The sequence below is a fragment of the Drosophila sechellia genome, chromosome 2L, assembly GCF_004382195.2.
Source record: "Drosophila sechellia strain sech25 chromosome 2L, ASM438219v1, whole genome shotgun sequence".
Taxonomy (NCBI): Eukaryota; Metazoa; Arthropoda; class Insecta; order Diptera; family Drosophilidae; genus Drosophila; species Drosophila sechellia.
The window spans coordinates 22,292,064-22,353,559 of NC_045949.1; the positions used below are offsets into that span (position 1 = coordinate 22,292,064).

Genomic DNA, 61,496 nt, shown 5'->3' on the forward strand with positions numbered 1-61,496 from the left:
GCAAAATGTGAACCATATTGTCCAAACAATCACTTTTACCGCCTCTTTCGTCAGGATAATTTATATCTATGATATATGGGGAATAATGGTTACCAACTATGTATACGAATTGTATTTCAGTTTTTGTGATATTATTTTTAAACAAAGCCACCTGCTTCCCCGTCCCACGCACCACAACACCCGTTGTATTTCCTGCAACATCTTCCACCCGCCCCCCGTGTTACTCACTTTAGTTATACAAACGCAATAAAGGCAGAATTCAGAATAGAATTAAAACGCATTTTTCCAACGATCTAATTTCCTGATTTTAAATCAGTGCACGAAATGCAGCTCAATGGTAACTTACCAAGTAGGAAGAGCAAATAAGGAGTTCAATAAAAATTTGTACGTTTGACTCTCCAATTGAATATGTTTTTTGTGGGCTTGTGGGTGACATTCTTTTCAGAACGCCTGCTATAAAGAAATTTAGTCGATTTGTTTGCCATATTCTTAATGCCTAGAAAATCAGAATGGTAACGCGGCAGTCAAGTGTCGCGACTATAAAATACAAGTTTCTTCAAGCATCTTTGTAAGTGTTGTAAGTAGATAAGTATCCAAACAACAAAGGTATATTTGTGGCTAAGGGGTTTTCGACCGGAATAAGCTCATCCATTCTGCCGTAAACTCGGAATGTTTAATCTTTATTTGTAGCTATAATACATTATAGTATACATTAATTATTGTCGGTACACCGGATGACCGGACGACCCATAGAAGGCCTTTGAAGTAAAACATCCTCATACAACAACAAAATATAGCAAAGTAACCAGAAAGAACCAGATTAAAGAGCTCATGAGCTCGGCAATCTTTGTATTGTATAAATATATTCTATATACCAGTTCAATATATATACATATATCACAGCAAATAATTTGGCCAAAATATCACGCTCTGTTCTCAAGCTCAGTTTGAGTTCCTTGCCAATCAAAATAAATGGGTCAGTTTAAGTTTCATTTAATTGTGTCACGACGCCACCCGAAAACCTGACATTTCACATTGTAAACTAATATGTGATAATAAACACTCTGAGTTAATTAAACCTGAATTATGGCCTACACGGCCGTCCTAACTCGGCGGTGTGGTAAATTGGTGGAAGGGGAAGTGACTTCCCAGGAACAAGAACATGTGGCAAATGTGAACGCGATTCGCTGATTTATGGGCAAGAAAGGATTGGGACAACGACATCCACATCCCGATACCAGCTTCATACCAAAATTCCTAACCCTCTCCTTCCACTATCCTATTGCCATCTTTTTCGGCCATAACTGATGTCGGCAAAAATCTCCTCGGAAATGTTAATTGCCGAAGGATTTATTTTTACTCAATAATTATGGTGTAATAAAAAAATTAATTAAATTAAATTAAGTAAATTAAATTAAATTAAATTAAATTAAATTAAATTAAATTAAATTAAATTAAAGTAAATTAAATTAAATTAAATTAAATTAAAGTAAATTAAATTAAATTAAATTAAATTAAATTAAATTAAATTAAATTATATTAAATTAAATTAAATTAAATTAATTAAATTAAATTAAAGTAAATTAAATTAAATTAAATTCAAGTAAATTAAATTACAATAAATTAAATTAAAGTAAAATAAAATAAATTTAATTAAATTAAATTAAAATAAATTAAATTAAAGTACATTAAATTAAATTTAAGTAAATTAAATTAAATTAAAGTAAATTAAATTAAATTAAATTAAATTAAATTAAATTAAATTAAATTAAATTAAAGTAAATTAAATTAAATTAAATTAAAGTAAATTAAATTAAAGCAAATTAAATTAAATTAATCTAAATTAAATTTGATTAGATTAAATTAAATTAAATTAGGCTGTGTACACCTATGTGATAGGGGGGTAGGGCGACATGTGCTGGATGCCTCACCTGTGCTAAGAGATACATTTTGTAAAATGTTTCACGCAACTTTCCTGGCCCTCCACAGTATTCAGGTTGGTTGCATTGACTGTACGTTCTTCTCGAAGGGCCTCCCCCCAAGAATTTTTTTTACTTGCCTTCGAAAGTTACGCACAGGACACCTTAGGGTTAACCTCCCACCTCCAAGCAGCCACTGCTCCACTCGTTGCTTCTGCTCCGCTTAATGAGATACAAACACATAAATTCTGAAAAGTGTCATGAATAACGGTTTACTTTTTTGCTCTTTGATAAGCCAACAAAACTGCCGACATTGAAACTGTCTCTATGTCTAAGTGGGCGGCTAAAGTGGGTGGCGCATTTAGAGGCAGGTGCAAAATGCCAAGGTGAGTGGCCAAAGTTAATTCCTAAGTCCTAAGGCGATAGACAAGTAGATTTACTTATGTAATTTATGTACCCAAAATTTTAGAAACACGGTTGAAGCCAATGTGCGAAAATATTAATAGTGGATAATGAATGATAGGATAATGAAATAGGTGACTAGTTAGATACACTTTACTGCAGTTTTAAAATTAAGTCTTATCGACTTAGAGCGATTTAAAGGTTGCTTATATTTTAAATGATTAGTCCTAAAAATGTACATAATATTATTTAAGAAGTGACTTAATGATTTTATGTTTACATGTAAAACTATGAGATTTATTTCGAATATTTATAGAGGGGCTCTATAATGACAATGCACGACTGAATTATTCATATGCATAAAACGCCGTGTAAACATCGTTATTTAGTATTCAATAAAGGCAACTCCCTATAAATGTTTTTTTTTTTAATAAAAATACAATTCTTCATGTATATATACTGTTGTGATGTTACGCGGAACTTGAATACAATCTCCAATGAAGTCTACTTGCTGATTGAGCAGCTCATTGCGTTCCCTTTCCATTTTCCAAGCTTAGACATTCATTAGAAATACATTCGTTAAAAAGTGTTCTTTGATAACTGGAAAAATAATAAATAAATAAAAAAATAAATAATAAAAACTGGATAGTTTGGAAATTACCGTCGTAAACGTGGCGATCTAAATCTAAAGGTGCCGTAGGAGATGTCAGGCCTCATATTTAACTTTGAGGTCGTAATTGTTTAATAAGTTTAAACAATTCTATTTAAAACTGCATTTATCTTGTACATATGTGCCCGTACCCCAATTCGATCATTAGTGACCCAAATGGCGTAAACCTCTTGCGGCGCGTTGCTACGACGTCAATCCGTGTGATAATTCGGCCCAACCCCAAGTCTACCCCCCGGAGCAAAAGCACCACTAAATGAGCCTGCGAAAATCTCAGTTCGCTGTGCCCTGGGTCTCTGTGTGCCCATCAGTGAGCCATACGCTTGCCATATATCCTGTGGCATGCATAAAGAAAAGTGTAATAAAATTTGATTTATTGCAGACAAGATTCGAGCTGGATATGTTTCCTCTTACCAGCTGAGTGTATATAATCGTGTATGTTTGTGTGCATTCGCATTCTCATTCGCTGCTGCGTCCACGCCTGCGTCTGGTTTACAAGGCAGCGTCTTCCGCACCCCGCAACCCGCACCACGCCATCCGCTCACCACCCGCACCCGCCCCTCCACTAAGGAGCACATAAACCCTAGCGAATGAAGCTTCGGATTTCCAACCGACCGGCCACCCACCCAACGCCACCCGCCCCCAAAGCGACTCATGCATCATTCGTCTGGATATCATTCATCTCGTTTGCTGCCGTTTACCTCGGCACATTACCCGCTCCACCCTACGCCAAACACCACCCACCACCCCCACAATCGCATTCACATTTTCTGACACTTTTGCTAAACTTTTGCACTGCAGGCGCTTGTCCTGCGTCCTGTGGCAGTCTCATTAGTCTTTGCCGGGCTTCTGGCTTCTGGCTTCTAGTCTCGGATTCCTCATCCTCATCGCCATGACGATGGCACTGGCATTCGTCGCGTGGATCTGATTCCATTCCTGGATCTGGTGGTGGGTGGGCGTTCCTGAAAGCTGTCTGCATTAAGTATATGTAGGTATGTCTAAGAGGAACTGAGAATCTCGTCATTTTTGCGTCAGAGGGAGACGTAGAAGGTCTGTTTCAGTTATTTCCATTTTGTAATTATTCAACTTGGGAATGGTGATGATGACATGCCGAGCAATGCTCACAGGATAAGTTTAAGCCAAGTCGAATATATGGAGGGATATGTTTTAATACTTTCAGCTGAGTCGTAACTCATGGTGGGTTATAGCATCTTAATTTATTAGCAATAATTTAGTATCATAACACATGCTTTCACGTATGTACCTACAAGTATGTAGGTCGGTGCCTGTCCATGTGCCTGTCGAGCGGATATATATATCATTCAGGATAGTAATCCCTGCACAGCACACTTTCTAATAATTTGGTTCAATAATTTTCTGCGTATATATATGTATGTATATACATATATATACACCTTCAAGTCCTTCAAAGTCTGAGTTTTATTTTATAAGTTATAGAAAATTATGGTCTAACTTTCATGGCACCGTGACGTAAGTCGATCAACCGAAAATCAAATCCGCACAGCGTGCTTCTCGGTTTTGATACAACGTGTACTTCAAAGTACGCTCATTTTAATATTTGCTGATGAAGAACTGCCAGGGTGTCAACGCGCAGTCGGGCAATAAGCATGTTGAAAACGTTTGCATCAGCTTACTTTATTTTATGTTATAGGTGGTCTTCACGGATGCGTGGTAGTTGAGCTTGAGAACTTTTGCATTATGCTTGGTTAAGACATAAATCAAAATACCATTACGCCCAAAAGGTCCGCCCATATCAGGAGACAACCCATGCTGTGATTTATTAGAAAAACTGCAAGGGAAACCCAGAACGGAAAGAGGAGCAGGAGCAGGAGAAAAGCCACAGCAGCAGCAGAAACGCGTTTCTTTTGATAAAAATTTTGAACTAAATCAAAACTTCATTTCGCATCGGTGCCATTTCTTGCGCCAGGGCCTCAGTTGAGTTCAGTTCGGTTTTCAGTTGAGTTGAGCGAAAACTCCACCCTCATGCAGCAAAAAGCGAGACGGGTACAACATCGAAACAAGAAATGGCGGCAAAACTAGAACATGCAACAGAGGATGCAGGGGGAATATTACACCGAAAAATGTTTCGAAATCGACACGGACCGATTCGATTTGATAATTTCCGTCAATTCTAAAATCAAATAATAAGGCGAAATGTGACTTTATGCTTTCACTCGGAGGTCTGCACTTACGAAATATTGTTTTCTAGCATGCTATAGTCGAGTACCCGACTATTGGATACCCGTTACTCAGCTAGTGTGAATGTGAACGCAAAATGTAAAATGTTGTCTTTGATATCGATAGATACTGGGAAATAAAATGAGAAAACATTTAAAAATTCACCTGTAGTTCCTGAGATCAAGTCATTCATTACCCGTTCGACTCGTCTATTGCCCCCGATCAAGAATATACATATATACTTTATATGGTCGGAAACCTGTTACATACTTTTTAACGAATCTAGAATCTACCCTTTTATTTACGAGTAACGGGTATAAAAAGTACAAATGTTGTCTTGCTATAAGCATACCATACCATATCAAAGCATTTTGTTATATACCCACGCCGTCTTCCCAATGTAATGCGAAATGTTAGGCTAGTGAAAAAGGCGCAGGGAGGTGCTTGAAGGTTGGCTCGTCCTTTTCCTCAACGACGACGCCGCATCGTTGTCCTGCGACTTGACTCGACAAAATTCACTGCTGCCTGTCAGTTCAATAAATCATTTGCGTTTTGACACGGCGCTCCCTCTTCCCCTGGCTCGCAAAGAGCTGCTGCGCCAATGAAAATCCATAAATACAGGAACAAAACAAAAAGGAGGGCAAAAAATTGGAACTAGAAAAATTCAGAGACGCGACACTGAGAAACAGCCCCAACAGCCCGGCTCGCAGGCTCCATGTGGGATGCACATAAATTGCAAGCTGTAGGACCTCTTTCCCAGAAGAAAATTCGCCCGGAGAGTAGTGTGGAAGAGCGGAAGAGAACGACAGCCAGCCAGCAAGTCGAACCCGAATAGGTTTCCACCGCCAGAGTCCATAGATCAGAGCCCCCTTCAGGGTGTCTGCGCCCAGATGATGACGATGATGCTGGGGATGATGGCGATGTCGCCGCAAGGACGCCTCAAGATGCAGTCACACTCCTAGGAGCAGGGGGTAAGATGCAGACCCGCACGGTGGGTTGCGCAATACATTACATGGAGTGTTGGGAAAACCGGAGCAAGCTCTTGAACCAGCCCAGCCACGCCCATTACTAACAGATCCTGGTCATGTCAGCTACGCTTTTGATGTGCAGCCAAGAGGCAACGTCTACTACTATCGAAATCAAATGCACACATGCGACTTTAAATGCAGTAAAAACATGAAAAATGATTTCGTCAAGATAGAACGCTTAGTCGAGCACCTTGACTATCAGATACCCGTTACTTAACTAAGAAGAGCGCGACGGAAAGGGACTTCGTAACTAGTGAAGTGGTATAATAAATTCAGAACAACGCTATAATCAAGCCCTTTGACTATACGAGAAAAGATACTTAGCAGAAATGGTTTATATTAATTTTTTCTTTTACCTTAAAATGTCATAAGTGATTTAAAGAATTACCTCTCCATAATAAGTAAATTTCGGACGAACTGTAAACAATAACGAACATATTTGGAAATAAAAACAAATCAAGCTATATGAAATATTAAATGCCTGCTGTAAGCGAAAATTCTAAACCTACAAGCAAACAAACTGCGGCACAAAACAAGCAAGCGGAGGGAAATGCGCCAAACAATTTCTAATTACAAATTCGCCAGAACACTTAACCCGTTTTTACCGGACATACACGTACCCAAGCGTCCAGTACAATTTCCATACCTAAACATATACCAAACACCTTTCAGACAACAGCAAAGAGTCACAGGGGATGAAATTGGGGTATAAAGTCATGTTTTGATTGCTGGACGGAAAAAGTTACCAGTAAGTAAAATGTTCTTATAAGTTGTACTTATACTTTTTTTCATACGGCTGTAGTTTTGCCAGAAGTCCGGGCCGATCTTAAGTATGTATGTACTCTTAGTCGACTTACTCTGCGCAGGAACATTTATCAAAACTCAATGTAATATTATTAAATCCTTCTTGATAATAGAATTTAATAGAGCAGTGGAACGAAACGTTACCCCCAATTTCTGATGCTACCGTCATTGTATCTATGAATATAACAAATTTTGTGTTTTAAAATATGAATCCCAGTATACCATTTACACCCTACAATTACCAGGGACTTAAAAAAAGCTCAGCTTGCTACATTTTATGCTGATCCCTGTCAGGCAACAAAACACACATAATCTGCAAAAAGGATAACAACAGGGTGGGGACTGAACGAGAGAAAAGAAAAGTGCCAGAGCACCAGGGAAGGATGAACAAACAAAATATTTATGTCTCCAACACACCTTGAAAAACACAGACGATAAACGTGGAGCAAGCCCAAAGGATTCGGAAAGGCGTGGCATAGATCCTGGTGGGTTTTATGCTTCGCTCCATGCAAAGTACAGGCAACAAACATCAACCAATAATGCAGACGCGATTATGTCCAACCAGAAGCAAAAATAGTTATGGGCAACAGAAGGACAACTCCGACTTTGAATGTGAAGTTGACGCTAGAATAGCAGGACATTCGCATACAGAAAGGATTGGGATTGCTTTTCACAGACACACACTTTTTGAGGAAGCTGCACTCTCACAATCACCAAAAAATTAAAAACAAACAAAACACGGTGGGAACGTCGAGTGGCGAGTATGGAAAAAAGAAAGGACCTCGAAAAGCAGAGACCTGAGAGGCAGCTGCAAAAAACGAAAGTGTTGCACAATGGGCGTTGCTTCAGGTCTTCTGCACACCCAAAAACCTGCCCCCAAACCACTCTCTTCTAGGAGGGACACTCACCAACACTGTCCTCTGATTTATGCCACCGACGAGCAATTTTTTACACTGTAAAAATGAAAACAGCTAAAATATACAGAATATTTAAAAGTTGTAATGCATTTAAAATAGAAAATCTCCTAGCTTGGCATGATAAAAACACAAGATAGGACTGATCGCCTTGAAAAAATCACTATATATCAGTATACTCCTCCCAAATGTTATAAAGTTCGTATATCGAAAAATACTGCCAACAAAGAAAATAATTGTGGCATGATCTACAATTTACTCATAAGAATCCAAATCGCTTTCCTTTGACCCTTCAACACTCTTCAACGGCCCTGGTATTCCCTTAAACTATATATATAGCTACGGGTATGATAAGCCAGAAGACAAACGAAAACTTACGATAACGACAACATTGAGAGTAAAACACCATGTCTGACCAACAGGAGCAATAGAAATCGCAGCGACAACAAAGAAGGACCTGCGATGATGCCACTGACGAGTTGGAAGTGAGCTGGAGGCAGGTCCCCTAAGCGCATCCACCTCTCGCAGGAGGATCCCTCCTCGTTCGGAAGAGGAAGCTTCGCCATTCGTTTGGGGGTTCTGTGGGTGTGTGAGCACTTTGTTTTCTTTTGTTTCCTGGGTTGCCATTACATTCACTTGCTCGACAGCCAGTCAGCGCCAAGACCACTCCGCCCTGTTGGTTGGCCGGCGTCAAAGGACACTTCGCAGACTCCGGGTTGCGAGAGGTCCTTCTAACAAAATTTAATACTTATTGCCCTTCGCCTAGCGTTAGCTGGGTTGCATGCTTGCACACAGAAACGCAAACAGAATTTATGTTGTGACATTTTAAATTGCGCAATTTTTATGAAATCCTTTTGCTGCGCCTCTCCAGCGCATCCTTGCGAATTTCAGAATAACATCTCTTGACTGCAACCGACATTCTCCACCAATCCGACGCGAATTTTTGTGCAACACTCAAATAGTGGAAGGAAAACAGTACGAATTGAAGCGGGTCCTGCGCAAGCCGCTGTCAGCCTGGCTTTTTATTTATTTTTATGTTTAGACTCGACCATCGTCCGCTAAAACCGAAAATGTGCGAGCCATCGCCCCGCGAGACGACCAGAGAAAGCAGAAAGACCCACCATGATTTACGATGATGATGTGTCCTAGAACGCGGCCGCATTTCCACCAAACTACTCGCACTGCACAACAAGACCTCCAGCTCGTGAGCTCCTCCATTTTTCCCTACGGCTGAGGCAGCTTCAAATATTTGAACACAAGGAATTCGCCAGCAAGACCTCTGGAATGCATTCTCCTGTCGGGATTTCAAAAGCGGCCAAGTTGGAGCCAAAGCTCTGTTTTCAACTCGCTTCTGCAACAGGATGGGAGTATATCGAACTATATGTATTTAACTGAAACAAAGATACGTATTACATATTACATATTACTTTTGGATTTTCGTTGTTTCGCTTATAAAGAATTCTTTTTTTGCTTACATAGAGCTGTCGTATGTGTGGTATGAACAACGATCAATGAACTTGTTCTTTTTTTCCTTACAAGCTTTATAGTATAGTAGTCCGATCCAGGCTGTTCCGACTTATAGAAAGAAGACTTTTGGAAACGATTAATGGAGATGCGGAAAGGGCGATCGGACTTTACATTGCCGCATATGCCGCAGATTGCAGATATGCAGGTAATTATCCTGCAAGGGATTACAAATTCCCAAATTCAGCCTCTAGAAAATAGTCAAGTTCCCCGACTATCAGCCCAGCTATTGGAAGTGAGAACGCGAAGTCATTTTTCTCATCATCATTTTTCTTTGCCTCGAGTTCTAAACTCTAAACAATAATAATACTACCAGAATTGTGGTAAAACTTATAAGTGTGACTACTTTGTATTGTGTCATTTTCTGCAAATTAAATGTTGCTCTTGTTATAGTTGTTCCCTTGCTACTGCATTTTCCATTGCTGGTCATAAAAATTTACGATTATTGCTTTCACATTGTCATGCTTGTCAATATTAAAAAAGTTATTTTTTACATGAATTTGACTCATTGGATGGATACGCACATATCGCGATCCCAGTTCGAAGTACTAAGGATGTCTCCCAAAATTTTATTGAAATCCGCTGATGGAATCCACCATGAAAAAAACCTCGCGAATTGCAGTGGAAAATCACATTTAATCGGTCGCCAACAGCGTATACCACTCATAGCTCCGCACGGTGCCAGAACGCAACCAAGGCTGGGACACGGACATGGACACAAATCCGTAGGACGATGGGCATCGACGATGGCATTCCCATTGTTGTAGTGTTGGAGGATTCGGGACAATTGTCAGGCAATAAATCGATGTGTGTAGGGCTGTAAATTTTTGGCGGATGGCCGATGAAAAAGTGCATATTATGCAATTCGACAATACGCCAAACATGTCGACCTACGCACGACCACCCCGCTTTTGGCATCCACCCCTTCACCAGAGAACCAAAGCCCCCGCCCCTCTAGATGCCATGGCAGTGCAGCGGAAACGGAAGCGCACACACAAGTTCTCTCCTCTCTTCTTCATCTTCGCCTGCAACAGCGCTTTGCATATCAATGAAAATGCATAAATTTTTATTCGCCCTCAATTTCACTGGCGTTTTTTCCTTCTGCGCGGTGCCCGTTCGGTTGCACTCGTTGCATCCTTGCCCATCGTCCGTTGCCCAATCCTGTCGTCCATCAAGGGGCATAAATCAGTTTGAAGGTAGCGGCCGGGCGCAACGAAAAAAAGATTTACCAACACGTAACGTAGCGTGGCTACGGAAGTTTCGGAATAAAATGAACCCATCCTCGGCAGATCAGATCTTTGGGCCTCCTCTTTGATGAAACGTAGTCCGTGCACCAGCCAAACACAAACAAAATACCAAAAAATGCATCAATTCGCGCAATTCGAGCTGGATCACTATCGGCCCGCATCGTAATCGTACGCAACATCTAAATGGTTTTCAAAGACATTATTCATTATACACTAAACAGCCAGACAGTTAGCATAAATGTATTTTTCTAAAAAACGGAAGACGAGACTACGTGTTTTCTGCTTGCATTTAAGGGAACCAATTCGAGTCTTTTCAAATACGAAACAAGAAAACACAGAATGCTATAGTCGAGTTTTTTATGTGGTCGAAAACGCTTTCTTCTTCCGGCATGCTTTACTAGAAAACTCTATGGCCTACGAACCACGGATATTCTGATATATACCGAAGAAGGCACTTCATGCTTCAAAAACGTTAATAGATTCTTGAAAAGTATATCGTATAGTGATTAGTTAGTTTTCTAAACTACTCCATCTATATAGATAAAAATAAATATCGTTTAGTGTGTGAGGGGACGGACGGACATATCTATATCGATTCGTCAGTTGATAGGAGTAATAGTAATTACATTGCTTTAATTGCTTTTGTATCCGTCTTCAAGTTTGCCAATAACAATTTTTCAAATATATGGTTGTGTGATGGAGGGTTTTCACTTGGCAAAGGACGCCGCCCTTTGCTCAAAACGCAATCCCAATCCTCTTCTCATGGGATCTCAGTTTGGTACACGCCTGTTTGCCTTTTGCGTCTGGCAAAATCAACACGGTAGGCGGAAGATGTTCTTCTTCTGCAGCTGAGTTCTAGAAATCTTACACAGCTGGCAAATATTTACATAAGTCGGGCAAACGCCGGCGAAGGCTTTTTAATTGTTTCTAATTTTTAATGTTGACATGGCGGTGTTGAAGCCACACAAGACATCTGTCCCAGGAAGCCGTTTCTAGTTTACCGACATGCAACGCTAACGTCTATTGACACACCCACATGTGTACACTTTGTATTAGCTTGCCGGAATCTTTTCTTGTTGTAGACTTTTGGTTCTATTAACGGTTCGAATTTCTAAATGAAGATCAACACTAATTACCTAGAATTTAAGTAGTAGCGATTCAGATTATTTTATTTAAAATAATTTATTTCGGCGAATGTTTTAGAAACTCTATGTGTAAAATATATAGTCTTAGATATTAGCACATATGCAAGTCGGATTATTTACATATGTACATATGTATATTGCTGGTAGAGTTGAATGGTGAACTAAATTCGATATAAAGGAGAGCGTGTAGATATCGGAAACTATAAAAGCTAAAAAGTTGAGCTTTCTACAATATATATATATATATATCAATTTTATTTTTTTCCCAATTTATTTGATATGCCAAAGAACAATTTAAATTGCTTATTTTATTAAATATATTTTTTAAGCTCTCTCGCTAGCTGAGAACTGTGTTCAGTACTTTGTATGTACCATAGCTAATGTTCCAAAACGGTCTAAAATTAAGCATTCATATTTGTAAAGCTTCTGCCTTAAAGTAATTACCAAAAACATATATTTTATTTGAACGTGACCGGTTTTTGCGATAATTACCGTTGTTCGTCGCAACTCGATAGCCAGACAAGATCTCAAATTTGATTTACCGTTAAGCTCTGTTGCCCAAAACCGAAATCACCAGTATCATTTCGGTCGGCGAGTCGGTAGCTTTGAAAATAAGTAAACCATGAATACCTCCCGCATTCTGAGGACAACAAATGTCGTGCTTTTACTTATGGGTTATCAAAGGCATTGGTTTGAAAAAACATCGCATCGATTCCGATTGTCCCTGCCCAGTGTAGTTTACATATTTGTCCTCGGAGTTGTTTATACCGCGTGCTTCTCCCAGCATTTCGATAAGTCGTCATCTACACTAAAAGTTTTGAAAGATATATCACCCTTTCTATTTGGATTAATCAGGGTGCAGCTTGCCTTGGGAGCGAAAGCGTTCGCTTATGCCATATATTCTTCGGTGAAATCTGTGGGCGCAATTAACTCCCTGTTGAAGGCTCTGCCATCTAGGAATTCCCAATTCACACAAGACGAAGCCTCGGCCTACCTCTTACTGACTTCAACCTTTGGTATACTCTTCTGTTTCGCGGCCTACATAGCATATGAAATGAAGTTCGAGCTACCTCCTCTGCCAGATGCTATGCTTGGGATGGCTCTGCTCTTGCCGCATTTCATTTTAGCCGGGTCAGTAAGATTGTACACAGTTCTCTCGTGGTTGAGTAGAGGACAGCTAAAAGAGCTTAAGAAAAATGCCGAAGAGGAGTTAAGGGCTAATTTGACGAAGGACCCTGGCAATATTGCCTCCGCCATATTTACGGTTTCCACGGAAGGCTTGGAAAATTTAAAGACAAAACTGGAGATTCTGGAAGCCAATTTTTGCATTTTCGCCCAGTCGTTAAAACATTCTATGCTGTTTCTTTTTGCAATGCACGCAAACTGCCTTTTGGGAGGATTTTATACGCTTACGTACTACTGGAATACCTGGTACGTTCTGTTCGAGGATCGCAAGAGAAGAATCTTCTATGCGGCAAATGCCTCCATATATGCCTTTATAGCCAGTGATTACATCTGTCTGATGGTTGTTTTGTTTATGATGGAGAACGAGGTAAAATAGGATAACATTCATATACATTTTTTTGTTTAGATATTGAAAACTAATCGACTGAATCTCTCAGCGGCGAAACTTTATTGAGGCTATAGATTTATTGCTGGCCCAGAGGAAATTGTTTTCAAAAAAATTGCGACCTATCGCAAAAGATTTGAGAGGCGTTCTTAAAAAAAAATGTTTTAAGTTTGGTGGACCCTTTCAGCCAAATATTATTTACGTCAGTTTGGTAAGTTTTTGCGATTTGATCGAGAATAGCTTTCATAGGCGGTACTTACAGATGGTATGCCTTCAAATCATAATAGTAACATTGATTGTGACTGTTCATTATCTGGAAGACGAAATTTCGTTGCTAAAGGAAGAGTTCAGCAGCACCGACGACAATTAAAAAGATATTGCTTATATTACACGTAATGGTCGGTCTGTAGGTATGTATATCAAGCCGTTAATAAAGTGGTCTATATAAATATATATATTTATATTTTTGTCTTCGTTTTGCCGCCGTCCCACTTCGGTAAGTTCATATTAATTACCATCATATGCGAACTTAATCCATAAATTCATTTGCTTGCCAGATTGAAACAGGATGGAGCAACAAATCACTATTAAGTTGCTAATAAAATGGTTCAAACAGAAATTTGTGCGACTTCGCTAGAGATGAGCAAACTCCGGGAAAGTACAGCTTTCTGTATAAATTGACCGCTGATAAGTCGGAGACGGAATTGAGTTTTATTATGCATATTATCGAGTAGTATTGATTTGAATGGATTTCTGAACATTGGAACTTAAAACAGCATTACAATATTATGCACCTAAAATAATTCCTGTAAATACGATACAAGACAGTACAACCGCTTTGCGTACAGTTTCTTTTATTTCCACACGAGCAAAATCATATATTGCGAGATAACATCTCGCAGAATGCCGCAAATAAACATAATTCGTGTGTGAAAATCTACATAATATTTACTGTGATGCCAACAACCATCCAACCATACGACCCACTCCCGCCCAGGCTGGTGCACCAACCAGTTCATGCATACAGGTCTATAGAGATGCTGATGAGCAGATAAATTCATTAGGCAAACCAGTGTAATTGTTCCTCTACGGCAACGACGATGCTGGGTCGAAAAGAAAGTGGGGCGAGAGGGTGTGGCGGACATTTGGCTCAGCTGGCAGGGCAGACGGCGTAGGAAGAGCAGACGACCGCAGATCTTAAGTTTTACCCCGGAGGCTGGAGCTGGGAGTCACGTAGCCGGAGTTTCCTGGCGAAGCGTTACTAAATACAAATTAAACAAATCCATAAATAATGTTTAATAATATTAACATGGATATTAGCAGAAGTTACATACATACACTCCCACTTGGGTGCTGCAGATGCTTTCTCCTGTTGCACTCAGTTGTAAATGTTGGCGCTGCAACACCCTAGACCCCAAATGCATTCCATTAGGCATGGTGTTCGTGGTTTATGGACATGTCGCCTGTGCCAACTGGATGTTTGCATGCTCAGAAAATTCATACGTACAGGGGTGATTCCACAGCTTACTTATTGCTAATTCCTATTACTTATTTTTAGCATACATCCCATTCTAAAATAACACACCCCGAATATGTGCAACATGATTTGTTAGCGACTTTTTCGAAAACATAAGTACTCATTTATCCATCGTTTAACATTTTGAATGATAATTTGGTTTTATTAGACAACTTAAATAACGATTCGATATTTAACAGATTACTCTTTAAATGCTTTCATTCGATGCTTCTTCTTCTTCGCTATTTGCTGCTCTACGCGCAACAGTTGCATTAGCAAACGTTTCTGGCGATCCTGCTTCTTTTTGATACTGTAAGAGCTCTCCAATATGCTGTGAGGTTTCTTCGGTGCATTGGGTAACACATTTGGCGGATTTCTTAATGGAGTTTTCGTCGACAGCTTTGAAAAAGTTTGTTTTTGATTCGTGAATTTTGAAGAGTGTTTTCGTTTTGCGGTAAATTTAGCAACTGCATCAGATGAGAACTTTTCTTCGTTTCGTTTCATGTTTTTTATCGGTATTCCCAATGAAGATAAGCTATTTTTTTCACCCCGTGCATCAGATTCGGAGAAAGATGAAACATCACCTGTGCTTTCTGTGGTGGATTCATAGCTAGAGGACTCAGAGGAGTCGCTAGAACTGAAAGTGCTGTCGCCAAGTCGTTGTCGTTTTCGTTCGAGCCGTACAATTATGCTGGAAGGTCTTCGTATATTGCTTAATGAAATTTGAGGTTGCGGATTTTTGCTGGCAGAGTATCTAGGCAGTCTTGGAGAACGATCTCGTTTCTCTAAGCACGTCAAGAAGGACGATCTATTGGCCTGAACAGTAGATCGCAGATTCCGAGAATATCTAGCGGGCGAAGGGGTACGGACAGGCCGATTCCCTGCCAATGAGTTATGATATTGCTTCTGCTCTGTTAATAGTTCACTGAAGGTCGGCGTTGGAAGAAGTGGAGCACGCTTGTCCACCTCTGGCTCATTCTGTGTGTAGTAGGGATCGTTATCCATGTTGTTCATGCCGAACGATATATCTCGGCTCTCAGGCATCCTCGACATTGTCTCGATCACTGCCATTGGGTAGGTATCCCTAGCTGGTAAGACACATGTTGACCACACTATGTGAAAAGGAAAATAAATTGGTTAAAAATAAGTTTCTTTGTAACTTGTATTAAAACAGATCAAAATTAGCTTTTACTTGTGGGGTTGGATATAACTCCCTTTGCGCGTTGTAAGCTGCCAATTTATAATATTCACTGAAAGGGATATTACGAAATATCCTTCTATTACCACGGCATATTGATATTTTCGGTTTTAAAAAGTTTTATGATATGTTTAATGTTAATTATATAATGAATTGGAGATTTACCTGTATTAATACATGTTTTCTCTAATTCCTTAACTAAAACTAAAAAAAATTTCACAAATTTTGATGAGCACTTTCAAAGTGTAACTTACCTGGCGGAAAAGTCACTGTAGGCACTGGCAAACATTTTTTTTCAAACATTACATATTTTCCCAGTTTGTTCAAATTTGGATGGCGAAACCGACAATTTTGGCCCCAAATGCAGGAATTGCGGATGTGATAACGACAAAAGGGCATTCTGTTATCCTCTTTTTTAATAGTATTACTTGAGACTTCATTATCTTCTCCGAAAAGTTCGCCATCTTCCAAATCAACAGATTCAACCTGATCATGCTAAGGTGTGGGAAAAAGTGTCTTCAAATAGCTCACAAGACTCTAACCTACTTACTTTCTTATCCACCGATATATTTCTCTTTTTAAAAATAGTATTATCAAACTGGCAAAGTGACGTTTTCTTAATCAAGTTATGCGGGACATCCAAACCTTCGCAGGACACTTCACCATCCTCCAGATCTGATGTCTTGTAAGCACATCGAACCTTCTGCTCTTCGGAGGTGTCATCTTCGGATAATTCACCAGTTTCCAATATATTCTTTTTTTGCTGTTGACAGATAAAGTGATCGCTTCCCTTCTCGGATTCTTTTACATATAAGCCCTTGTCCACAGGTTGAACTTGATTTTGCTGCGCTTTCAGTGTTACTCCAATATTATTTTTTTTGTGATTTCCGTCTATTAAGTTGTTCACCTCAAGATCCGAAAAATGATCTTTAGCATTGTCCGCATAAGCAGTTATCGTGAATTTCGCAGATCTGTTTTGGGGATTCTTATTTTTTTTTAGGCTATCCATACTGTCAATTTCGCACTCATCTGATAAAAATGTTGGAAAATCCTGGGGGTCTTTCATTGTGGAGCAAAATATGTCATTGGAATCACCGTCGTCGTCTAGGCCTGTAGCACTACTCTCAAATCTATAATTTTCTTTCCTTAATAATTCTTGTGATTGCGAACTAGACGTTCGCGCAGAAGACATAGTGAATGGTTTGTAAACAAAACTGGATTGGCTGGAAGATGTTTTCGGGACTGCTTTTCGAACACTGAAATACATCGAGTTATTAACTAGTGGTACTGTTTATAAGGGCGGAATGAACAGACCTTAAGCTTTTTGATAAAGTTCTGCTGGTTGCATCACCTGAAATTAATGTGCAGTATTTGAGAAGGCTATTAATTGATTTTTTTAATATATATGCACCAAAACAAAGGGATCTTGCTTTTTCATTGGGCGCACTGCATTGCATCCAGTGTTTTGTAATGTCTTGCGAAGCCTCTGATGGCTCAGTTATCCCAAGATTCACGGACGAAGCAGCTGCGGCTAAGGGTTGCACCCAATGTTTAAAAATTACAAATCTTACAAAAGTCATTCCAAATACAACTACGTTACCCATGGTGTGATGTCCATTGCGCCTTGAATATCTAAATGCTTTTTCATCTTCCTTTTGGGCATTTTCCAGGTTTGTCAGCGGGATCACTTTGTCTTCATTTTCTTCAGAATGTGACATTTTATTTGCAGAACTTGAAAACCATGTATAAGAATGGTTTGATCTTCCTTCCGAGAAATCTTCTCACCTTCAAGAGCTGTTCTAATTAGCTCTGCCAAGCAATTTAGCAACAAATTATTCAAATTATCTTGTGCCTAAATATGACGTGCAGAACGTAGCCACCTTATGAAGCTTGACAGCACCGTTAGAGTTGCCATGCAAATATGATTGTTAGCGAGGAAACTATCGGCGTTACTGAGAGTGTCGATATTTCTAAGAAAATATATCTGTCAGGTCTGAAAAGCCCATTTGGTATTGTGTAACATTTATACTTTAGCAAATGATATGTTGATTCCATTGCCATACGTTTAAATTGTGAGTTCTTCACTGTTTAATTATTCCAACGTTCGTTCTACACTGACTTAAAATTTCGACAAAAGAATATATCAATTCGCTAAAATACTTTACTATTGAACTAATAATATTCAAATTCTTATAATGTCATTACGGTTTTAATCGTTCTTTATAAGTAATATGGGCTTATAAAATGTTCACGCTCTATATTCATAGAAACTATATTTCTGAGCACAGGTTAACATGGAATGATGTTCGCACGTGCTAATAATAACAATGGTAAATAGGAAGGTATAAAGTGAAAAAGAAAATTATAATGTTAGTAGGTATATGCATATAAGTAAGTGTTAGATTCGTATTTGGTTTTTCTGAGTGTATCCCTTTCAATTTATCTACTTCATATACAAATTTTTTCTTCAATTTAAACGTATTATGTTTTTATTAACACATTCTAAAATAAAATGATATGAAACATAAATTTGTTTTAAAGAAAGGGTTTTTTTTTAATTGTAGTTCTGATTCTAATAAATTGATTTATTTTTAAATTTCCATCTTCTTATTTTATTCTTTTGTTTTAACTTTACATCAGGACTTTACTTTCTTTAATTTCACTTTACATATATAATTTCTTTCAGATTTCAGATCAGAACTTATATAAAAATAATATATACAAAAATGTATGTGACGACTTTTAGTTAAGACTGGCTCAAAACGACCTGATCTCGGCAAACTTTCGACGATGGGAAAAATTCACAGATCGCGGTGGAACATTTCTTTAAGCCCTACGTGGCGTGATGCTAATTTATGTTGTTGCTGTGTTGATATCAATTGCGGCTCAAATGGCTATGGGAAGGCAACGCTTAGACGGTCAACTTTGGGACACGTGACTATCTCACGGTCACCAACTGAAGTTAGGGTTCATTAATTTGTCGATAGCCACCAATCAAATCGTCAAGAATACCCTTTTGAACTGTGATAGACTGGTATGAGCTGGGTGCCTAGACTAGAAGATATGCCTAATTTTAGGACCATATGTATTGGATTTGTCATACAAAAAACAATAATTATCTTTTTATGTGCACCCAAAATGAGCCAAAAATGGTTTGAACGTAGCTTCCACTATGGTGTTCTCAAATATGAAAATGTAACCCGTAGAGGTGACAAATAATTATTTCACAATAAAACGAGAAAAATAAGTAATCGCTCGAAAAATGTTGAAAGGCCGTACAAGTGAGCTTTGAAAAACGTAATTGGAAGTAAGGGATAAGTCCGATAAATTATAGCTGAGCTATATATTTGATATCGGATAACTTACCCCTCGGCTTACAAAGTAGAAAACTTAATCCAAAATCAAAACCCATGCATACTTTTAGGGTTATATCATATAAAGATTTAGATTTGGGCAAAATCTTTCGATTTTGTTTATAGGTGCTCTGGTTTTCGAAAAATTTTTGCTATCGGAGTGTTCCGTTTGTTTCTGCTCAAACAGCTGACTTATTTTGTTTGCCAAAATCAAAGAACGTGAATATATTTTGTATTTGCACTTGCTTGTTTGAAGCCACGAGAAGGCAGAAATTACTGTTTGTATTCATGAGTAAACAGCTGTTTTCCAGACAATCGAGCGGGCACAATTACTTTCTTACCATTTAAGGAATTGCATTACTTACAAACAACACTTGAGCACCTCCTTAAAATTAATTAATGAATTCCTTTGTATTTGGTAAGTATTTTTACCTGCCTGTTTCGTTTCGCGAACATTGTGGCAACCTTCGCGATAGCTTTGCCAAGTCGATCATTTTTGGGAAAATTTTGTTTGTCAAATTTGAGGTGGTGCCAGAAATAAAATAATATTATAAAATAACTAAATACTAGAATGATCTTGTGGTGATGTGGAATAAAAATCAATAGATCACTGAGTAAACTATTTTTTACCTTAGTTAATAATATCTGATTTAATATAAAAAGAGGCATTTAATTTTCATTTTGGCCAGATAAAAGTGGCCGTTTTACACATTGAAAAAATTGTACGAATTCAACCGGAGCACCGATTTTGCGATTTCAAATCGAAATCGTAAAATTCTTACGAATTCGATTACGGATTATACATGGTGGTGGTGATTTTAACGTATTTAAGGATATTCAACATGTTTTGAGGTGTGGGATTTGAAAGGAGCTCTATTGAGTTGTTATTGTTAAAAATGATGCTTCTATGGTTAATAAGATGGTGTGTGTTATTTGTGTGTGTGTCGAGTGTGAGCCGTGTGATGATACCCGTTTCTCGTAGCGTAGAAGGGTATACTACATTCTTTGAATAGTGTCTAAGGAAGCGTTTCCGACTATTTAAAATATATATTGTTGATCAGGATCAATAGCCGAGTCTAACGCCCTAAAGCCGTCAAACCGGTCATGCCCACACTTTTGAACAATTTTTAAATTCGTTCCCATTTAACTCCCCAATATCGATCGATATGCCAAACAAACGATGAAGTTTCGCGTTCGCATTCTCACTGGTTGAGTAATAAGTATCTAAAGTAAGCCTTAATTTGCACTTCAAGCACCCCAAAAACTTTGAAACGTTGTCTCTAGATTACATCACGGACTGTTCCCTTTTGGGAATAACCGCTTGAAGCAACAGCATTAATTGTCACCAAATTACCTGACTGTATTACTAGAATGGGTGGGTGACCCTTTGCACCCTGCCAATAGCCCCGCGAAACTAACAGAAACATATTAAGGTTAATCGAGAGTACAAGCAAAAGTCGGAAAGAGGCGAGACGCAGACAAGTCGAGAAACAAATGCTGCACTCAATGAATATAGCGCAAAAAACGCAATGCGGCAAAGAAGTTACCTGACGGAAGGCAAGTGAAGGGGCTGTCCCACAGGACTTGTAAATATCAACATGGCAAACAGGTAAAAAGTTTTCCTCTTGTTCTTTGGCATTTGTTTATTTGTTCGGGTCGAGGCCGAGCCATAATCGTTTTTCATTTCGGCTTTGTAGGAGGTGCACCTTAGATATTACTCCCATCCTCGCCAAAGGCACTGAACCAAATTTTCACAGAACATAATTATATAAAATATATGTTTCGGTAATAACAATCTGGTACACCCGCGGTTGTAATAGTCATGTTGAATTTACACCCGTTACTCGTAGATAAAAGGTTTACTCGATTCGTTGAAAGGTATGTAACATGTAGAGGGAAGCAATTCCGGCTATATAAGTATATACATTCTTATAGCCGAGTCGATCTGGCCTGTGCGTCCGTCTGTTTTTTTTTTTGCCAAGCCTATTCTTCTTATTATTCTTCAATATTATTCGATATGCCAGAATAATTATGAAATTTCCCGTCCTCACTTCCATTAGATGAGTATCGGGAATCTGATAGTCGGGGAAGTCGACTATAGCATTCTCTTTTATTCATTTATATTATTAGACTTGCCAATCCATATGGATTTGGATTTGAACTCTTTTGGTTGAATACAAACCACGAGGAACTCTATAGTTCTTATACATGTTACTCGCAGAGTAAGATATTCGTTGAAGGAAGTGTTTTCAACCCTGAAAATATTATATATTCATTATCAGGATCAGTAGTCCCGGAAACTATAAAAGCTAGAAAGCTGAAATTAGGCATATCGATTCCAAAGAGAAAGCTGTCACGTCCACAACATTGCACGTTTTTTTTGTTGTATTTTCCTTTTTTCTGGCCATTTTTTATTGCAACGCCAAAAAAAATCCTAGCACTCCCACTAGCCAAGTATATATTATTGGTATATGAGATACCAAGTATCTAATAGCCGAGAAAATCGACTTTAGTTAAATATGTATATGATTAGGACGATACAATTTTTCTACTGTTTTGGATTTTAAGCCCCTTTTTTCTAAGTGCGCCCTTTTGAACAAGGACGCAATTTAGTTTTGAGCGTAATTTCTTTTAATAGCGTTAGTCGTCAGATAAAATTTAGCCGGAGTAGAGTAGCAAGCGCCAGCCAGATGTCGCGCGCTGACATTGGCATTGTACTCTTCGGGAGCTCCACCTCAGGTCAAAGGAAAGTCTCTGTTTTGGCGGATGTCGCAAGTAAATTGCTTGGTTGGGGTCATGTCCAGGGGCCAAGGTTGGCGTCTTTTCGGCTTGTTTTATTGGAGGTAAGGGCGTATTGGTGGGGAAAGGTTTCCAACTGCCGCTTAGGTTGACGTTTCCTGGGCCATGACGATTTCATTTGCATTTTATGATAATTGAACTTTATAAATATGTCACGACAGCATCTTAGGGGTGCCAGAACCAACACAACACACAGCGAAAGAAAACATAATGTTTCCTTTCAGAGAGTGGTCCGTTTACATTCTGGGTGCCATGGGCTTTAAGATTATATTGAAGTGCCATCATTAATTTTAAATACTTATGGCCGTGTGGGTTGCTCTGTAAACTAATAAGCGACTGAAGTTAAAGTATGTAAAAAAATAACGTTAAAGGACGGGTTTTATCAGAAATATCTTAAATGCGCTCCACAAAAATATCTAAAATTATAACATCCCACCTGGGATCTCAGGGTTAATACCTGAATGCCGAAATGACAGACAGTGATACAAGACTTGTTTATAAATATTAATATACAGTTTCTTAGTCTGTTTTCCGCATGATAGGTTGTGGAAATCCCTTTTCATATTATTCAACCTATCTTAGAAACCTTATAGTACCTGATAGGAAAAATCTGTTGTTTGATAATCTTCCTCGTCTGTAAACGGCGGGTTATCGACTAGTATTTGGAAAATCAGATCAATTGCCATGTGCAGCACGGTTGTAGGTCCATTATATCACTACCCTTGTAAAACTTACTTTATTTGAGACAATGAGCTTTAAACATATGCATTTGAATCTGTACATTTTGTTTTATTCATTACCCACCTTGGTTAAAAATCATGCTAGTGCTGTGAACTTTAATAAATATAAATAAAGACTTTCCATTCACGTTTTGGTTATGGTTAAAAAACAGTGATATGTCGTATTAAAATTTGATACAAGGAAATCAATGCCCCTTTTTACAATTTCTACGATTAGCCGAGTATCCATTTTGTGACAAGCTGCATAATTAGCACAATACACCAAATTTTAAAGTATCAAACAATGTCTGGCCATTTTAAACAAACAAAATTTTTAACATTTTAAAGCGTATTATGTTCTAACTAAAGTATCCTTTCCACTGCTCTAAGCAACGATTAGTACTAGCCCTAGGATAGGATCGACTTTAGCATTTATATATGTATATTTATACTCATTACAGGTAGAGTAAAAAGCAATGGCGTCGCCAGGGTAGGGCAAGGGGGGGTTTGGCAACTGCCACGCCCACACTTTTGAAAAATATTTTTATTTTTCTTCGTTTTATTATTTGTCTTGCCAATTTCTATCGGTATATCTGTATATCGACAGACTCCTATAGACCAATCGGTCTTCTTCCGTCCCTTGGAAAAATTATGGAGAGCCAAATCCTTAATAAACTGCTAAAAGTTGATGCTGAAGTCAGGGTGATCGAAATTCCAATTTGGCTTCCGGATCCAACCAAAACAACTTCATAGAGTGATCAGCTTCACATTAGAGGCGATGGAAAGGAAAGAGGAAGAGGTCGTCGTTTTCTGGGACATCCAGCAAGCATTGGATGGAGTGTGGCACCGCGGGCTCCTGCACCAAGAAGCAAACTGCCCTTGAAAAGCAATGTTATGATATATAAGAGCATATTGGCTTCTGCCCTTTTTTATGATATCCAAGAGATATCCAAGGTAGTGGTGCCAAAGCCCAACTGAAAAAATTACGAATACTACAGTCGAAAACCATGCGTAAAATCACCGCATATATTGGATATAACCGGATATAACAATATAAAGTTGTCTTAAGGTCACATAAAAGGAGGCAAAATCCAGAAGGTGACCAAAAACACCGAGAGAGACGGGATTTACACCCCAACAGCATAGCAAGGCGACTGGGCGAATTTCAGATACACGGACAAGAACACGAAGAAGACTTAAACGTCACAATCTTGTATGAACAAAGTTCCCATTGATGTTATTCAATATAAATATCTATAAATGTATATGTAAATAGCTGTAAATAATTGTATAAGAACAATTTCTCATCAGATTAAGATGACAGTAGTAGTACGCTTTTCCTATAAATATACATTTCCATCTGAAGTTTAAAAGCTTTACACCTACAAAACGCCCAAAACGGCCACGCCCACTTTTAAACAATTTTAAAATTTTTCTCAAATGAAAAGATGAAATTTTGCGTTCGCATTATTAATAGCTCAGTAACGGGTATCTGTAGTCGACTATAGAACACTCTCTTGTTTAATTTTGATAGTCTTTGATCCTACCTTCAGCATCATTTTAGTGACCTGACCAACCAATAATGGAATTTTTTGTGAATCTTTCAAAAGAAGCCATTCGCCATATTCGAATAAATATAAGCTTTTTATTTTCCAGAAAAGGAATTACAATCTGTAAACGTATTAGCTATCTAGTTCTTTTATACACTACATCCAATGGACTTCGTCTATCATACATATAAATGAGGAAAACTACGTAGAATGGTTCGATGAATTTGATCTTTTTAAAGCCCAGTGCTCACGCTATTAGAAAGCAAGGGGTAAGTGGTGGCAGGCACGCTTTGCCTAAGGCATTCCTCATCATATTACTCATCTTAAAATATGGGATGGACATATTGTATATGCTAAATTGCACGCGACAGAGGGCCATTTGGTATATAAGCTGTATATCTACTGTTTTGTTATTAAAACCTAATATCTAAGCAAACACTAAGTTAAGTATACATTTCATGAAGTCTTCAGAAAATGCCATGTGTATTTAAGACGTCAAATAAACTGAAATGATTTAACCTTTATCTTTCGTATCTTCCCTGCACGAACGCCCAATTTCCGTAAGGACTTCTTACCCTCCGCAAACAGCGAACAAACTGAGATTCCTGCTAAATAACTCACCTAGTCAGCATCCTTCCTTATTCACCCTTTCAAAGCTTAGCGTAAAAATGAACATTTAACGCCTCATTAGAATCGGGACAACAAGCTATCCTAACAGCAACCGCCGACGTATCCATCTCTGGGGCGGCTCTACTTGAGTCAGCAACAAGACGCCCGCAATGAGTTAACTCCGGCATAAACAGAATATATGGCCGCAAAATCCCAGAAGCGCCTAGCAGGGAATGAATATTAATGAGACGTCGTCAGTCTTTCGTCAAATTAAAACACAGCTCCAACAGGCCAGAACGGTGAGCTGGGACCGGGTGAGCTTGGAGGTGGGGAGTAGTCCTGACAGGAGAGGACACATCTTCTCGGGTGTTGTGCGCGCACATCCTGCGGTAACTTTCCTAATTGTTGTCAGCACAACGCGAATAAATCAGCAGCCGTGAAGCTGGGCCACTACAACTACAACTAGCTGATGGCCTGGTGGAATTTCGACACTTTGTTTTCCCCTAGTTGAGTCGAGTATTTCGCACAGGGGTGGTTGGATGAGAAGGAGGGGGAACAGCACTTAACCCTTTTGGGCAATGTGACTCTGCCAGTCACCGCCATCGTCACACGTCAGCGCACTATCATCGGCTTGTTTACACGCATAATTATGTGTGCCGGATTCCGGGAATTGCTTCAGGCTTCCGGCTTGCCCACTCCATTTGGACTCCTTGCCCGAATTATCCTTGCGGCTTTTGGGGGCTACCACGCCAGACGACTTAATGCAACGTGACAGATTTCTCACTTGAACTTAAGATGACGGAAAATGTCACAATTTGATGCTGATAATATGCTAATGGGGCTTTGTTTGTTTGATTTATATTCCCCTCCTCATGGCTGCAAAGAGAAGGTGTTGACGCCAATGGGCAACTGGAGGTCAGATAAATTGCTATTTAATATGAAAGTGCTTTTTCAACTTATATGCAAACATCGATTTCGATGAGTTGATAGTAGGTATTTAAAGTTAGTATTTTAGGTAAGCTGTTTTGTTCCATTATATGTTAACACTTGCTAATAATTTGGCGGGCTTAGAACGATTATATTTTTGCGGCTGACTTGCGACGGTTAAGAAATTTGCAATCAAAACAATAAAATAAGAGAGAATGCTAAGTCGAGTTCCTGGACTATCAGATACCCTCTACTCAGCTAGTGTCAATGCGAAGGCGAAATTTTTATAATTTTTCGGGGATATGTATAGATATTGGGGAATAAAATAAGAAAAAAAATTGTTCATAAGTGCGGGCGTGACCGGTTTGGCGACTTTAGGGCGTAAGAGTGGGCGTGGCAAAAAGTTTTAGAATCTGTATGCTGAATCTCAACCTTCAAGCTTTTATAGTTCCTGAGATCTCGACGTTCATACGTACAGACGGACATGGCTAGATCGACTCGGCTATTGATCCTGATCAAGAATATATATACTTTATAAAGTCGGAAATTATAAAGTCCTTCTGCCTGTTACATACTTTTCAATGAATCTAGTATACCCTTTTACTCAACGAGTAACAGGAATAACAACAAATAGAGGCCGCTGTGTGCTATGAAGTAGTTAGAGATCTTGAACAGTGTAATGAAATGGCACTTGTATTTTCCATTTTAATGTCGTTGCCTGGAAGTATGCAACCACCTGGAGGATACAAAATTAAACGGGAAATCTTAGCAATTTGGTAGGAAAAATATAGTGACGATAGTGAAGACAGCCAATTTATGTACACAAAGTAAGGAAAATCTAGTTTTCTGACCAAAAACAATCATCAATCGAGGTGTAACGCTAAAACTCAAGCCCGTGAAAGTGTAATAGGCATAAGGAAGCGCTTCCGACTATATAAAGTATATATATCGGGACCAATAGTCGAGTCGATCTGACCATGCCCGTCTGTCCGTATGAGATTAAGCATGCAGATTGTAGAGACAAAGCCGCAACGCCAGTTTGTTGACCCATGTTGCCACGCCCACTCTAACGCCCACAAACCGCACAAAACTTTTGATAAAGGTGTTGATATTTTTTCGGAATTTTATTCGTCTTGTAAATTTCTCTTGATTTGCAAAAAAAATTTGCCACGCCCACTCTAACGCCCTTAAACCGCCCAAAACTGCTAAGCGCACAAGTTTGTGGACGCAGAAGATAGAAAGTTAGAGTATGGTACGAAGAGTCTCAACTAGATTACATTTGAAAGTTTATAACTATAAAAGAGAGTTGAGGTGAGACATGCGAGCTTCCTGATCTGCATGGCCACTTTTGAAAATGTTTAAACAATTTCTTAAATTGAAAATTGTTTATGTGCCAGAAAACTTTGGCGTTCGCACTACCTGAGTAACTGGTATCTGATAGTAGGCGAACTCGACTATAGCGTTCTCTCTTGTTTTAATTAAGAAGGCCGTCTGAACTTCGAATTTTCGGTAACTTCAAAGGCTATCCGGTTGAGATGAAGCATGCAGACTGAAGTGGCGCCGACCCACGTCCGCGGAAACAGCCCCAAGCTGAGCAAATCTTCTGAAAAAGGTTTTGTTGTTTTGGATATTATTATTTCTTATACATAACAATTTCACTCGATATGCCAAGCATATTTTCGGCCCATCTTAACGCAGACCAACTGCTCAAAACTGACACTCTCTATTTTTACTATAACAATTGGGAGTTTGTTTGTATTTTAATAGTTATTATCGGCTTTATCTCAGTCAAAGCGGAAGTACACAATCGCAGCCTCGGTCTTGCCTAGGATAATTTCCTCACTATTATCGGAATAAACCGGATAAGGGCACAGGTGACAGCGAACACAAATATATTGGCACGGACCTCATCTTTGGAGCGCTCCTCGATTCTAATGGGCTCAATGGAGAGTGCGCGAAACATCTTGGCTGCAAATGTAGGCAGAGCTTCAGTTGATATCTATCACCGTTTTACATACTTACATAGATAGAGTAACTAATTTAGAAGTTTTTGTCTTTCGCACTAATGTGTTGTGGTTAACCTGTCCAAGCGATTTAGATATGGAACAAAGGCTGGATCAAGTCAGACTATTGACTCAATCTCTGATAGATTATTCAATGACAGTACGATTGTTTTGGGAAAAAATTTAAGTTGTTTAAGTTGTTATAGTACACACTATTCACTTACGCCCACAAGCCGCCGAAAGCTGTCCAGCGTGCGCAGGCGGCAGGCACTAAGGCAGTTTGCTTATTCCAAGTCTTGGTCCAGGAACTGAATCGGGAGCAGGATCGGTTCGTGGAGCTGGAGCCAGAGGAGCACTGCAATTCGTCCTCGCGGTCTTTTTTGTGTTAATAATCAATAAGCGGACTGCAGCGGATTTTAATGGACGAATGCGAGAATGCGGCGAGTGGAGCTAAAACCCATAAGCCATACTCGGACGATGAAACGCGAATACATTTTTTGCAACGCCCCCCAGCCGCTGAGAGCTGTCAAAGAACTTTCTAAGAAATTTTCAAATCTACCCGGAGTCTGAAACGACAAACGACGATTTCCCACAGAAATCTGACGATATATAGTGCAGGTTCTCCATAAAGATTTCTTTAACTTTTGCGGACAAGCCTGCGAAGCGCTTGCAGCCATTTGACCTAGGGATCCCCGCAGATGTTAAAGAAACACTAAGGTTCTTTAATGCTCTTTACTTGGATGCATTATCGTTGTCATTGACAGCAGAATTGGCAAGGCTTGCTTAAAAAGTGATCCTGTTCCTTGTTCCTTGATCTTATATCAATGGAAGAACCGTGGAGGGTCACAACGACTGGTAAGCCTACTATTACTTTCTATAAAACATTCGAGGGCATATGTCTAAGTAGAGTTATTGCAGTAAAAAGCGAGCCGGATGCCATTCCCGATGGCCAGTTTTGTTTTAGGCACAATCATGGGACCCCGTTCAGGAGCTTTCGTCCGTGAGTTGCATGATGGCCTACTTTATAAGTAACTGCTTATCCCAACTGCTTGTTCGAAATTGTATTGTTTAGCATAGAGGGCAAAGGTCAAGCAGTTGAATTGTCCACTCTATCGTCCCTCTACACCGCCTGGGATCACCCGGGATTTTCTGGACTCGTTTGGCATATCTATAAATAGCTGAAAATTGGCCACAGCAGTGTTCCTTTAAGGGAACACCATTCCACAATCCCCACAGGCGCAGTACTTGAGTCTGATCCTGGACAAGCGTCTCACCTGGAACAGCTCACAATGAACATCGCAGCTTAATGTCGGGCTAAGCTTAGTGAGCTCAACTGGCTGCTTTAGCCAACTAGCAAGCTTACTCTGGGCGATCTGTAGACAAGAAGGACTTCTTTGTTTCTAAACTCCTAAATTTATAACTATTAAGTTGGAGTGCAAAGTAAGTGATGGATTAAGAATTCGATGTACAAATAGTTTGTGTTTGTATTGCTACTAAAAATATCTGAGTATTTCGCTTAAATTTAACATTTAAGAACAAGTACACATTTTTGTAAGAACAATAGACAAACAATAATCATATATAAATACTCTTTTTGTTTCTGAAGCCTTCTTTTGTCTCCCCCACCACAAAGCATCAAAGCGGTTTATTGGTTGCAATGCCGATGGAATCGCTGGACTGGGCCTAAGTCAAATACCGTGTTGTGCGCCCATTAGTCCGAGCAGATTCCGGTGCACATTATTTCTGGCCACGGCACGTGTCTGAACCGCAAACAGATGAATTTTTGCAGTGCCGAGTCTCGTCCGATGAGGACAACGAAATATGAGCAGGCGGCAGGCACTAAGGGCAGTTTGCGTATTCCAAGTCTCGGTCCAGGAACTGAAACGGGAGCAGGACCCGTAGCTGGAGCTGGAGCCGGAGCCGGAGCCGGAGGAGCACTGCAATTCGTCCTCGGGGTCTTTTTGGTGTTAATAATAAATAAACGGACCGGCCTTGCAGCAGGAGTTCTGCCCGTGTTTTGGACACACTGTAGCGGATTTTAATGGACGAATGCGAGTGCAGCGGCGGAGTGGAGCTAAAACCCATGAGCCATACCCGGAGCACACCTTTTCCCAGGTGCATGTATGACACCCGAACCCTTCCTACGTTCCTGCCTTGAAATACAGCATTTGCTCGTCCATCTTTTGATTTAGCACCGACATAAAAATGATTTATCAGTGACATTAAAATAATGCATACTGTGGCGCATTTTATGTGCGAATGGATTTTCGCGCCTTTTTGTTCTCGCACTGCGCATGGTGCGGGCAAAGTGGTGGGGTGGAGTCGCTGCAGTCGCATTTACCCCTTCCAAAAGTTCCCGCCCGACCAGAAGCAACCCGCGGCGAAAGAGGCGAGGCTAGGGTAAATCATATATGAGGCATACGGGCTTCCCGAACAACCGTCCGTCCGTCCTCCGGTCCACATCAGACCTTGTGTGCCGCCGTCACCCGAATGTTTTACGGCCGGGGTGTTTGTGACCAGTCTCCTCCAGCTGCATCAGCCGGGTTTGTGACTGGGAGGGGCTGCATGCACCTATCCGGAACTAGAGCGTCCTCTGGCTGCTGTGGCATCGTGAATGTAAACCTTTGTGCGAATATTGCGCACTCGTTCTGGCTGCCACGCGGCGTGCGATGTGTGCGAGCTGCACTCAGAGAAAGTCTTGTGCCCAATGACCCGAACAAATTAAAGAACTTAGAGGTGTTCTAAGAGTCAAACAGATCTTTAAGATTGCTAAGTGAGTCATTATAGCGACAGATCACTTTAAACAAACATTCCCATAGTCGAAGAGCGATACTTACTCGACTTAACGTGCATTTCGCTGCTGTTTGGAATGTTCCATAACTTGCACCCAGATGGGTGACACAGAACTGCGAGAGCGTCGAACGGGAATATCCTGATGTTGGCTACTCGTAGCAGGCTATCAACTGGAACGTGGCTAGGATGCCCTGCTACCGAAATGGACGATGGCATATGGAACTCATTAGAGAGGTCCAGTGTGTGCGAGCTTAATGAGGACGACACAGGAGCGAGAAGAAGGCGCAGGCGCTGGACTGGGGTGCAGGGTGCAGGGGCGCTAGAGATGGGACAGATGGGACAAGGGACATGGACATGGACATGGATATGGATGTGGACATGGGCAAGCACATCTGCAGACGCCGCTGATTGCCCGGTCCAATCTCAGTGGTCGCACGATTCCCATGCCGTGGCCAGTTGGCAGCGTCAGCATAATTTCCTGGTGCTAAATGCCAAACGCAGGACAAGCAGGACGAACCAGAGCGGGCCAGCCGAGCACTTAAGCCCATCCGCCATCGACTGACCGACTGCCAGCGAACGAGTTTGCAAAATGCGATTGGACTTCTGTACCGGGCTTGGTTCGGGCTAAGGCAGCCCGAATGGGAACAGCCCAGAGGGTAAAGGGTGGGCAGGATGTAAGCATGGCAGGATGGCAGGATGGCTGGGCAGAGTGATATGCTGCTGCAGTTGTAGTGGTGGCTCTGTGTCATTGTCTCGTGTGGGGACGGCAGCGGAGCGAGGGGCACCAGGGGAGGAGCATCAGGAGCAGGACGAGCATCAGCAGCAGGGTAATTTAGAGAAGCATACATACACACCGCCACACCTGTTTTGGGTAATTTATCTCGAAGAATTATTATTTCAAATATTTTGAGGGGATGGGGTGCACTGAAAGAAAGTGGATCACAAGTATCATGTTTGATTCGTAGCCAGCTATTGAGGCTATTTGTGTAGAACACATTTAATTCAAGTTCGATTAAAATATGCCTTAAAAAGCAAAGCATGTCCTAAAACGGAGGGGAACGGAAGATAACTACCGCAACATGTATTTGATGCATTTTGCATTTTCAACACTCGGTATCTGAAAGTCGAGGCACTTGGCTATAGCCTTTCGTCTAATTTTTGTTTAAATTTAAACGCCATAGAGGGCTGAACAGTTGTTCAGTGCAAAAGGAGCAGACGGAGATGGAAGCGGTGGGCGACGCACCGAAATAAAAGGATTTTAAAATGGTCATTTGATATGAATTATGCGCGGTGGTGCAATTACAGAGTTCGCCCCTCTGCCGTGCTCACTGCGGCATGAACCCATCCTCATAGTCATCCGCAGCTGGGGAATTTCTCTCTCCCGGACAGTGATGCCTTTGTCTGACTGTGATGCGGTTACCTCGTCGTTTAGAGGAGGTGTTTCCGGATGCTTACGACTGCCCGCGCGGGTGGACCTCTTTTGGCGCCCGCGACTTGGACTTCATCGTTAAATAATTAAATCAGCTGCTAGACTAATATATTTCTCTTAATTGCGAGTTACTCATGGCTGCCGCGTACCCAAACTGTCCGGGCCATTTGGAGCCCATTTTCTGATTTATGTTGCACATAAATAGCAGCGCTCCAATAGCTAATATAGGTGATGGGCTACATATGCAGAGTGTTTGGGATTTTCGGGCGAAATAAACGGCCCAATGGGGCTGGGATTCGGAAGTGATTTGAAGCCACGTCTACTTTACTTAAATCATACAGATATATGTAGCTACAATTGCCAATAAGATTGACGAATGAATACGGAAATATTCGAGTTTTTTGAATGAAACAACATTTTATTGTGTACATTAGCAATTTCAGTAAGAACCAAAGCTAAATGGGAACAACAATTCTAAGCTGTGAAACGCCTACTAATTTTTACGGGTTTCGAAAATAAGAAAGTAATCGTTTCGTTGAGACTTTGTATCAAATCCATCACATATTTATTATCATAATCAATTATTTTGTTTAAAATTGATAAAAAGAACCTTAAAAATCAGTTAACAAACGATTTTCATAAGTTTATATCTGAAGGACCCTTCGATCATTGTCTGTTCTCATTTTATTGATTGATTATTGGATTGATGTGCATGACAAGAATGTTTCTCTTACGGACTAGCAATTTCTGACTGAAATCAAACACCTTCAATGTTTCTGACCATAAGCTGTTCTTATTTCTTATACGAAATATTTATACCCCTTATTCCTAGAGTAAAATGGTATACTAGATTAGTTAATTATGTAAAGTATGTATGTATGTAAGTAGATCTGGTCATATCCTTCAGTCCGTTCGTCTGCCTGTTTGAATACCTCGATCTCAGGAACTGGAAAAGCTACAAAATTGAGATTAAACATGAAAAACAAATGCTACTCCCACAAACCAACCAAAAATGGGTAAATGGGTAAAGGCTAAAGGGTAAATGAGCTTATATTTTGTTGACAATTTATCGATAATCCAAAGAAGGTAGAAACATCTAAACAGGTATCTAATAGTCGAAAGAGTCGACTATATATCCTAAAATAACGAAGAGCTCGTACATTTGTCCAAGAAATAAAGCATTACAATCAAAATATTTTATTTATTTTCATAAATTTCCGACGAACTTAATATTAGTATTATAAAAAAAGTTCTGATTTTCCTTGAACAAATTTATTATCACACTTCATTAATAAAAATGTAACCTATTGAATCTAATTAAAATTGAAATTTAAATTGAACCACACCTTTCCAAGTCTTTTATACTCGTTACTCGTAGAGTAAAGGGGTATACTAGATTCGTTAAAAAGTGTGTAACAGGCAGAAGGAAGCGTTTCCGACTATATAAAGTATATATGTACTTGAAAAGGATCAACAGCCGCCAAGTCGATCTGGCCATGTCCGTTTGTCCGTATGAGATTCCAGTAACTATAAAAGCTATAAGGTTGATATTAGGCGTACAGATTCTAGAGACATAGACGCAGCGCGGGTATCTGATAGTCGGGGAACTCGACCATGGAGTAATCAATGGGAAATCAACAAAAATATTAAAAATAATTGCTGCGACACCAGGAACACTTTCCTGTCCCGAAGCCCCTCTCAGTCACCAAAGGTTACAACAAAGAGAAAAAATGGAAAAAATAAATGTAAAATTAATCGGCAATAAATTTAGCAGCAGTGTCGAAAACGGCACACACATCCGGCGAAGGGGGCGACGAGGGGGAGAGTCGAACATGGCAGAAATTCGGCCACGCCAAGAACTCATAGTTCAATGTCCTGAGCAGGCGACGCCTTCCATCGGCAAAAGAACGCCGGGACTGGCACCTTTCATGGCCAGCGCATTTATAATAAATTGAATAGCAATAACTCAACCTCAATCAAAAATCATAATTCATGGAACTCGACAGCCCTGAACGAGGGCGACTCCAACCCCAAGTTCGATATGCAGTTAGGAGCACTGCGATCTTCCTTCTGTTTTCCCTTAGCATGGGAGTATTATGAAACTAAGAGGTGTGTGCTATTAAAAGTCCCCTTTTTCAGGAAATATTTCTTGGACACACTAAGGCAATGCCACTCGAATCGAAGGCAGTTCAAAAAAAAAGTTGCATCGCAATCCATTGGCGACGCAGCGCCAAATTATAGATTTATGGTGTGACATGAGGCACAAATGTGTGAGTCGGGCCGATTGTTTGAGTGCTTCAGAGACGTGGATTTATAGACAAAGACATAAATACAAGACGCACTGCGTCTGGCTGCGGGAAGCGAATCGGCTGGCCCAAGACCGAGGCAAAAACGTTAAAAGTGCACCACCGCCCTCGGCAAAGGCGGAACACGCCCAAAGCTCATAAATATCCTGCCAGTTAACCGAGAGTGTGCTTGCGGGGATCCTTGGGGAAGCGAGAACGCATTTTAGGTGAAAATAATCACCGCTTCACATGAAATCATTCGGGCCAGAGAGAATGCAAGGTCCGCAAGTGAGAAACTTGCAAGGGCTCCAGGAACCAGACGGAAAGGGAAGAGCCAGGAAAATAAATTCATAGTCCTCCCCAAATCAAGGACAAACAACTCAAAAATTTAAATGATTTTAGGCCGTGATTTGTGGCAAGTACAGAACACAAGATTAACGAGTGCTTGCTTGTAGGTAACTATCCGAACAGTTCAATGTGTCCAAAGATTGTCTTGGAGATATTTATTAGTAGGAATTATAGCTATAAAGAAATGCAGATTTCAGTTCCAGTTTTGCGGATAACGTTCCATGAATTTTGTATTAACAGTCAAGTCATAACAAAAGACTATTTTGCTAGTGTCATTCAAAAAAATGGTGGAAGGGCGGGGAAATAAAAAGTTCATTCCGTGTTCCGTTATTTTCATAAATGCATGCACAAAAGTTTACTCATAGAATACTGTACACTTTTTTCTGCAGAAATCTGCTAGATTCAGCAAAACAAAAATTATCGGTCATTAAGATTTTATGATTTCAAAGTTCAAAGATCCATTTGAAGCTATAATTAAAACATAACTTTTACTACTGCTTATTTTTTAACTTTAAAGACTATCATGCCAAGCTTTGAAAACTTTATTGTAAATGTAATGTAATAAAATGTCAAAATAAAATTTTAGTCGGATGAAAAATTTACATTCGCATAGTTCAGGTATCAAATCATCCACGTAAGTACTTCAATGGGTATTTATATGTAAATTATACTTGGCATGGAAAAAAGGGGACAAGAAGGACATTCGCAAAAGGATGCGGATGCTCGTCGCCGGGAATATTTCTCTACTGTATACAAAATGCCAAGCAATGTAGTAAGCTTGCAACACCTTTGAGCATACAGTCAGTAATAGACCCAAAAAAATGGTCATTCAACAACACGGGATGCGGAAGTAATTTGCAATTTGGTAGAAATAAAAATCAACCATTAAAGCACCTGGAATCGCAGGATCGGAATGTGCGTGGCTCCAACTCAAATGAACAAGATTTATATTCAAATAAAACTGCGCCGCATTAACGTTTTAGCGGGGTATGCGTTATAGACGCAGTCGTTACAATACCAGCGTTATTGGCACCAGCGTTTTTATTTTTTTCCACCTCAATTTCATCTCAATTCTGGCGGCAAGTGCAAATGCGTAAGTAATCGATTGCGTGTTTACGTAGAGTGCAGCAAGAGTTGCACCTCGACTCCACGTAGAGGTACAATAATACCCTTTGTCATGGCCCACAACAGTTAAGGCTAAGTTACCGACGCTCAGGGGTTTGAAAAGTAGATATTAAATTTAAGTCCAGTTCTTTAAGTCCTTCGATCGATTCAAAAATTAAATGTTATGGTTCTTCAAGACGTTTATTTTGGTGATAAGAATTTACCAAATATTTTCCAAACATTTCTAAGTTTACATTGCTTGTTGGGCAGGACAATTACAGCATAGAAACTCGGAAAAACTTATCTGATTTGAATTCATAATAAATAAGAAAGAATGCTAAAGTCGATTTCCCCGGCTATAAGATACCCGTTACTCAGCTAGTGGAATTGAGAAAGACCAAATTTCATAAATTGAACTATTCACCAAACTGAACGAACGAACTAGGTCTGCCTTTATAGTTCAATATAGTTCGATAGTTCAATTTAGTTCAGTTAGTTCAATATAGTTCACTTAGTTCACGTCGTTCATTTTGATCTCTTACCCTGATCGTTCGTTCGTTGTTCACTTAGTTCGATAGGTCGGTCTGAGTTCACTTAGTTCGATAGGTCGGTCTGAGTTCACTTAGTTCGATAGGTCGGTCTGAGTTCACTTAGTTCGATAGGTTGGTCTTAGTTCTTTTAGTTCGAAAGTTCGCTTATCGAATAAGCTGATTAATTTTCGCATACATTTAAAACTACGGTTTACAAGTTTGTGCGTATCTATGGCTTCAAAACGAAAGCATAGCAAAGTTTGGAATTTCTTTGATTCAGTGGATGAGAAGAGTGCTAAATGCAAATACTGCAAAACTGTGCTTAGTGTGGCTGGTGGATCGCAAGGAAACTTATCGCGTCACCTTAAAAATAAGCACCCAGCAGCTTTGGAGGAAACAAAGCGCCAAACCAATGAAAGCCGACAGGAAGCAAATGTAAACATAATATTTTGATTTATTCATTTAAGTAGGCTTACTAAATTCTTGATTTCTTTTAACATAGACTCCTCAGATAATTGGACCCCAACAGCAAGTAATAACTTCGTTCATTCAACGACCACCGGCTGCCGGGAAAGCTGGGAAAATTGATAGGCAACTAGTTCGCATGATTGCAAAAGGTCATCATGCATTGCGAATTGTAGAAGAGCCTGATTTCAAGCAGCTCATAGATGATGTGTCTAATTGCCCCGGATACAAGATGCCCACTCGAAAAACGCTGTCCAACGTGCTTCTTCCAAAGCTTCGGGACGAAATTGTTGGTAGCGTCAAAGAAAAAATGGAGCTGGCATCTGCAGTTTGTTTGACAACGGATTGTTGGACCTCTCTTGCAAATGAAAGTTATATTGCTGTTACAGCTCATTTTATTGAGAGTGAGGCAACTGTTATGAGCTCACATATGATTGCATGCGACGCATTCGTTGAGCAGCACAGTGGTCAAAATCTGTGCGCATTTTTACAAAAAATAGCAGAAAGATGGAGTATAGAGAACAAAATATCTGCTGTGGTTTCCGATAATGCTGCAAATATTGTCAATGCCATTAAAACAGGAAATTGGCCACATATACCATGTTTTTCACATAGCTTGAACCTAATTGTGTAAAAAGGACTCCGCGAAATCAGCGTTGTACAAAACAAAGTCAAACTCATTGTGGAGTTTTTCAATCGTAGCACTTTCGGCCTTCAGAAGCTGAAGTCAACTCAAACCCAATTGAACTTGCCCGATCTCAAATTGATTCAAGATGTGTCAACTCGTTGGAATTCAACTTTTAAAATGCTAGAAAGGCTTGTTGTGTTGAAAGATGCTCTTATATTAACACTTTCTACTCTGCGTTCTGAATTAAACTTATCTCAGAATGAGTGGGCGATAGTAGAAGAGTTACTGCCTATATTAAAACCATTCATGGAGGTAACAGAAGAAATATCAGCAGAAAAGAATGTAACCCTTTCAAAGGTTATAGTTCTTGCGATTTTGCTACAGAACTATTTGAATAACAAAACGCCTAAGGATAAATGTGTTGCTGCACTTGTTGCAGTTCTAAAAGCTGAGATGAATCGACGATTTTGCAAGCTGGAAAGTAACGAACTCTACGCAGAGAGTAACATTTTAGATCCTCGATTTAAAGGTCGTTGGTTCAAGTCAAAAGAAGAATACGAAAAAGCTGTTTGTAATCTTAAAAGGAAAGTAACTCCAATTCGTTTCAACAGCGAAAATTATGAATTCGAATCACCTGCGTTTGAAACTAATTCAGCCAATCAGAGTTCGGTTTGGTGTGATTTTGACAGTGAGTTCAAGAACACGACAAAGGCTGCAAACACTACCGGTTCTGCCGAGAAAGAGATGGAAAAATACCTCGAAGAGGAATTTATACCGAGGACTGCTGACCCTTTGGTTTGGTGGGAACAAAGAAAGAAATTGTATCCGCTTCTATATTCTTACAGCCTTAAGCGACTATGCCTTATGGCTACATCAGTTCCTTGCGAACGCCTATTTTCAAGTGCTGGGGAAATCATCCGAAAAAGACGGATGCTACTAAAACCTAATAAAGTGGAAAATCTAATGTTCCTTCATAGCAACATGTAGATGGATCACAGGTATAAACATAATTTTATCATATGTTATTGAAAATGTTCCCTAATAAACTTCTCTATTCTCTTTTCAGAAATCAAATAAATGCATTAAAATTACTATATTATCTGTTTGTAAACTCTTTATTATTTCTTATTATTATTATGTATAAGTGTTTTTGACATAAATTGAATAAATAATATTAATTTTCAATGACAGCATTGTATGAAATAAATTCATAACATTTTTTTTTTTTGAAGCACCTTTAAGCAAGTTTAAAAAATGAACGATTGAACTAAATGAACGACCTAGTTCATTGATTTTAAACGAACGAACGAACTTATTCCTCAAATTGAACTAGGATTACCCAACACTTATTAAGTAGTGCATTTTATTACACAATGGCCCAAGAGAGTCAATCGCACATGTGTTCTTCGCAGAGTTCTTGTTCTTTGATTCGAGCCACTTTGTATGTTAATTGTTTGGTGGCACAAATGTTTCTAATTACACCCACACCTTTAGCGCAACTGCAGCTTATGTTTCTCCAATTCTCTTGTCTAAGGCATCACGGATGTCCTTTTGTATAATAACCGTAAGACATGATTTGTTCGGAATCATTTTCTCCAACGGTAATTATTTCGCTCGTATCCATTTACGCGCGCCAAAACAGTTAAATGTCTTACAAGTTTCCGCTCCCATTCGTGACATATTTAATTGCCCTAAGGCTTCGAATCGAGACATTAGAAAAACCTGTTGTTCTCAACTAATGGTCGTGTGCTATTTTCAAAGGTGCATCGCATCCTTTTTTAAAAAGCGAGCTTCATTAAGCATTCGGGTGCATAGATATCAGATACTATATTTGACTATTTCACTGTTGAATAGAACAAGGCTGAAAAACTAAAAGAGATGGGTACTTGAAATTAAAGACGACCAATATATTTTAGAGTACCCTTGTGTTAAAAAGTGCACAATAGAAATGGTATCCCAAATTAATAGAAGGAAAGAAGGGTCCTTTTGCTTATTTAAATGTTTTCTGTGTGATAATTCTCCAAGACTGCCGTGCCAGTTTCCAAACTTTGGCCGGTCGATTTGTAATGGCACCCACCATCACTAAAAAGATAGCTCCCAATAAAATCGTGCCGATCTCCAGGAAAGTAGTGTTTGTACGGCGGCTCAGGCCCGACCAATTGGTTATAACATCTATGAAGTTGACGAGAAGCGTTTCCATGGATAGCCATACCCCCACCATCAATGTTTCGCCAATAAGGATGGCGATAATGGACTCAAGGATGAACTTTCCCCATCGCGGAATGTTGCTCCAGTGCGTGGGTATTACCTCTCTGTCGCCCAGCAGATCCATCACTGACAAATAGAATAACTGGCTACCAAGGACGGGGGTGTCTGCAAGTATACCCGGATCTAGGTGAATGAAGAGCGTTGTGTGGAGCACCATGTGCACCACGAAGGCCAATAGAACAGGCGTGGGGCTGGTCATTTCTTTAGAAAGGGATACTGGTTAACAATCGGGTATTGCATTTATATAGAAGTTAGAAGTGACTTGCCTGCGCGGTAAACGCGTAAATATTGTAAACAAGTATAAGCTGCACAAATTTAGAATAAATAAGCTAAAAAATACAAAACAATGTGTTTGTTGCAATTTAAAATGCTTGCTATGTCGGAGAATAGTTTTTGTATTGTGTTGGCAAGTTAAATGAAAACTTTAGGGACTCGTGGAGCTCGAAAGCATGTTTATGAAGTCTTCGGTTTATACCTTCTCCTTATTTTTTGTAATATGTAATGTCAATATCTTTATGGGGGAGGTTAGTACGTGCTTCATTGTTCACTTTGCCTGTAAAAATTGGCTTTGGCACTAAATGTTTAATTCTGTCAGCTAAAAAATGCATAAATATCATTTTAATTAGAAAATTAGCCGAAAATATGCAGCTCACGTTAATCGTATGACGTCGTCGTCGTTGCTATAGTTGCAACATGGAAACGAAACTGAATCGCAAGTGAAAACCAAGGTGGAGGGGATACGAATCCCATGCCATATCCAGGAGATACGACAACAACTGACTGTGTGCTCGCGTCCCCAACACACTCACCTCGAATGCGGAGCACCAACCCTGGCCCACTCCGTGCTCCTAATACTTGAAATCATTGCTTTTAACTTAAGTCAGTGTTTCTTGCAAGCAATTGCTGTGTAATTATTATAGAGCAATACTATTTTATTGTGCCGCCATTTTAAATTGCAGTTAGATATCCAATTGATATCCAATACCCAGCCAAAAGCCCTCATCGCTAAAAATAGATTTGAATTTTTATCAAAGCAAGGAAGTCGCAAGGCTCACTCTGATGAAGTTTTGTCATTTAGCCAAATAAGAATAGTCGTCGTATTGCTCGCCAGGCCCACTAAATGGTGCACTTATGTTTGCATATACTTTTCCCCCTGCTAACTCAGTCACCTCACCAGTCGTGGATTCTAGCTTATTACGGTTTTTTGTCCTTATTGAACAGCCGCCACCAAGAATTCCAATATCAAAACTCATATTTGCCGATGTTGAGCGAAGCAAATTGGATGAGAAACACTGAACAGCTGCGAGAACTTAACATATTTGTAATATTACAAAAACTGCCGGCTGAATATCCGGTAGTTTTAGTATTGAACGAAATTTCATAAAAATAAGGTTCCTGGTGAGGCCTACCTATTTCGCATCTTTGAATAATGCATCGAATTTTCAATTAAGCTTTTTATACCCGTTACTCGCAGAGTAAAAGATTGAAAAGTTGGAAAGTTGAAAGTGTAACAGGCAAAGGGGAGCTTTTTTCGCGTTCGCGTTTCCACAAGTTGAGTAACAGGTATCTGATAGTATAGATAGTCACCCGTAGAGAAAAAGGAATACTAGATTTGTTGAAAAGTACGTAACAGGCAGAAAGAAGTGTTTCCAACCATATAAAGTAAATATATTACTGATATGGATGAATAGCTGAGTGAAACCCATTCTGTCCGCCTGTCTGTTTGTCCGTATGAAGGTCGATATCTCAGGAACTGTAAGAGGTACAATGTTGGGATTCAGAACGCAGCTTGCAGATACATGCATGCAGCACATGTTTGTTGAAACCACCCAATACAGCCACGCCCACAGTTGTGCAAGATGTTTTTATAGTTTTTTCTTATATTTATTAGTCCTGCCACACCCACTCTAACGCCCACAGCCCACGCCAATACTTTTGAACAATTTCAAACAATGTTTTCTCATTTTATTCCCAATATCTATTGATATCCCACAAAAATAATTAAATTTCGCGTGAGCACTTCCAGTAGCTGAGTAACGGGTATCTAATTGTCGGGGAACTCGACTATAGCATTTTACCAGTAGATTATAAATATACAAATTTAAAGATATATCAACACATCTTTTAAAAGTGTGGGCGTGGCAACCTGGGTCAACTAACTTGCGCTGCGTCTCTGTCTCCAGAATCTGTAGTATGCCCAATCTCAACGTTCGAGTTTTTATAGTTCCTGAGATCTCGACGTTCATCCTTACAGACGGCCATGGCTAGATCGAACGGAATATATCTACTTTATGAAGTCGGAAACGCTTCCTTCTGCCTGTTACATACTTTTACACGATTCTACTATACCCTCTTACTCTACGAGTCACGGGTATAATTAATATCAATTTGCAAAAAAAACTTTTTGTCACACCCACACTTTTGAAATGGTTTTCTCATTTATTTCTCAATTAATTTACCAATATATCTATATCTAAATATATAAAAAAATATAGATATATGAAATTTCGCGTTCGTATTTTCACTAGCTGAGTAACGGGTATCTGATAGTCGGGGAAGTCGACTATAGCATCTGGTTTTTCTCTCTGTTCTGGCACCTACTTAATTATTTTAAAAATGGTCGAAATGGTCATATAGCATTTGCTGCAATTATCTGCTTCAAGTTCGCTTTACGCCTTTGGGAATATATTTAGCCAATTAAAATGGACGAGGATGCTTGTGGAATTCTTTGAATGGTACCGTAGGACGCAGCTTCTTCCCAAAACTTTTTAAGCACAAGTTTTGCTTAATTTATAACGAGGATTACAATAAACAAACTAATCTGAGGCAATAAACACTAACAATCCCCCAAAACGATGCCCGAAGATGCTGTGTGGTCGGTTGTGCAGTCGGTGGGAAGGAAAAGGGAGGCAGGAGATGAGATTTCGCCGCTATAACGAGTTGGAAGTCCTCGTGGGCATTGGATTTTATAAGTTAACTCGCAGCAATCCGTTGGCATTTTAAATATGCCATTTCCGTTGTGAGATTATTTTTCGATATCGTATGATTAGAGATGTTTACGAGTGTCTAGTGTCTACAGAGCTGTGGCCAGAGGTCTGGCCAGATAGGCATCTTTAACCCTATTGCCACCAGTCCGCAGTTCGGATATTTTGCAGCTTTTCGATTATGGGAAAGGGCTTAATGTGCGTGCCTCATTGGCTCAATCCTTTTTTCTATTAACAATAAATTTGTGCGAGTTTTGTTTAGAACACAACGATGGTCGAGATGTGTGTAAAGAGCGGTTTAAGGAAGGAATTAATGTACAAATTTAATAAGAAAGTTTTCATATCAAATGCGATTTATTAACACCCTAAAAATGTTTATTTTAAATGCAAGCTTTTTGTTTCTTTGGAAAATGTTTAATTACAAAACGGCTTTTAACAAAAATGACAAAGAATAAGGTAGAGGGAATTATCTATTCTTTTAATCTTGCAGCCCATGACCAATGTACCTTTTTAGGGGATGTAAGACACACAAAGCAAATCGGTTAAACTCGAAGCGCGTGATACGCAAAAGGATGCCATTAAGGACAACGGTTACAATCGTTAGTGAAGCCATTAGTTCGGAGGGCCAATATGCGAAAATCACATTTACACACACGCTCGCTGTCAACCCCATCGACTTCACCCGGAACGTTGCAGAATAAGTGTATAATTGCAAGTGGCACAACTTTCGAAAAAAGAGAACGTCATGTAATAACTTTAGCATGAAACCCGCAGCTCCCAAGTGTCCATCTTCCACTAATGTGTTCCGGCTGCGATGGGACGCCATTCTGCGACAGGGGAGGTTCACGAAGTTGGCAATGACAATGGCCCAAGCTGCGAAACAATTACAATAAAACAAAGGCCAAGACCAGGACGGCCAGTCAACGTTTCACCAACGGAAAATAATTTCAGGGATATTATCGCCACCTTCGGCAGATGTCCCAAGTGCGATATGACCCGAGCCCAACGGACATGACTTGACCAGGTTCCAGGCGGGCATCAACATAATGTCTACTTTACAATGTGGATAAACTTGAGGGAAAACGAAGTCACATCCTTATCAACCCCGAAAGGGCCGGCCAGAGATGTTAACCGTGGGTAAAGATACCTTGAATCGGAACATACAGTAAATAAGTTGCGTTAAACTGAAGGCATACCTGTAGGAAATTGAAAGATTCCTTGAACTCATCTGTCACAATCATCATCTGCATCCAACTGTAGGTCAGCCGTTCCTTATCATAAACTGTATTTGGATTTGGCACAGTTTGCTGAGTACAGCCCTGTATGAAGCCTTCCAATTGTCTGATGGGCAGCGAGTCGTCCAGAGTATTCGCTACCCACCCGCACGCCACAATGCAATAAGCTAGCGCTGTCCCGCCCATTACGGCGACGTGGGAATGGTGGATGGTGGGGCCACCTGGCACAGCCGGAGACAAATCCGAAATCCATACTCATAAACAAATGCAACTAATCGCCGTTCGTGTTGAACGTGTTCACGGCTGGGAAACGAGGAATCGTGGTCAGCCAGAGTTTCAAGTTCTGTTCGCATTTCTGCTCTACAACTAGTTCGGGATCCATATCTGCCTCGCGTTGCAGGTATAAGTTGGTGCGGGCTTTTGGCTCTGATTCTGATGGCTTTTTGTATGAAAACAGATATGGCAGGACTACCACTGCATTGCAATGTTTTTAATTTTGTAGTTAATTAGGTAAAATCATAACACAGGAAACAAGGAGTGACAAGAGCTCAAGTGGGTGGTGGCGGAGGTTGTTTATTGTAAAGAGAAAATGTGCGAAACTTTAGATTTTGGTTTGCATAAAACATGGAAGGAATCTAGCTTCGGCAAGCCATTAAAGTAATTGTTCAGGAACAAGAGATAATGCTATAGTCGAGTTCCCTGAGTATCAGATACCCGTTATTTAGCTAGGGCGTAACCGGTTTCGTGGCTTTAGGGCGGGGGCAAAAAGTTTTTTGGCAATTCGATAGAAATTTAAGCGACTAAAAATTATGAAAATATATCCAACACTTTTTCCAAATGTGGGCGTGGCAGTTTTGGGCGGCTTTAGGGCGTTAGAGTGGGCGTGGAAAAAGCTTTTTTTTGCACATCGATAGAAATTTACAAGACTACAAGACAAGAATGTAAACAAATATCGACACATCTTTTAAAAGTGTGGGCGTGGCAACCTGGGTCAACAAACTTGCGCTGCGTCTCTGTCTCCAGAATCTGTAGTATGCCGAATCTCAACCTTCGAGTTTTTATAGTTCCTGAGATCTCGACGTTCATCCTGACAGACGGCCATGGCTAGATCGAACGGCTATTGATTCTGATCAAGAATATAGTTTATAGAGTCGGAAATGCTTCCTTCTGCCTGATACATACTTTTCAACGACTCTAGTATACTCTTTAATCTACGATTAACGGGTATACAAATGTTTGCCTAAATGATTAATACAAATGTCAGAAAAGCTAGGCATACATTTTTTTCGAACCAAGTATACTATGGAACAAGCGTACTATTTTCTCAGCCTAAAACTAATTGGTAATTCATGTTACAGCTGATACCTCAAAATTTCGTCAAAAGTCTCGGTGAATTGGATCGAACTCGATTTATGAGTGGGAGGAGTATTCAACATTCCATTGAAGTTGGGAAAGAGCTCAGGGACATCGCAGGGACACTGAGAGGATTGCAGAATGGATGAGCGCTCACGGACAAGACGAAAGATCACAAAAGTGCGGGAGTCTGGTGGCAAAACAGCACATGCTTTTGAGCGATTATTGGCAATTCGCAACAATAAATTAAGCAAGGAAAAATGTTCCGACGACCGTGCAGAGCAGACGAAGGCTAGTAATGATTGCCAGACACAAAAGCGTACGGATCTAAATATCGAGGTCAAGGAGACTTATTCCGGCGATTCCTCGCCTAACAGTGAGAGAGACAATGCAGCCCAAAACGATCCGCAAACGAAGGTTGAAAGCGAAGAACGCGTATCCAACCTGGAACAGCTAAGTCGAGCAGTGTTAAAACGGAGCGACCTAAAGAACTTACTGGATAAACCTATTTTCGCGGAGGCTGTGATCGGATCCTTTGTGCGTCTAAATGTCGGAAAAATCTACTGCATCTACGAAACTATTGCTCTGCATCAGGACAGAAAGGACTACCGGGTAGACGGTAAGCGTACGAATCTGATCCTGGTCTTGAGGTTCGGTTCCGAAAAGCGTTATTCACGTATAGACGTGGTTTCCAATCAGCCAATTACACAAAAGGAATTCTTGTTGTGGTTGGAAACCAATCTGCGCAATCGATGCACTTTGCCAACACTTAATGACATCGCCAAAAAACAGGTGCAGGTAAAAAATGCCTATAAATACTCGTACACTGAAACTGATGTGGAGAAGCTGATTCAAGCCAAAAGAGAAGCTGGTATAAAGCAGAATGCCGCTTACAGAAAAATTAGTCTAATTATAGAGCGTGATATGGCAGCGGGTATGAACGACGTGGAAAAAGTGCAAGTGTTGGAGAAGAAAATCCTAGAGATCGACGAGGAACCCAGAACCCAGCTCGAAAAATCTTGCCAGCATCGGTACCAAGTCCTTAGTTCTACACGCGTGGTTCATGTGCCTACCATTTACAGGCACGAGTTGGGTGTGCCTTCCGGCGGCAAAAGTTCCTTTGATAAGCGAACCGCGAAGCCCGATCAACATGAGCTGGAGAAGTATATGCGACGAAAATACAAAAAAAGTGCTGTCGTCAGTCGCAGTCGATTTAAAGAAACATTTGAAGATTGCGGGGATTCTTCAGCTATGGTCAACAAAAGTCATACGGAAAATCAAAAGGAAGAGGGTGATGCTGAGACGAAGACGGAGAAAATGACAGAGGAAGATCTCAATTTGCAAAGGCTAAACACTTTTAATATTGAATTAGATACCACGGGATTGGGTAAGGCTTTCTGCTAGATGTAACGAAAGTAATACTATTTTCTTATAGTTCCTTTTCATGAAATTTTCCCGAATGTGAAGTTCAATAGCCCTTGGGACGAGATAATGAAAGGCTAGATTGCACGGGCAGTGCAATCTATTGATGTTTTGTTGACCCGATCGCTAGTTCTATCGCTTTCTCGAGCGGCAATTGGAAGTGCCGACTTAATATGTGCTCGACCAGATAGTGTATTTTTAAAGTCCATATGCCTGTGTAATGCAAAGCTACCCCCTTGGGGATTTACTTTATAATAATACGTTTTTGCAAATTGTTCTCAAAATGTTTTTGATATGGTTTGATATCTAAAAGCCCTGCACCCTGGCCCTGCAAAAAAATAATAGTAATTAAGTTCCCATTATTGTTTCAAAGGTATTTTTAAGCTTACATATTTTGAATAATGTGAATATTTGTATGTGGTAACACTCCAATTTAGTGCGAATCTTAAAAAAGCGCTGATCTATAAGTGCAACTTCTATAATAAACATTTGTGTCCGCACAATCTCCTAGTGCGTGTCGTCATTAATAATACAAGTAGCATCTCATTCCTAGTCCTGGTATCAAGTGGAATTGGAATCATCTACACGGCTGGGTCATAGGTGAATGTGTGTGTGATGATAAGATGGCAAAGGCTGCTTGACTGGCAATAAAATAAATACCATTTACTGATGACTCATCAACATAATTTTTACGATTCGCCCAGTTCGATGAATAAACAAATAAACCAACCGAACTGGGCAAGAAATCGAATCCTGGCTGAAGCGGTGACTGCTTTGAGCTCGTCACGCAAGCATTTCGCATGCATTGACTTTTTATGGCAGGCCACCGACGAAAGCAAAGCGCATGGACTGGAATCGACAAATAATGCAGAATCATTTAACTGACCTCCTCGACACTTCTGCCAGCGCCTTGCTGCCCCCAGTTAAAGTCATAAAATCCCGCAGCGAATGAAATTCTCATCAAGTCGTAAGTTGGCACAATTTCAGGTTGCCGCTAAGCAACTGAGAACAGACCAAAATGATTCTGCTTGGAAAAAGGACCTGCGTACTGACTATCAGTGTTGACGGATTTTTCCAAAAAATCTTTGCTAGGTACCGCAGAGATCAAAGAATCTATCTAAACAGAACCACAAAACGGGCAATTTTCTGCGGGTAATGGACTCCAATGAAAAATCAACCAGTCCAATTTAAAGAAGAAATTCAATGTTTTTAATTAATTCACGAAAGTATTTTTCCATAAAATAAAATATATCTAAAATGTTTTTGAGTATTTAGCACATTTTTCGTTTCGCGACAAAATTTAATTCATAAATACCCTGAATCAATTTTTCTTTTCTAGGTAATTGTAGAAATATTAAAGCTATTGCCATACGAAACATTAAGCCCATTTCAAAACGCTAAAGATGTCAGGAAATATTGTAAGAGTTTGGCTTAAAGAACATCCCATCCACATTTGTGTGCTCATTTTTAATATCATGTTGTTTTTCGGTTTTCATTGAGGCCGAATATCGTATCGGCAGCGTATTAAGGTCTATAAGGAATCCCTGCACTTCCCAGCTAGCCTGTCAGCAATGGTGGTCACTGATGCAAAACTATTAACCCACGATGCCCATAGCCCCAGCAGTCGCGTGTGACTAACGTAATCAGGTCACGTAATGCCCGAATAAGATAGAAGAAATCAGCATACACTCAGCACTAAGACTGTCGAAACCCACCCAAGAAGAGTTCCGGACGCAGGTCCATTGTGATACAATTTTTGTTATCCACGTACATTGAAGACAATAGACATAGCGCTGTCTATTGTTCGGTAGACTTGAAAACAAGTGTGACAGTTTTCATAACTTAACTTTTGGCTTGTGAAGATTTTGAAATAATTTTCATTGAATGTTCCATGCTAAGCACCACATTTTCCCACATCATTTTATTAATAAGCGACAGGACTAAAAAAAAATTAAATATGCCCCACGATAAAGCTCAACGAATTGGGTGATCTAAGCCGCATGGTTCCTCTGTGGGTTCCATTAAAATGTAAAACCCGAATATTATAAATGACCACTGGCCACTGACCCATAGCATAAAGATCCTAAGTTTCCAATGCCCGAATATCTCGCATAAGTTTCATTTTATTTTGATTTTTACGATTGCCCTACGGGCTGTGACTGTCCTCCTTAGAAGTCCCACCTGGATCACTTGCCAAATTACCAAAGACGGAGCCACAAAAATCCGCAGTGAAAAAAAGACGATGCAAAAAGACTGGGGAAATAGTCCGAAGTGGCAGTTGGGGGTGGGACATGGGCTCATGAGAGCTAAAGCAGGGAAAATGCCTATTTACGAGCTTGCATGTTGCCGGACACATGGTAATCATATATTTTGGTCATATCTGTGGACCATAAAACCAGCGTTCTTATGTGCCTGTCAATGTGTTGTTTCATGACATTTATTTCGCTTGTTCCATCCCTGTTTTGGACTTGTTCGAAGCTCTGCGTGCAAAAGGAAAATATTTTAGTGTCCATTTAATGTCCAATCTAAGATGAGCTCGTAACTTTTGATCGAATAAACGAGCTAGGGCCCAGAAGCCGCCCATCACGGTCTTTGTGGGTTAAATGTGGGGTAATAGTTGAATCCGAGCAAAGTGGAGGGAGGAAAGGATACCGCACTCGGATTAGCCACGCAACCTGGTTTTGCGAGTCTCCGGAGAAAATACTGCAAGACCGCTGTGACTGATAAGCAGAAGATTTTTTGTGGGGTGTCTTCGTTTTATCATGGATTTCCTCTTCCTCCCGGAAGTATTGACTGTTGCTGTAGGAGCTCTGACTTATAAATACAAAATTAAAATTAAAATGAGTTAAGTTATTATCAAAACTAATTAATTAGAATTAAAAAGTGCTTTTTCCACACCCGAGAACAATCTAGGCCGACCCCACGATTACTTGAGGGCCGACGTAAAGCGCCTGGCTGTTAAACATTTAAATCGCACAAACAGCGGGCAGGGCAGCATCAATACAACAGCCGTGCTGGTTTAGGCGCCGGTCACACGCGATTCACACCGTCTGCACAACCCCGACAATGCCGAACACGAAAGCCATAGGGTAGATTTGCTACGGGACCCAAGAGACTTGAAGTAGGAGTCCTTTTCTAAACCTGCGAGTCCCCATTTATGTGATGACAGGACAGAGCCTGAGGTGGGTATACAAGTCTCTTCTGGCCGAAAAAAAGTGTAGTACACACTAAAGAAATATAGAAGCGTTCATTATACCCGTTACTCGAAGAGTATAAGGGTATACTAGATTCGTTGAAAGGTATGTAAACGTTTGTTTCTAAGTGTTGCCACGCCCACTATAACGCTCAAAATTCGCCCAACACCTTTTTGCCCGAGCCTTTTGAAAATGTTTTTATATTTTTTTTAATTTTTTAGTAGTCTTGTAAATTTTTATCAATTTCCCTAATACATTTTTGCGATGGCCACAATTTGATTAAATTTTTTGATTTTAATTTTTGTGTGGCCAATTTTGGCAACGCCTCTTACCGGTCACGCCACATTTTTAAGCAATTTGTAAATATTTTTCCATTTTATTCCCCAATATCTGTCCATATCCCAGATATATCCCGATTTCCGAATTATGCAATTTCGCGTTCGCATTTCCGCTAGCTGAGTAACGGGTATCTGATAGTCGGGGGAACTCGATTCATGGTGTTTTTTGAATATCGTTATCCCAAAATTTGCATTTTAAAAAACATACGCGTACCCAGCCGCGAAAGATTTCAAAGAATGAATTTAATGATACAATTTCAGGCGGTGCGCGCGTAAATAATTTATGTAATCGTCAGACTTGGGTCAAATTAAAAAATATTTTACATTATCATTATTTCTTTGTTTTTTGATTACTCCTGCCGCAGTTGCGGGTATATATAGTGACATATTCACATAATTAGCACTGCCCAAAGAAATAATGAATACATGCAGAGTGGCAAAGTCCACACAATCCACATCCACTCATTGTATACATTGTATTGCTCCCGAAATAATATAAACAAACGGGCATTAAGTGACATATTCACATAATCAGCAATTTTCAAAGAAAAGATCATTTCTCCGATCATTTTTATTCTTAGCGTTGTCCGCAGTCCACTGACGGGGCATAAGTTCGACTCGATAAAACACAAGCATTTCGCTATATAGAGGTCCTGCCGTTTCCTTTAGACTAAATAAGTCCGGCTATATTTGACATTTGGAAGGTTTTATGCACTTAGCTGTTGTACTGATCAAGAATATATATGTTCTATATATTCACTGGCTTAAAAATGTAAAAGCTTCATACAGAACTGTGATGCGCATCAAATGACTGCAAAACAAAATTGAACAAGAGAGACGCCGAAGTGGAGTTCCTCAAATATCAGATCCCAGTTACCCAGATAATGTCCATGAGTGCGTGGGTGAGATGGGCCATTAGGAAAGGCACTGCTTCCGAGATTGCACACTTTTAAAGCGGAGTTGGCAAATTACTAGAAATTAAGAAGACATGACTGAAACAAAAAGCAGACCCGCCTATGGGTTGTGATAACAATACATATATAGTGACGTATTTGGGTGGTCCAAACCGGCCACTTCAATTATATCAAATTCAAATATTTCTCCGATAATTTTTTATTTCTTCAACTCAAAGGTATAACAACAATTTTACTATATACATATATGTCGTGGCGAAAATAATGAGTATGCGTGTAGTCGCTGTTTACTTCTTCTCCAAGTTCCCTTTGCTATTATGCGTGTTCCTATTTATGAACACGTGGCGAAAATAATGAATGCGTTTAGTCGCCGTTTACTTCTTCTCCATGTTCCCTTTGCTATTATGCGTGTTCCTATTTATTGTCAATGTGTGAGGATGAATAGATGAATTATCTAGGACTTTGCAAAAACGAGAGCGATAGAGCTGTTGCTGAACGTGGCCACTTGCGCTGCTTGGTTAGAAAGGGAAAACTATATAATGAAAAGGAAATGCCAAAAATTGAGAAGAGACAAAGCAGGCTGCACGAAACGGGAGTGAGGTCATTAATCGTGGAGAAGCCAAAGCAGACGCAAGTGGACTCGTTGACTGCGCACAGCTGCATAAAAATTATATTGTGAAAAGAGTTATGAGCAACGCTGATATGGACGGACGGACGGACGGCGAGGACCCTGATATTCTTAACCCGACATCAGAAGTGGGATCTGTGCCACACCCTGCATTTTCTGAGGATCAGTGGCGTGCAGTAGTGGAAATGCAAAATCGGAATTTTGCTGAACTTGTAAAAATCATGCAAGTGACGCCGGCACGTGAGCAGCAACCTAGTTATGATGTTAAGCTACCCAAATTTAACCCTGATGCTGCATGCGTAGAGGCAGCAAAGTGGTGTTCAACAACCGATATAATTCTAACTGAGCACCCCCTTAAAGGAAGTAAATTGATCATCGCACTAAGTAACTGCATGGAAGGAACTGCATCTCAGTGGCTAACACAAGTCTCGTACCAGGGTATGACTTGGCAAGAGTTCCAGGAATTATTTCTGCAGCGCTTTGAAACCGAAGAGACGCCGGCCGCTACGTTTTTAAATTTACTCAACAGCCGCCCGACTGCCGATGAATGTTACGCGGTGTATGCGAGTCGGCTGGTGACGACGCTGACTACAAAGTGGCGGAATATGGAAATAGAAGAAATTGCCGTTACAACTGTTCTTGCGCATATGGCAAACATTGACAGTCGTTTGCAGCGCGTCCTCTTCACATCCAATGTGCGTACCAGAAGTAAGCTACAGGCGGAGTTAAAAGCGTTTACGTTCGACAAGAAGCGACATGCTCGAGATGACAACCTTGGACCTGACCAGAAGAACCGTAAGGCATCGCCAGTTGTATGCCACTTCTGTTCAAAGCCGGGACATCGAATTGCTGAATGCCGAAGTAAAATGCGACAAGATAGACAGGCGAAACCGCAGCGTGAAAAATCAAATGTTACGTGCTATCGGTGCGGCCAACCGGGACATTTCTCCAACCAATGCCCGAAAAACGGAAGTGCAGCCAAACAAGATGTGACTCAACAGAAGACTGTTAACCAATGTTGTGTGATTGAGCCAAAGGGAAGCTTGCATCAACGAGGTGAGATCTATCCAATTTGTTTCGATTCCGGTGCAGAGTGCTCCCTTATTAAAGACGACATTAGCAATAAGTTATCTGGTAAACGTATAAACAATACTGTAATGATAAAAGGCATTGGTGGTGGCAGTGTGTGCAGTACATTGCAAATCTTGAGTGAAGTCACTATAAACGAAAATATTATGGAAATATTATTTCATGTAGTCCCGAACGAGCAAATGAGGAATGATATTCTGATAGGGCGAGAAATACTTAAACAAGGCTTTTATGTAATTTTGACATCCGATAATTTTAAAGTTGTAAAATCAAAAACTGTTAATAATTGTTCCGTTACTGAGCGATCGTTTACTTTGTCCGATATTGACACCGAATTAGTCGACAATGAGAAAGCTCAATTAATTGAGTTACTTGAAAAGCACTCGACTTCATTTACCAACGGGATACCTCATACTCGAGTAAATACAGGCGAAATGAAAATCCGTTTGATTGATCCAACTAAAACTGTTCAGCGCCGACCTTATAGACTTAGCCCCGAAGAGAGAGAAGTAGTGCGAATGCAGGTGAGCGAATTGATAAGATGTAATATTGTTCGCCCAAGTTGCTCTCCCTTTGCTAGCCCCATGTTGCTCGTCAAAAAGAAGAACGGAACCGACCGTCTATGTGTTGATTTTAGAGAGCTAAACTCGAACACGATTTCGGATAAATACCCCTTGCCGCTTATCAGCGATCAAATTGCTAGACTTCGCGGAGCAAATTATTTCACATGCCTGGATATGGCAAGTGGTTTCCACCAAATCCCGATTCACCCTGAATCCGTGGAATATACTGCATTTGTGACCCCAGACGGCCAATTTGAATTTCTTACAATGCCTTTTGGCCTCAAAAATGCGCCATCTGTTTTCCAGCGCGCAGTCATAAATGCACTTGGTGACCTTGCTAACTCTTTTGTAATCGTTTACATGGACGACATAATGGTAGTATCGCCAACCAAGGAATTGGCTTTGGAAAGGTTAAAAACTGTTTTGAATGTTCTTACAAAGGCTGGTTTTACCTTTAACCTTTCTAAATGCAGTTTTCTCAAAACAACGGTTCAGTATTTGGGCTATGAAGTGCGAGCTGGAGAAATTCGTCCGAATGTGCGAAAGATAGCTTCATTAAGCTCCTTGCCTCCTCCTCAAACTGTCTCCGGCGTTAGACAATTCATTGGCTTGGCCTCTTACTTTCGCAAATTCGTGCCTGGATTCTCCCAACTTATGAAACCATTGTATTCACTTTCCTCTGGTAGCGGCAAGATTACATGGAGCGCTGAGCTGGAAGAGATCAGACTTAAAGTTGTGACGATCCTCACAAATGAACCTGTTCTGGTAATCTTCGACCCGCAATATCCTATTGAGTTGCACACTGATGCAAGTGCCTGTGGATATGGAGCGATACTTTTGCACCGTATAGAAAGTAAGCCCCATGTAATCGAATACTTCAGCAAAACAACTACCTCTGTTGAATCTAGATATCACTCCTACGAGCTGGAAACCTTGGCAGTGGTAAAAGCCGTTAAACATTTTCGCCATTACCTAATTGGCCGTGAGTTCGTTGTCTATACAGACTGCAATTCATTAAAAGCTTCTCGCACAAAAATAGATTTAACACCCAGAGTTCACCGCTGGTGGGCCTACTTACAATCGTTTAATTTCGAAATTCAATATAGAGAGGGTAAGCGTATGGCTCATGTGGATTTCCTATCAAGAAATCCTTTATCACCCGAACACATTTTGTCAATAAACAAGATTCCCGAAAAACGAGTAAATCTGTCTGAAATTTCAAGTACTTGGCTTCTTGCTGAGCAACGGTTAGACCTTGAGATAATAGAAATAGTTAACAAATTGGAGTCAGATGAATTGGCTGAAAATTTGGCCAAAACGTATGATTTGCGAAAAGGTGTATTATATCGCAAGGTCCAAAGACGAGGTAGAACAAGTTATTTACCAGTTGTACCCAGAGCTTTCAAGTGGTCAGTAATTAACCAGGTACACGAGTCGATAATGCATTTAGGGTGGCAAAAGACACTTGATAAAGTGTACCAGTATTATTGGTTCGCTAAAATGAACAAGTATGTTCGAAAATTTGTTTCAAACTGCATAACTTGTAGATCAGTGAAATCATCTTCCGGGAAGGTTCAGGCGGAACTTCATTCCATTCCGAAGACAAGTATACCGTGGCACACCATCCACATAGATATAACGGGTAAATTAAGCGGCAAGAGCGATTTGAAAGAGTATGTCATTGTTCAGATCGATGCCTATACAAAGTTTGTTTATCTGTATCACACCTTAAAGATAGATGCCGAAAGCTGTGTTAATGCTATGAAATCTTCTATATCCTTATTTGGAGTACCAGATCGCATCATCGCCGACCAGGGCAGATGTTTTACTAGCTCTAAGTTTTCCGAGTTTTGCGTATCGCAGAAAGTTGAACTTCACTTGATTGCTACGGGAATGAGCCGTGCAAATGGGCAAGTGGAACGGGTGATGGAAACACTGAAAAATTTGTTGTCAGTGGTAGAATCAAGTCAACGGTCGTGGCAGGACGCACTTGGCGAAGTCCAACTTGCACTGAATTGTACAATTTCTCGTGCCACTGAGGCAAGTCCGTTAGAAATGTTAATTGGTAAACAGGCTCGACCCCTTGGATTAGTTCCCCCATGTGAGACCGAATGTGAAATAGATTTGGCAACTGTTAGAGCTCATGCGACAGAAAATATGAAATCCTTAGCGTCTTACGACAAATCCCGATTTGATAGCAGTAGGGCAGCCGTTGACAAACACCACGTAGGTGACTATGTGCTATTGAGGAATGAAGAAAGACACCAAACTAAGTTAGATCCGAAATTCAGAGGACCGTTTTTGGTAACTGAAGTATTAGAGGGTGACAGGTATACACTAAAGTCGTTGACGAGTAACCGATCGTTCAAGTATTGCCATGAAGATATACGTAAAATGCCGGATGCAGAAATCCCGAATGAGTTAAACGAGAATGTAGAGCAATAGCTGAAATATAGAAACAGTTGAATGAAAAGAAAAGCCCGCCAATGAGTTCTTTTGTGAACGAGAGATATCCGTCTAGGTGAGACGATGAATTGTGAGTTATCCGTCTAGGTGAGACGATGAATTGTGAGTTATCCGTCAGGTGAGACGATGAATTGTGAGTTATCCGTCCAGGAGAGACGATGAGTTTGGATTGAATTAATAATTAAGTGTGTGTGAACTGGCGGAAGATCGATATATAGAAATCGATAAATGATAATGTTAAGATAATTTGTAAGCTGATGTATTACTGATCAATGGAACTGAATATGAAAATAGAATAAGTTATCCCAGCAACCATGAAAAAAAGCTGTTTTGTTTCTTCACAGAATTAAGATTTAAGAAATACACCTAATAAAGTCAAACTATGGAAATTAAATGTTATTGAATAGTGATGAAAGTATGTGATCTTGATATCTTGGTATCTCGGTATCAAAAGCTTACACGAGGACGTGTAAATGTCAGAATGGCCGTGTCGTGGCGAAAATAATGAGTATGCGTGTAGTCGCTGTTTACTTCTTCTCCAAGTTCCCTTTGCTATTATGCGTGTTCCTATTTATGAACACGTGGCGAAAATAATGAATGCGTTTAGTCGCCGTTTACTTCTTCTCCATGTTCCCTTTGCTATTATGCGTGTTCCTATTTATTGTCAATGTGTGAGGATGAATAGATGAATTATCTAGGACTTTGCAAAAACGAGAGCGATAGAGCTGTTGCTGAACGTGGCCACTTGCGCTGCTTGGTTAGAAAGGGAAAACTATATAATGAAAAGGAAATGCCAAAAATTGAGAAGAGACAAAGCAGGCTGCACGAAACGGGAGTGAGGTCATTAATCGTGGAGAAGCCAAAGCAGACGCAAGTGGACTCGTTGACTGCGCACAGCTGCATAAAAATTATATTGTGAAAAGAGTTATGAGCAACGCTGATATGGACGGACGGACGGACGGCGAGGACCCTGATATTCTTAACCCGACATATACAATCGCGACCAAAAAGAGTTTTTGCTTACTAAAATAACTCTTAAGCAGCCAATTTGTCTAATTTGTTTGAAGCTAGATGCCTTCAAGATGACTGGTAAACGTAGTCCTTTTTATTGGACTATATTGAGCTAGTTTGTCATTTCCACAACATTTGAGTCGCACTCATTTTCGCATAAATTGCGGAACCGATTTAAATACTCCAGTAGACCGAACCAATTTTGAAAAGTGATTAAATTTAACTGGCTAACGAGCTGAACTAGGAAATCAGAAATTATGAGCCATGACAATGGAGTGGATATTGCAGGCGGCAGAAAAAGGCGGTACAGCGAATGGATGCAGGAAAGATGGGGAAATGACAATGGAGTTGCAGAAGGACATGTGCCTGCTGACTACTTAAAATCTGTGCGTCTGCACGCATTACAATCGAATTACGAGACTCGTTGGGCAATTGCAGTTCATTGTTATTTAATATGTCGCCCGTTCAATGGCGGAAGAGACGGGAGGACCAGCAGGAACACCAGGAGCCGAATAGTCAACGAGAACACGGTTGGCAAATTATACTTTATGGCGCCAGGACACTGGATAGCAGCACAAGGGAGCAGCAGACGCAGGCGGCTTGACAGTGATTGCGATACAAACGATTGCCAACGTTTCCAAGTGGATTATTACCTCATGCCAATTATCATATCAACGATACACAGGCACAGGCACAGGTCTCGGTAAGTGGGCAGAAACACACACTGAGCCACACTCGAAAGCGCAGGACACGCCAGGACGTGGCACATTGGCTGACAAGTGGAAGGCGGAGGGGCCCGCCATTGAACCAGCCCAAACTTCCAGCGCCCATCGCACTTTACGAGGTGTTGACTGTGTCGGCATCTGGCAGCTTCTGTCGCTCTCTCTCCCTCTCTCTCTCTCTCTCTCTCCCCCTCTCTCTCTCTCTCTCTCTCTCTCTCCCTCTCTCTCCCTCCCTCTCTCTCTCTTTATCATCGCCCCAATTTGGCTCTTGCGGAATTGCATGTACAATTTCAAATGGATTTCGATTGTTTATGACAAATCGACTATCTGAACTGGCATTGCTTGATTATGACCAGCTCCTACCTGGGGTCCTGCGTCCACCTGTGCTGCTTTCGTCAGCAGTCTTCGGAAAGAGAGGGCTGCGATGGGCTCTTCTAGGGGGCTTGCTCGTTCTTCCGAAGATTTTTAGGTCGACGGGAATCCTGCCCATGCGTGTCTGTCAGTATGTCTGTCGGGCTGTCTGTTGGTATGATCGTCAAGATCTCAGTAACAATAAAAGCTTGAAAGTTTAGATAAAGCACACACACAGATGTCCGCCTCATAGACGCAGCCGAAATCTCCTTCTTTAACGGAGAGCAACAAATATTTTGATAAAAAGTGACGAATAATGACATATTTAAATGAAATATCTTTTTTCGTCACAAAAGTTCAAATTCGAACTATGGTTTCCGGTTGGGATCGTCACTAGTTTTCACCACGATATTGTTATTTTTTAATTTACGCCAAAGTAATATTCGACTATAACGTTCCCTCTTGTTTCTTTCAATATAAATACTGCAAGGTTTGGATTTCCGAAACAAGTTGTTAGATTTGGGTGTAATCGCTCATACATGTCAATGCTTAGTGTTTTAAGTCAATAAAAAATAACGTCGAACTCAAATGTATAAAATTGTATGGTTTGGAACTTTAAATAAATCGATTGGTTACATCGGGAAAAAGAAGACCCGCCTTTTGAGTCCATGCGAGAAAATATGCCTTAATACAGCTAGAAAAACAGTACAGAGATGCGACAAAAACTATTCACCACCAAAGTTAAGTAGAATCAAGAATTTCTATACCTACAGTATTGTACTGGGGAGTCTCTTCGGTATGGTCATGTGGGCCATCTATAAGCTGGGCAAGCCCGAGGAAGACCATCGGGGTCCCATAGAAGATGAGTTCAGTCAGCTTCCCTGGTTCCGCCAGTACATAATGAGGATGTGGCACACACTTCAGTATTATGAAAAAATGATGGAAGAACCCCAGATGGCAAAGCTGCTGCCAAACGTTGTCCCACCGCCGTATATACAGCCTCCCTATTCACTAGTCCTGGAAATCAAAGACGTACTGGTGCATCCAGATTGGACTTATCAGACGGGGTGGCGGTTTAAAAAGCGACCTGGTGTGGATTACTTTCTTCAGCAGTGCAGTCGAAATTTTGAAATTGTTATATATACTTCAGAACAGGGTATGACCGCATTTCCCCTTCTGGATGCTTTAGATCCCTATGGCTACATAAGTTATCGGCTAGTAAGAGGTGCCACGGACTTGGTGGAGGGTCAGCATACCAAGAACCTCGATTATCTTAACAGGGATCTGAGCCGTGTGATAGTGGTGGACTGTGATCCGTATACCACTCCCATGCATCCCGATAATAGCTTGGTGCTCACAAAGTGGCTGGGTAACGATGATGATGTCCAGCTCTTTGATCTCACGGCTTTCCTGCAGTTGGTTGCCGAACACCAAGTAAATGATGTAAGGGAGGTGCTGCGATACTATCGCCAGTTCGAGGACCCCATTGAGCAGTTTAAGGACAACCAACGTCGACTGCAGGAGCAGAATCAGGAAAGCATTCAGAATTTACCAACTAGTGAACGTCAGTGGAACTTGACTTTATTGGGACGCTCCCTTCGAGGGTCTTCAATCAAATAAATTTTCGTTTATGCATTTATTATCTAGTAACCTCTTGATCTCGGGAACTAAATGTTAAAAATTGCTTAGCTTTTTTTCATTTTATTGTTTTTTTAAATTATTTTCATTGACTTGCCAGTTGGAAAACCACAGAGGTTTTGATTTTTATATCCGTTAACCGAAGTTTAAATTGGTATACTACATATACTGCCATTTCCAAACTAGACATAAACATAATTATACCCATTACAAGTAGAGTCAAGGGGTATAGTAGAATCGTTGAAAAGTATGTACAGGCAGAAGGAAGCGTTTCCGACTATAGAAAGTATATATATTCTTGATCAGGATCAATAGCCGAGTCGATCTAGCCATGTCCGTCTGTCCGTATGAACGTCGAGATCTCAGGAACTATAAAAGCTAGAAGGTTGCGATTCAGCATACAGAGATTCTAGAGACATAGACGCAGCTCAGGTGTGTTGACCTATGTAGCCACGCCCACTCGATCGCTCTAAAACCGCCCAAAACTGCCACGCCAACATTTGATGAGGAGCACTGTAGAGATATATTGAAGCAAATCCTTGAAGGTCGCAGATATATTCACCCGTAGTAAAGTGCACTATATCAAAAACACCTAAGAAATGTATATTGTAATTATTATTGAAAGGCGTGATTGCCATGTGTCCGGATTATTTTATTAAACTGGTAAGCGGTAATGAAACACATGTAAGGTAACGAAGGGTCACCCAAAAGGTCGCGCGATCGCACTGTTGCTGCCCATACCAACATCCTTTTCGAGGCACTTTACGATGCAAAAAGTTTAAAATTTATGCGAACCGAACCAGGTGGAAAGGGTTTAGCGCTGTAGGAGTCAGATGGACATCCGGAGAGTAGAGCACCACTTTTGTGCTTGACCTCGCAGCAGCCTGCTTAGTCTCTTGACTACCGTTGGCAAAGCCGGGATGGGATGTAAGCTTGTATACGTATGTGGTCGCCTCTTCGGTGGTGCGTTGTTATTTTATGGGACCGCCGCCACCACCATTTGCTATGAAAGCATTTCCGCCACCGGCAGCACCAGCGACAAAGCCAAGGAGCAGCATGGAGTCCACTTTAATTTTTGTTTTGTTCATAATTTACGCGACGCAACATCAATTAAGTACTTGGCCGGAAAAGCGCATACCTGCAGCTGAAAAAAGCGGTCATAAATTTGCACCCTAAAGTGTTGGCGAGTTGCCCGTCCCAAACAGTAACGTACATCCACCATTCCATAGAGGATTCGGACTCTTAAAGAACGCAGTCGTCAGGGGGGAGGAGGAGTCGGTTGTTCCACAAGCGGACCAAATGCAAGGTGCTGTGGCATAAATAGCCAACGCCATTTCGGCGTTCGGATCTCGGCGATCGAGATTTATCTGACATTATAGAGAATATACATTCTTGGCCGACAGCAAGAGCGAACTTTTAACCGGGAGGAATCAGACAACAGGAGATACCTAATCGCAGAGTACACAAGATTCGTTGAAAGGGGTGTAATTTTAAATCAGAAACAGTAACACTTCGATCTGGCTATGTCTGTCTGTCCGTTCGCATGAACGTCGGGATATGGGAAACTATAAAACTATAAAAGCTATTTTTAAAAAGAATACTTTTTAAAAGTTAATGATTTTTTAATGGTTTTCATACCCTTACT

General features: G+C 40.3%; 7 protein-coding genes and 2 long non-coding RNA genes across 14 annotated transcripts in view; 6 read left to right on the top strand and 3 right to left on the bottom strand.

Moving 5' to 3' along the window:
• The window catches only part of LOC6619324 (protein tiptop), a 5,698-nt gene extending 5,296 nt beyond the window's left edge, over window positions 1–402 (top strand). The window contains exon 3 of the mRNA XM_002043505.2: window positions 1–402. This exon is cut by the window's left edge and continues 1,905 nt beyond it. The gene's annotated coding sequence lies outside the window, so the exon portion shown is untranslated.
• Window positions 403–6,756: 6,354 nt separating this feature from the next.
• LOC116801610 lies at window positions 6,757–7,169 on the top strand. The gene is made up of 2 exons (XR_004362122.1): window positions 6,757–6,963; window positions 7,018–7,169. It is a non-coding gene; the product is annotated as an uncharacterized LOC116801610 (long non-coding RNA).
• Window positions 7,170–12,471: 5,302 nt separating this feature from the next.
• On the top strand, window positions 12,472–14,355 carry LOC116803540. Its single transcript, XM_032727264.1, has 4 exons — window positions 12,472–13,401; window positions 13,472–13,630; window positions 13,682–13,829; window positions 13,987–14,355. Exons 1-3 carry the CDS (start codon window positions 12,472–12,474, stop codon window positions 13,787–13,789), a joined length of 1,197 nt encoding a protein of 398 aa, XP_032583155.1. The 3' UTR covers window positions 13,790–13,829; window positions 13,987–14,355.
• Window positions 14,356–15,062: 707 nt separating this feature from the next.
• LOC6619326 lies at window positions 15,063–18,038 on the bottom strand. 5 transcript variants are annotated; one of them, XM_032727261.1, is made up of 8 exons: window positions 17,919–18,038; window positions 17,734–17,864; window positions 17,545–17,664; window positions 17,448–17,484; window positions 16,684–17,389; window positions 16,388–16,628; window positions 16,299–16,337; window positions 15,064–16,047 (listed from the first exon to the last, which is right to left on the bottom strand). In XM_032727261.1, the coding sequence occupies exons 2-8, from the start codon at window positions 17,849–17,851 to the stop codon at window positions 15,137–15,139; spliced, it is 2,172 nt and encodes a 723-aa protein (XP_032583152.1). In that variant the 5' UTR covers window positions 17,852–17,864; window positions 17,919–18,038; the 3' UTR covers window positions 15,064–15,136. The 5 variants fall into 5 exon arrangements, with proteins under 5 accessions (XP_032583154.1, XP_032583150.1, XP_032583152.1 ...); XM_032727263.1 differs by having other exon boundaries at window positions 15,063–16,047; window positions 17,448–17,664; window positions 17,734–17,835; XM_032727259.1 differs by having other exon boundaries at window positions 15,063–16,047; window positions 17,448–17,664.
• A 9,676-nt stretch (window positions 18,039–27,714) lies between these two features.
• LOC116802352 lies at window positions 27,715–28,245 on the bottom strand. The gene is made up of 2 exons (XM_032726845.1): window positions 28,113–28,245; window positions 27,715–28,058 (listed from the first exon to the last, which is right to left on the bottom strand). The coding sequence occupies exon 2, from the start codon at window positions 28,051–28,053 to the stop codon at window positions 27,916–27,918; it is 138 nt and encodes a 45-aa protein (XP_032582736.1). The 5' UTR covers window positions 28,054–28,058; window positions 28,113–28,245; the 3' UTR covers window positions 27,715–27,915.
• An 8,300-nt stretch (window positions 28,246–36,545) lies between these two features.
• Window positions 36,546–38,882, top strand: LOC116803578. 2 transcript variants are annotated; one of them, XR_004363669.1, is made up of 4 exons: window positions 36,546–36,658; window positions 36,863–37,017; window positions 37,085–38,673; window positions 38,742–38,882. It is a non-coding gene; the product is annotated as an uncharacterized LOC116803578 (long non-coding RNA). The 2 variants fall into 2 exon arrangements; XR_004363668.1 differs by lacking the exon at window positions 36,546–36,658 and having other exon boundaries at window positions 36,737–37,017.
• Window positions 38,883–39,561: 679 nt separating this feature from the next.
• Window positions 39,562–40,290, bottom strand: LOC6619328. The gene is made up of 2 exons (XM_002043509.2): window positions 40,210–40,290; window positions 39,562–40,144 (listed from the first exon to the last, which is right to left on the bottom strand). Exon 2 carries the CDS (start codon window positions 40,140–40,142, stop codon window positions 39,666–39,668), a length of 477 nt encoding a protein of 158 aa, XP_002043545.1. The 5' UTR covers window positions 40,143–40,144; window positions 40,210–40,290; the 3' UTR covers window positions 39,562–39,665.
• Window positions 40,291–45,460: 5,170 nt separating this feature from the next.
• LOC6619329 (RNA polymerase-associated protein RTF1 homolog) lies at window positions 45,461–47,351 on the top strand. Its single transcript, XM_002043510.2, has 2 exons — window positions 45,461–46,902; window positions 46,951–47,351. The coding sequence occupies exons 1-2, from the start codon at window positions 45,657–45,659 to the stop codon at window positions 47,016–47,018; spliced, it is 1,314 nt and encodes a 437-aa protein (XP_002043546.1). The 5' UTR covers window positions 45,461–45,656; the 3' UTR covers window positions 47,019–47,351.
• Window positions 47,352–58,751: 11,400 nt separating this feature from the next.
• On the top strand, window positions 58,752–59,848 carry LOC6619330 (mitochondrial import inner membrane translocase subunit TIM50-A). Its single transcript, XM_002043511.2, has one exon. The coding sequence runs from the start codon at window positions 58,802–58,804 to the stop codon at window positions 59,831–59,833; it is 1,032 nt and encodes a 343-aa protein (XP_002043547.1). The 5' UTR covers window positions 58,752–58,801; the 3' UTR covers window positions 59,834–59,848.
• The last annotated feature ends 1,648 nt before the right edge of the window (window positions 59,849–61,496 follow it).

Bases quoted from the DNA above. Each gene is read 5' to 3' on its own strand.
- LOC6619329 (XM_002043510.2), top strand. From the start codon at position 45,657: ATGGATGAGCGCTCACGGACAAGACGAAAGATCACAAAAGTGCGGGAG. The intron at 46,903-46,950 runs GTAAGGCTTTCT...ATTTTCTTATAG, and splicing joins ATTAGATACCACGGGATTGG to TTCCTTTTCATGAAATTTTC.
- LOC6619328 (XM_002043509.2), bottom strand. From the start codon at position 40,142: ATGACCAGCCCCACGCCTGTTCTATTGGCCTTCGTGGTGCACATGGTG.
- LOC6619326 (XM_032727259.1), bottom strand. From the start codon at position 17,851: ATGTCACATTCTGAAGAAAATGAAGACAAAGTGATCCCGCTGACAAAC. The intron at 16,629-16,683 runs GTAAGTAGGTTA...CCCACACCTTAG, and splicing joins ATATATCGGTGGATAAGAAA to CATGATCAGGTTGAATCTGT. The intron at 16,048-16,298 runs GTAAATCTCCAA...CTTTTCACATAG, and splicing joins GAAAACATGTATTAATACAG to TGTGGTCAACATGTGTCTTA.
- LOC6619330 (XM_002043511.2), top strand. From the start codon at position 58,802: ATGTATAAAATTGTATGGTTTGGAACTTTAAATAAATCGATTGGTTAC.
- LOC116802352 (XM_032726845.1), bottom strand. From the start codon at position 28,053: ATGTTTCGCGCACTCTCCATTGAGCCCATTAGAATCGAGGAGCGCTCC.
- LOC116803540 (XM_032727264.1), top strand. From the start codon at position 12,472: ATGAATACCTCCCGCATTCTGAGGACAACAAATGTCGTGCTTTTACTT. The intron at 13,402-13,471 runs GTAAAATAGGAT...TGAATCTCTCAG, and splicing joins TGTTTATGATGGAGAACGAG to CGGCGAAACTTTATTGAGGC. The intron at 13,631-13,681 runs GTAAGTTTTTGC...CGGTACTTACAG, and splicing joins ATATTATTTACGTCAGTTTG to ATGGTATGCCTTCAAATCAT.